Here is a 72,089-nt window from a genome sequence, read left to right as displayed (position 1 = left end):
TTACTATTCATAGGAATAAGAAAAGCCAGTCTATTTATACTAATTATAAATTAAATTAAAACAGAATTTATAATGTTTCTGTAAAAGAGTACATTTATTTTCATTTCTACCATGAAAAATATTTTCAGTGTATATTTTATGATCACTTTAGTTGTTCACTGAGTGCCAGGATGAGAAAATATCTTACTGATGACTTATGTCAGTAATATGATCTGAGTGTACAAAGCTGTAAGAGTACTGCAGAAAAATCTGTCTGGGGTATATCAGTAAGAGTTGATGGCTACCTCTATGTTTTCTCTTCTACATCAAAATCAATTCAATTACTTTGAATAAAAAATGGTCTCAGTACCATAAGGCTCTAATTCACTAACTGTATTTAAACATATCTTTGAATGAGCTCATCAACCTGTATTAAATTATACACTTAGATTTGACTTTGGTCTCTCCTCCATGGTATTTTTTTTTCTCCATGGTATTTTAACTTAAACCTAAGATACTGTGCAGAACTATTCCTTTGATTCAGCTTGTCAGCTTTTTATTTATGAAATGGATCACAAATACAATCCCACCCTTACTGTAGATATTTACCTTATTCATTCAGATTAAATTATTCTGTTATCTGTATTTTTCCAATATTTTCTACAGAAGTGTCCCATCCTTTGAAATCTATACTGGATAAAAAAAGTAAGACATAATACTGTTCTATTGTACATTTCAAATGTATTACCAGATCACTTGTTGTATGAATTCACAAGAAAAACTTGTATTTTCAAAAAGGAGAAAAAAAAGCATGGTAGTAGAATAGCATATTTCACATAATCCCATTCAGCTGAGTGGTATTGCTATATATATATATATATATATATATATATAGTTAAAATCTGGTTTTTAGGACTTCCCATGTGACTCAGCTGGTAAAGAATCTGCCTGCAATGTGGGAGACATGGATTCGCTCTCTGGATTGGAAAGATCCCTGGAGAAGGAAAGGCTACCCACTCCAGTATCCTGGACCCAGTCTTTTAGGTTTCCCTGATAGTTCCGTTGGTAAAGAACCCACCTGCAATGCAGGAAATGCCGGTTTGATTCCTGAGTCAGGAAGATTCCCTGGAGAAGTGATAGGCTACCCACTCCAGTATTCTGGCCTGGAAAATTCCATGGACTGTACGACAATCCATGGGGTTGCACAGAGTCGGACACAACTGAGCGACTTTCACTTTCATTTTAGGGCTTCATTGGTGGCTCAGATGGTAAAGAATCTGCCTGCCAATGCAGGAGACCCAGGTTTGATCACTGAGTCGGGAAGATCCCCTAGAGAAGGGAATGGCAACCCACTCCAGTATTCTTGCCTGAGAATTCCATGGACAGAGGAGCCTGGTGGGCTACAGTTCACGGGGTCACAGAGTTGGACACGACTGAGTGATTCACACACACACACACATACACACTAGTGGTAGAGTGAATAGGAATTCACTGGCCAAAGCAGGGGACATGGGTTCAATCTCTAATCTGGGAAGATGCCAAATGCCTTGGAGCAATTAAGTCTATGAATCACTATTACTGAGCCCACATGCCACAACTACTGAAGCCTGCACACACCAGGGCCCACAAACCACAACTAATGAGCCTGTGTGCCACAATTACAGAAGTCTGTATGCCCTAGCACCTGTGTGCAAAAACTACTGAGCCCATGTACTGCAATTATTGAAGCCTATGCACCTTGAGCCTGTGCTCTGGGATAAGAGAAGACACAGAAATGAGAAGCCCATGCACTGCAATGAAGAGTAGCCTCACTCACTGCAATTAGAGAAAACCCACTGCTAAAATGCCCTAAAGCAACCTACAGATTTACTCTTGCCTGGAGAATCCCATGGAGGGAGGAGCCTGGTAGGCTACAGTCCATGGGGTCACAAAGAGTCGGACATGACAGCGATTTCACTTTCACTTTCACTATCAATGGAAAGAGTGACAGACTATTTTCTTGGGCTCCAAAACCACTGCAGATTGTGACTGCAGTCATGAAATTGCTCCTTGGAAGAAAAGCTATTACGACCAACCAAGACAATATATTAAAAACCAGAGACATTACTCTGCCAACAAAGGTCCATCTAGTCAAAGCTATGGTTTTTCCAGTAGTCATGTATGGATGTGAGAACTGGACTGTAAAGAAAGCTGAGTGCTGAAGAATTTATGCTTTTGAACTGTGCTGTTGGAGAAGACACTTGAGAGTCCCTTGGATATCAAGGAGATCCAACCAGTTCATCCTAAAGGAAATCAACCCTGGATATTCATTGGAAGGACTGATGCTGAAGCTGAAACTCCAGTACTTTGGCCACCTGATGGGAAGAACTGACTCATTGGAAAAGATCCTGATGCTGGGAAAGATCGAAGGCTGGAGGAGAAGGAGCAGACAGAGGATGAGATGGTTGGATGGCATCACCGACTCTGTGCACATGAGTTTGAGTAAGCTCTGGGAGATGGTGATCAACAGGGAAGACTGGCATGCTACAGTCCATGGGGTCACAAAGAGTCAGACACTACTGAGCGACTGAACTGAACTATCAAAACTCCAATGACATTTTTCACAGAAATAGAATTTTTTAAATGCTAAAATTTACATGAAACCACAAAGACCCTGAATATGCAAAGCAATCCTGAGGAAAAAGAAAAAAGCTGGAGGCATCACATGTTTGCAGTTCAAATTATCTTACAAAGTTATAGTAATAAAAGCAACAAGGTATTGGCAGGAAAAAAAAAAAGCAAGACACACAGATCAATGGAACAGAAATGAAAGCCCAGAAATAAACATACATATATGGACAATTAATTTACAGCATAGGAACAAAGAATACAGAGTAGAGAAAGAGCAAATCTACAACAAAAAGTGTTGGAAAAACTGTGCAACCACATGCACAAGAATAAAATTAGACCACTATTTCACACCATACACAAAAATCCACTCACACTAGATTAAGAAATATAATGAAATATTGGAACCCATAAAACCCATAAAAGAAAACATAGGCAGTATTCTCTTTGGTCTTAGCAACCTCTTTCTGGATATGTCTCCTTAGGCAAGGGAAACAGAAGCAAAAATAAACAAATGGGACTCCATCAAAATAAGAAGCTTCTTCACAGAGAAGGGAACCATCAATGAAACAAAAAATACAATACACAGAATGGGAGAAAATATCTGCAAAGATATATACCCAATAAGAGGTCAATACTCAAAACATATAAAAACTCATACAACTCAGAAAAACAAACAAACAAACAAAAAAAACAAACAACAACCCAAAGTGAAAAATGAGCAGATCTGAATAGACATTTATCCAAAGAAGACATGGATGGTCAACAGGAACAAGAAAAAAAAAAAAGCTCAACATTATTAGGGAAATACTGTTGTTCAATTATTCAGTTCAATTCATTTAAGTCACTCAGTCGTGTCTGACTTTTGCGACCCCATGAATCGCAGCACACCAGGCCTCCCTGTCCATTACCAACTCCCAGAGTTCACCCAAACTCATGTGCATTGGGTCGGGGATGCCATCCAGTCATCTCATCCTCTGTCATCCCCTTATCCTCCTGCCCCCAATGCCTCCCAGCATCAGGGTATTTTCCAATGAGTCAACTCTTTGCATGAGGTGGCCAAAGGATTGGAGTTTCAGCCTCAGCATCAGTCCTTTCAGTGAACACCCAGGACTGGTCTCCTTTTGGATGGACTGGTTGGATCTCCTTGCAGTCCAAGGGACTCGCAAGAGTCTTCTCCAACAACACAGTTCAAAAGCATCAATTCTTCAGTGCTCAGTTTTCTTCACAGTCAAACTCTCACATTCATACATGACCACTGGAAAAACCATAGCCTTGACTAGACAGACCTTTGTTGGCAAAGTAATATCTCTGCTTTTTAATATGCTATCTAGATTGGTCATAATCTTCCTTCCAAGGAGTAAGCATCTTTTAATTTCATGGCTGCAATCACCATCTGCAGTGATCTTGGAGCCCAAAAAAATAAAGTCTGACACTGTTTCCACTCTTTCCCCATCTATTTCCCATGAAGTGATGAGACCAGATGCCATGATCTTAGTTTTCTGAAACTTGAGTTTTAAGCCAACTTTTTCACTTTCCTCTTTCACTTTCATCAAGAGGCTTTTGTTTCTCTTCACTTTGTGCCGTAAGGGTGCTGTCATCTACATATCTGAAAGTGAAGTCACTCAGTCATGTCCAACTCTTTGTGACCCCATGGACTGTAGCCTACCAGGCTTCCCCATCCATGGGATTTTCCAGACAAGAGTACTGGAGTGGGTTGCCATTTCCTTCTCCAGAGGATCTTCCTGACCCAGGGATTAAACCCAGGTCTCCCACATTGTAGGCAGATGCTTTACCATCTGAGCCACCAGGGAAGTCTCTGAAGTTATTGTTTTCCTCCTGACAATCTTGATTCCAGTTTGTGCTTCTTCCAGTTCAATTATTAGGGAAATGCAAATCAAAATGAATTCTTATCTCACACTTGTTAGAATTAATATTATCGAAAAGGCAACAAATAAGTGTTAGAGAGGGTGTGGTGAAAAGTGAGCCCTCATACACTGTTGGTGGAAATGGAAATTGGTATAGCCACTCTGGAAAACAGTATAGAGACTCTTCAAAAATTAAAAACAGAATGACTATATGATCCAGGTGGTCTAATTCTGGGCATTTGTCCAAAAAATAGGAAACCGAAGTTATGTACCCCTATGTTTCTTGAAGCACTATCTATAATAGTGAATACATGGAATTAATCTAAGTGCCCATCAATGAATAAAGATGTGAGACATGTATAGACACATATATATAGGCTCTGTCCATGGGATTTCCCAGGCAAGAATACTGGAGTGGGTTGCCATTTCCTCCGATACACACATGCACACACACGCACACACATGCACACACACACTCACACACACACATACACACACACTCACACACTCTTACACAATAGAATACTACTCAGGTATAAAAAAGATGAAATCTCACCATCTGCAGCAACATGAATGGAAACTTTGAGTGTGTTATAATAAATGAAATGTCAGAAGAAGAAAGACAAATACTGTATTATTTCACTCACATATGGAATATAGATTTTTTTTTATTTAAATAAATGAAGAAACCAAGCCAAACAAAAACACAAACAGAGATAGAGAAAATAGAGTATGGTTACCGGGGGGAAGAGTATTTGGAAGAGGGTGAAATGGGTAAAGGGAGTCAATTGTACAATGACAAGTGGAAAATAAACTGTTGGTAGTGAGCAAGCTGTAATATGTGACTTTGACAAAAGTCAAAATATATTGTTGTACACATGAAATACAAAATGCTATCAACTAAAGTTACCTCAATAATTACATTTTAAAATGTTTTTCTAGTAATTGATTGACAGTTATTTTCTGAAAGATACAGAAAATTATTTCTAAACTTGCTGCTGAAAAATATGACAGAATTTTTCTATCACACTCAAAGGCTTTAGCTAATAGGTAAAAACAAACATATATAACACAGTATTTTTGAAAATAATTATATAAATCATTTTACTCTCTGCTTAATTTGAGGACCTAATACTTGATTAAAATGAAGCAAGAAAAATGCAAAATTACCCTTTCATTATAACCATTCATAAAGTCTTATTTTTTAGAACTTGATAATTGACTTTTCCATAAGCTTCTACATGAGATTTACTCAAATATATCAATATTTTTTCTGAATAATGGGAAAAGGTAGTGAAGCACAATTTGCTACCTAATCAAACAATAAATTTTCTTTTTTCAAAGGGCTAAATACTATGCCTAACTTTCACAACCAATCCATTTACTGCACTAATTTTATGGGTTATTAGCTTGGACATAGTAGGCATGATTTTTGGTATCTTACCAACACTTAGATATTAACAGAAAGAAAGATTAAGACTGCCTGATGTTTCCAAAATTGTTTTATTTCTTATTATTCTCCATGTTCATTCATGGAAATGACTTAAGATAGTAATGAGCATATTTCTGAAAACTTAGGATCATAGTTTGTTTCAGAGTAAACTTACATTTATGCATATTTCTCTACATAACAAAAAATAATTTGATGTCTATTAATCTCATCATTTTATTAGAACAACTATTTTGCACAGGTCCACCCCAATTTAGTGATCTACAACTTTTACAGAGAAAAGTAAATGCAATAAAATAATAATAATAAAATAAATAGCACTGTAGCATCTGTCCATTTTATGTAGAATAGTATTGATATCTGGGTGGCTCCATACTTGCAGTACAAGTCCTATGTCACCCAGAGTCAATTGGGTATTTTTTTAAAAATTGTTTTTGTCTCATTCTTTTTTTCTTATAGTCTCTTTTTCTTTCCTTCCTCCTTCTCGTCTTCTCTCCTTCTAAAAAAGAGACCTTTTCAGAAATTTCAAAGCATGTCGGATGCTGTTACACTGTCAACCTGTGTACAGTGTCAAGTAAGCTAAACTCAAAATTTAACCGATATTCATTCTCAGAAAAACATTCAGAAGTATACAGACTTGTCTAGAATTAATACAAACATGGAATAATCCTACATTTTAGACACATAACTGACATTCCCCTAAGCCTAGCTGACAAACATAGCTTCTATATTTATTTCCCCCTTAACTAACATTATTCAAATTCTCGGAAGATGATTACCTGGAAAGCTTTTATATTTCACATGCCATAACCATACTGCATACTGCAAATTTAGAATTTTATTAACTTATTTTGGCATTCCAGGAAAGGTGATTTTCTTCCATAGCCAATCACCACAATAAAATAAAATAATATCTGTATTATTTTGAATAGAAGGGAAATTACACTCACTTCATGTGAAAAATAATGCCACCTGGCCTCATTTACCATATGCATTTCTACATTTTTTATTCATTTATCAATAATCAAGGTTTTTACGTAAGTTTAAAATTGGACGATGTCTTCACATGCTCATACATGTGTATCCTCTTGCTTTGACTTCTCTCACGGAACATTTACCTAAGAAAGAGGGTCTACTTTCCTTTCTTATCAGAAAGCTATGTAGGAAATTTAAATGTACAAATATAAGGTTATGCCAAATAAAAAGATACTGAAGACAATTAGACATGTACTTTAATTTTCCGCTATAAGAGTTATTAGAAATGTTACTTGCACTTCGCTTAAGGATGATATCAATATAAATTTTACAGGATCAAAAGAAACAAATGTAGTAACATCTGAAAATGTCTGGTACAGAATAAAGGTTCAAGAAATAATATTCTGCATGCTTTCCTCACTTAGGATGCAAGTGTTATGGTTATTATCTTCAACAAGAAGAAAAAAATAAAGTTCTTCAAAACCATGCCCTCATTACTGAATTTCCTCTCTCTTTATATCTGGGACTTCCCTGCTGGCTCAGATGGTAAAGCATTTGCATACAATGTGAGAGACCTGGGTTCAATCCCTGGGTTGGGAAGATTTCCTGGAAAAGGAAATCCCCTGGCCTATAGCATATCAGGCTTCCCTGTCCTTCACCAGCTACCAAAGCTTGCTCAAACTCATGTCCTTTGGGCTGATGATGCCATCCAACCATCTCATCCTCTGTCATCCCCTCTCCTCCTTCCATCTTTCCCAGCATCAGTGTCTTTTCCAATGAGTAGGTTCTTTGCACCATGTGGCCAAAGTATTGGAGTTTCAGCTTCAGCATCAGTCCTTCCAATAAATATTCAGGGTTGATTTCTTTAGGATTGCCTGGTTTGAACTCCTTGCTGTCCAAGAGATTCTCAAGAGTCTTCTCCAAACCACAGTTCGAAAGGATCAATTCTTTAGCACTCAGCCTTCTTTATATTCCAACTCTCATCCATACATAACTACTGGAAAAACCATAGCTTTGACGATATGGAACTTTGTCTGCAAAGTAATGTCTCTGCTTTTTATTATGCTGTCTAGGTTTGCCCTAGCTTTTCTTCCAAGGAGTAAGCATCTTTTAATTTCATGGCTGCAGTCACCATCTGCAGTGATTTTGGAGTCCAAGAAAATAAAATTTGTTTCTGTTTTTTCCCCATCTATTTGCCATGAAGTGATATGACCAGATACCATGATCTTAGTTTTTTGAATGTTGAGTTTTAAGCCAGGTTTTTCTCTCTCCTCTTTCACTTTCAAGAGTCTCTTTAGTTCCTCTTCACTTTTGGCCACAAGGGTGGTATCATCTGTGTATCTGAGGTCATTGATACTTCCCCTGGCAATTCCATCTTGTGCTTCATCCAGTCTGGCATTTTGTATTATGTACTCTGTATAGAAGTTAAATAAGCAGGGTGACAATATACTGCCTTGACATACTCCTTTCCCAAATTGGAACCAGTCTGTTGTTCCATGTCCAATTCTAACTGTTGATTCTTGACCTGCATACAGGTTTCTCAGGAGGTTAAGTAAGGTGAACTGGTATTCCCACCTCTTTAAGGATTTTTCACAGCTTGTTGTGATCCACACAGTCAAAGGCTTTAGTGTAGTCAATGAAACATATTTTTTCTGGAATTCTCTTGCTTTTTCTCTGATCTATTGGATGATGACAATTTGATCTCTTGTTCCTGTGCCTTTTCCAAATTCAGCTTGTACATCTGAAGGTTCTCAGTTCACATACTGTAGAAGACAAGCTTGGAAGATTTTGAGCATAACCTTGCTAGCATGTGAAATGAGTGCAGTTGTATGATAATTTGAACATTCTTTGGCATTGCCCTTCTTGGGAACTGGAATGAAAACTGACCTTTTCCAGTCCTGTGGCCACTGCTGAGTCTTCCAAATTTGCTGGCATATTGAGTGCAACACTTTAACAGCATCATCTTTTAGGATTTGAAATTGCTTTCTGGCCTTACTAAAGTCCAAATGGCAATCCCTGTAGTGCTCTTAAGAGAACTAAGAAGAAGGCAAACCTTGTAGGTTGAGCCATCAAAAAGGAGAATGAAAATATAAGAGAGGAAATCCAGATGCAGTGGCTGCTAATTCTAATTTTATAGGGAGTGGCCAGAAAGCACATTCAAAGAGCCAAGGACTGAGGCCTCACATTTTCAGACAGAGTTAGGGGAAGAAATTGAATTGGTTGGAAAAGTCAAGGTCCCAAATTATAATAACTAAATAAAAAACACATGAAAAAAATAACACATAAGTCTGAAGACAAGAAAATAGAAAACTTGTGTAAAATAATTAGAAAATCACTTGAGGAGCAGAAAAAATGAATATTGCCTTCTAAAAATGTCATTTATGCAAACAAATAGCCTATACATTAGGGATTATTATCATTATCATCCTTCAAACTAGAAAACTGATTTTTAGAAAGTTCCAAAGTCTTGCCTAAGATTCTTTGCTTATAAATATTAGAGTCCATTGATGCTTTTGAAGATGGTGGAGGAGTAGGATGGGGAGAACACTTTCTCCCCCACAAATTCATCAAAAGAACATTTAAACGCTGAGTAAATTCCACAAAACAACTTCTGAATTCCGGCAGAGGACATCAGGCACCCAGAAAAGCAACCCAAGTCTTTGAAAGGAGGTAGGAAAAAATATAAAAGACAAAAAAAGAGGCAAAAGAGGGAGGGACAGAGTTCTGTCCTGGAAAGGGAGTCTTAAAAAGAGAGAAGTTTGCAAACACCAGGAAACCTTCTCACTGCTGAATCTGTGCCGAGCCTTGGAAGCACAGAGGGCAACATAACAGGGAGGAAAAATAAATAAACAATTAAAACCTGCAGATTGTGAGCCCGATGGTAACTCCCCTAGCGGAGAAGCAGTGCAGACGCCTGCATACACCACTAGCAAGAGGGGGCTGGGCAGGGAGGCACGGTGTGGGCTGCATTGCTTAGAGTAAGGATCTGGCCTGAATACCCCGAGTGCTATCTGAGCAAAATAATTTGGGCTAGCAAACCAGACTGTGGGATATCTACCACACGAAAAGCCAGCCCTAACCTAAGACACCGCCAGACCCACGCACGGAACAAAGGACTGAACAGAGATAGCTGGCTGCAGACCATCCCCCTCCACTGACAGGCAGCCACAGCCGGAAGGGGGCAATCGCAGCCCCAGAGAGACATTATCTATAAAACTGTAAGCAGGCTTTTCTGCTAACTAAAACTTCTTATGGGTCTGGACGGTGAATATCTGCCTGAGAAGGTGCGCCGGTTGTACACCTAGATAACCGAGTGGCGGGGAGGCGATGAGTTGCAGCAATCGCGCTCACCAAACACCTCATCACCTGAGCTGCTTGGACCTGGGAAGGGCACAAAATGCAGGCCCAACCGAGTCTGCACCTCTGAGGACTACCCGAGTGCCTGAACCTGAGCGGCTTGGACCTGGGAGGTGCAAGCAGCCCAGGGCGGGCCACGGATGGTTCCCGGCAGAACAACCTAGAGCCCGAGCAGTGTGGGCAGGGAGGCTACATGCGCGGTGAGCGGGGCAGACCCAGTGTGGCTGAGGCATTGCGAGCACACACCAGTGTTATTTGTTTGTACCGTCCCTCCCTCCCCACAGCATGACTGAACAAGTGAGCCTAAAAAAAAAAAAAAAAAGTGTCCACCACCGTCCCCTTTGTGTCAGGGTGGAAACCAGACACTGAAGAGACCAGCAAACAGAAGAAGCTATAACAGAGGGAACCGCCTTAGAAGCTACAGGCAATAGATTAAACCCTGTGGTTAGTACCGACTACAAAGGAAGGGGCCTATAGATCTTGAGAAATATAAGTCGGACCAAGGAACTAGCGGAAAATGAACTGACCCCACAATACTCACAACAAAACCAGAGAAAGTCCTAGATACATTTTTACTATTTTTACGATCATTCTTTCTTTCTTTCTTTTTAATTTAAAAAAAAATTAAGTCCTCTATTATTCCTTTAATTTTCACTTTTATAACCTACTATTACTTTTCAAAAAAAAGACCCTATTTTTTTTTGAAAAAAAGGAAAATTTATGTATATATTTTTTATAATTTTTGTGACCTTGTTTATTTTTTCTTCTTCTTCTTTTCTTTAACATTGTATTTTTGAAATTCCAATCTCTATTCTAGATTTTTAATTTTAGCTTTTTGGTATTTGTTATCAATTTTGTACATTTTTTTTTTATAATTTTTGTGACTTTTTTTTCTCACTCTCTTTCTTTCTCTTCTTCTTCTATATAACATTGTATATCTGAAATTCCAAACTCTACTCTAGATTTTTAATTTATACTTTTTGGTATTTGTAATCAATTTTGTACCTATACTTTCTTTATAATTTTTGCGACTTTGTTTGTTTTTGTTTTTTTTTTCTCTCTCTCTCTTTCTTTTTCTTCTTTTTTTTAACATAGTATTTTTGAAATTCCAAACTCTACTTTAGATGTTTAACTTTTGCTTTTTGGTATTTGTTATCAATTTTTTACCTATATTTTCTTTATAATTTTGGGACTTTGTTTGTTTTTTTCTCTCTTTCTTTTCCTTCTTCTTTTCTTTAACATTGTATTTTTGAAATTCCAAACTCTACTCTAGATTTTTAATTTTTGCTTTTATGTATTTGTTACCAATTTTGTACCTTTAAGAACCCAATCTTCAGTACCCATTTTTCACTAGGGAGCAAGATTACTGGCTTGACTGCTCTCTCTCCCTTTGGACTCTCCTTTTTCTCCACCAGGTCGCCTGTGTCTCCTCCTAACCCCTCTCTGCTCTACCCAATTCTGTGAATTTCTGTGTGTTCCAGACAGTGGAGAACACTTAGGGAACGGATTACTGGCTGTATCTGTCTCCCTCCTTTTCATTTCCCCCTTTTATCCTCCTGGCCACCTCTGTCGCCTTCCTCCTTTTTCTCTTCTCTGTATAACTCCGTGAACATCTCTGATCAGTCCAGTTGTGGAGTGCACATTAAGGAAGTGATTACTGGCTAGCCCACTCTCTCCTCTATTGATTCCACCTCATCTCATTCGGGTCACCTCTAACTCCCTCCTCCCTCTTCTCTTCTCCATGTAATGCTGTGAACCTCCCTGACCCTCACGGTGGAGAAACTTTTCATCTTTAATGTAGATGTTTTATCAGTGGTGCTATATAGAAGAAGAAGTTTTGAAACTACTGTAAAAATAAGACCGATAACTGGAAGCAGGAGGCTTAAGTTCAAACCCTGACTCCAGGGAACTCCTGACTCCAGGGATCATTAATTGACAGGAGCTCATCAAACGCCTCCATACCTACACTGAAACCAAGCACCACACAAGAGCCAACAAGTTCCACGGCAAGACATACCAAGCAAATTCTCCAGCAACACAGGAACACAGCCCTGAGCTCCAAGATACAGGCTGCCCAAAGTCACCCCAAAACCATAGACATCCCATAACTCATTACTGGACACTTCATTGCACTCCAGAGAGAAGAAATCCAGCTCCACCCACCAGAACACCGACACAAGCTTCCCTAACCAAGAAACCTTGACAAGCCACCTGTACAAACCCACACACAGTGAGGAAACGCCACAATAAAGAGAACTCCACAAACTGCCAGAATACAGAAAGGACACCCCAAAATCAGCAATTTAAACAAGATGAAGAGACAGAGGAATACCCAGCAGACAAAGGAACAGGATAAATGCCCACCAAACCAAACAAAAGAGGAAGAGATAGGTAATCTACCTGATAAAGAATTCCAAATAAGGATAGTGAAATTGATCCAAAATCTTTAAATAAAAATGAAATCACAGATAAATAGCCTGGAGACAAGGATTGAGAAGATGCAAGAAAGGTTTAACAAGGACCTAGAAGAAATAAAAAAGAGTCAATATATAATGAATAATGCAATAAATGAAATAAAAAACACTCTGGAGGCAACAAATAGTAGAATAACAGAGACAGAAGATAGGATTAGTGAATTAGAAGATAGAATGGTAGAAATAAATGAATTAGAGAGGAAGAAAGAAAAACGAATTAAAAGAAATGAGGAAAATCTCAGAGACCTCCAGGACAATATTAAACGCTAAAACATTCAAATCATAGGGGTCCCAGAAGAAGAAGACAAAAAGAAAGACCATGAGAAAATACTTGAGGAGATAATAGTTGAAAACTTCCTAAAATGGGGAAGGAAATAATCACTCAAGTCCAGGAAACCCAGAGAGTCCCAAACAGGATAAATCCAAGGCGAAACACCCCAAGACACATATTAATCAAATTAACAAAGATCAAACACAAAGAACAAATATTAAAAGCAGCAAGGGAAAAACAACAAATAACACACAAGGGAATTCCCATAAGGATAACAGCTGATCTTTCAATAGAAACTCTTCAAGCCAGGAGGGAATGGCAAGACATACTTAAAATGATGAAAGAAAATAACCTACAGCCCAGATTATTGTACCCAGCAAGGATCTCATTCAAATATGAAGGAGAAATCAAAAGCTTTACAGACAAGCAAAAGCTGAGAGAATTCAGCACCATCAAACCAGCTCTCCAACAAATACTAAAGGATATTCTCTAGACAGGAAACACAAAAACGGTGTATAAATTCAAACCCAAAACAATACAGTAAATGGCAATGGGATCATACTTATCAGTAATTACCTTAAACGTAAATGGGTTGAATGCCCCAACCAAAAGACAAAGACTGGCTGAATGGATACAAAAACAAGACCCCTACATATGCTATCTACGAGACCCACCTCAAAACAGGGGACACATACAGACTGAAAGTGAAGGCTTGGAAAAAGATTTTCCATGCAAATAGGGACCAAAAGAAAGCAGGAGTAGCAATACTCATATCAGATAAAATAGACTTTAAAATAAAGGCTGTGAAAAGAGACAAAGATGGTCACTACATAATGATCAAAGGATCAATCCAAGAAGAAGATATAACAATTATAAATATATATGTACCCAACACAGGAACACCGCAATATGTAAGACAAATGCTAACAAGTATGAAAGGAGAAATTAACAATAACACAATAATAGTGGGAGACTTTAATACCCCACTCACACCTATGGATAGATCAACTAAACAGAAATTTAACAAGGAAACACAAACTTTAAATGATACAATAGACCAGTTAGACCTAACTGATATCTATAGGACATTTCATCCCAAAACAATGAATTTCATCTTTTTCTCAAGCGCACATGGAACCTTCTCCAGGATAGATCACATCCTGGGCCATAAAGCTAGCCTTGGTAAATTCAAAAAAATTGAAATCATTCCAAGCATCTTTTCTGACCACAATGCAGTAAGATTAGATCTTAATTACAGGAGAAAAACTATTAAAAACTCCAACATATGGAGGTTGAACAACACACTGCTGAATAACCAACAAATCACAGAAGAAATCACAGAAGAAATCAAAATTTGCATAGAAACGAATGAAAATGAAAATACAACAACCCAAAACCTGTGGGACACTGTAAAAGCAGTCCTAAGGGGAAATTTTATAGCAATACAGGCATACCTCAAGAAACAAGAAAAAAGTCAAATAAATAACCTAACTCTACACCTAAAGCAACTAGAAAAGGAAGAAATGAAGAACCCCAGGGCTAGTAGAAGGAAAGAAATCTTAAAAATTAGGGCAGAAATAATGCAAAAGAAACAAAAGAGACCATAGCAAAAATCATCAAAGCCAAAAGCTGGTTCTTTGAAAGGATAAATAAAATTGACAAACCATTAGCCAGACTCATCAAGAAACAAAGGGAGAGAAATCAAATCAATAAAATTAGAAACGAAAAATGGAGAGATCACAACAGACAATACAGAAATACAAAGGATCATAAGAGACTACTATCAACAATTATATGCCAATAAAATGGACAACGTGGAAGAAATGGACAAATTCTTAGAAAAGTACAACTTTCCAAAACTGGACCAGGAAGAAATAGAAAATCTTAACACACCCATCACAAGCACGGAAATTGAAACTGTAATCAAAAATCTTCCAGCAAACAAAAGCCCAGGTCCAGACGGCTGAACAGCTGAATTCTATCAAAAATTTAGAGAAGAGCTAACACCTATCCTACTCAAACTCTTCCAGAAAATTGCAGAAGAAGGTAAACTTCCAAACTCATTCTATGAGGCCACCATCACCCTAATACCAAAACCTGAAAAAGATGCCACAAAAAAAGAAAACTACAGGCCAATATCACTGATGAACATAGATGCAGACATCCTTAACAAAATCCTAGCAATCAGAATCCAACAACACATTAAAAAGATCATACACCATGACCAAGTGGGCTTTATCCCAGGGATACAAGGATTCTTCAATATCCGCAAATCAATGTAATACACCACATTAACAAATTGAAAAATAAAAACCATATGATTATCTCAATAGATGCAGAGAAAGCCTTTGACAAAATTCAACATCCATTTATGATAAAAACTCTCCAGAAAGCAGGAATAGAAGGAACATACCTCAACATAATAAAAGCTATATATGACAAACCCACAGCAAACATTATCCTCAATGGTGAAAAATTAAAAGCATTTCTTCTAAAGTCAGGAACAAGACAAGGGTGCCCACTTTCACCATTACTGTTCAACATAGTTTTGGAAGTTTTGGCCACAGCAATCAGAGCAGAAAAAGAAATAAAAGGAATCCAAATTGGAAAAGAAGAAGCAAAACTCTCACTATCTGCAGATGACACGATCCTCTACATAGAAAACCCTAAAGAATCCACCAGAAAATTACTAGAACTAATCAATGATTATAGTAAAGTTGCAGGATATAAAATCAACACACTGAAATCCCTTGCATTCCTATACACTAATAATGAGAAAATAGAGAAATTAAGGAAACAATTCCATTCACCATTGCAACGGAAAGAATAAAATACTTAGGAATATATCTACCTAGAAAAACTAAAGACCTATATATAGAAAACTATAAAACACTGGAAAGAAATCAAAGAGGACACGAATAGATTGAAAAATATGCCATGTTCATGGATTGGAAGAATAAATATAGTGAAAATGAGTATACTACCCAAAGCAATTTATAGATTCAACGCAATCCCTATCAAGCTACCAACGGTATTCTTCACACAGCTAGAACAAATAATTTCACAATTTGTATGGAAATACAAAAAACCTCGAATAGCCAAAGCGATCTTGAGAAAGAAGAATGGAACTGGAGGAATCAACCTGCCTGACTTCAGGCTCTACTACAAAGCCACAGTCATCAAGACAGCATGGTACTGGCACAAAGACAGAAATATTGATCAATGGAACAAAATAGAAAGCCCAGAGATAAATCCACGCACATATGGACACCTTATCTTTGACAAAGGAGGCAAGAATATACAATGGAGAAAAGACAATCTCTTTAACAAGTGGTCCTGGGAAAACTGGTCAACCATTTGTAAAAGAATGAAACTAGAGCACTTTCTAACACCATACACAAAAATAAACTCAAAATGGATTAAAGATCTAAATGTAAGACCAGAAACTATAAAACTCCTAGAGGAGAACATAGGCAAAACACTCTCCGACATACATCACAGCAGGATCCTCAATGACCCACCTCCCAGAATATTGGAAATAAAGCAAAAATAAACAAATGGGACTTAATTAAAATTAAAAGCTTCTGCCCAACATAGGATACTATAAGCAAGGTGAAAAGACAGCCTTCAGAATGGGAGAAAATTATAGCAAATGAAGCAACTGACAAACAACTAATCTCAAATATATACAAGCAACGCCTACAGCTCAATTCCAAAAAAATAAATGACCCAATCAAAAAATGGGCCAAAGAACTAAATAGACATTTCTCCAAAGAAGACATACAGTTGTCTAACAAACACATGAAAAGATTCTCAACATCACTCATTATCAGAGAAATGCAAATCAAAACCACTATGAGGTACCATTTCACGCCAGTCAGAATGGCTGCGATCCAAAAGTCTACAAGCAATAAATGCTGGAGAGGGTGTGGAGAAAAGGGAACCCTCTTACACTGTTGGTGGGAATGCAAACTAGTACAGCCACTATGGAGAACAGTGTGGAGATTCCTTAAAAACTGGAAATAGAACTGCCTTATGATCCAGCAATCCCACTGCTGGGCATACATACCGAGTAAACCAGAATTGATAGAGACATGTGTACCCGAATGTTCATCGCAGCACTGTTTATAATAGCCAGGACATGGAAGCAACCTAGATGTCCATCAGCAGATGAATGGCTAAGAAAGCTGTGGTACATATACACAATGGAGTATTACTCAGCCATTAGAAAGAATACATTTGAATCAGTTCTAATGAGGTGGATGAAACTGGAGCCTATTATACAGAGTGAAGTAAGCCGTAAGGAAAAACACCAATACAGTATACTAACGCATATATATGGAATTTAGAAAGATGGTAACAATAACCCTGTGTACAAGACAGCAAAAGAGACACTGATGTATAGAACAGTCTTTTGGACTCTGCGGGAGAGGGAGAGGGTGGGATGATTTCGGAGAATGGCATTGAAATATGTATAACATCATATATGGAATGACTCACCAGTCCAGGTTCGATGCATGATACTTGATGCTTGGGGCTGTGCACTGGGATGACCCAGAGGGATGGTATGGGGAGGGAGGAGGGAGGAGGGTTCAGGATGGGGAACACATGTATACCTGTGGCAGATTCATTTCGATATTTTGCAAAACCAATACAATATTGTGAAGTTTAAAAATAAAATAAAATGTAAAAAAAAAAAGAGAGAGAGAGAATTGATGCTTTTGAACTGTGGTGTTGGAGAAGACTCTTGAGAGTCCCTTGGACTGCAAGGAGATCCAACTAGTCCGTTCTGAAGGAGATCAGCCCTGGGATTTCTTTGGAAGCAATGATGCTAAAACTGAAACTCCAGTACTTTGGCCACCTCATGGGAAGAGTTGACTCATTGGAAAAGACTCTGATGATGGGAGGTATTGGGGGCAGAAGGAGAAGAGGATGACAGTGGATGAGGTGGCTGGATGACATCACTGACTCAATGGACGTGAGTCTGGGTGAACTCCGTGAGTTGGTGATGGACAGGGAGGCCTGGCGTGCTGCGATTCATGGGGTCGCAAAGAGTTGGACACGACTGAGCGACTGATCTGATCTGATCTGATCTGATTGTTAACTACAGACAAAAATTTATACAGCAAACCTCGATAACTTATTCATCTTGCATTAGTGAAACTTTATAACCATTCATTACCAATTTCCTTTTTCCCCACTTCTATTTCCTGTTTCTCCATTTTGTTTGTTCCTATCAACCACAGTTCTATGAAAGTGAAAGTCACCCAGTCGTGTCTGACTCTTTGTGACCCCAAGAACTATACAGTCAATGAAATTCTCCAGGCCAGAATACTGGAGTGGGTAGCCTTTCCCTTCTCCAGGGGATTTTCCTAACCCAGGGATTGAACCCAGGTCTCCTGTACTGCAGGCAGATTCTTTACCAGCTGAGCCACATGGGAAGCCCAAGAATACTGAAGTGGGTAGCTTATTCTTTCTCCATCAGATTTTCCCAACCCAGGAATTAAACTGGGGTCTCCTGCATTGCGGCAGATTCTTTACCAACTGAGCTATCAGGGAAGCTATGAGTTTGACTATATTACATACCTCACTTAAGTGGAGTTCAGTAACTGGTCTATTTCATTTAGCATAATATCCTCAAGATTCATCAAGTACTATTGCATGTTACTGGATTTCCCATTTTAAGGATGAATATTATTCCATTTGATGTAAGAACTACATTTTCTTTATTCATTTATTTGTTGATGGACACTTAGGTTATTTCTACATCTCAGCTACTGTGAATAGTTCTGAAATTAACAATGGGAGTGCTAATATCTCTTCAGGATCCTGATTTCAATTCTTTTGGATAAATATCCAAAAGTGGGATGGCTGGATCATATGGTAGTTCTGTTTTAAAAATTTTGAGGAATGGGTTGCCATTTCCTTCTCCAGCGGATCTCCCTGACCCAGGAATTGAAAGGAAATGGCTACTGACTCCAGTATTCTTGCCTGGAGAATTCCATGGACTGAGGAGCCTGGCAAGCTACAGTCCATGGGGTTGCAAAGAGTTGAACACAAGTGAAAAACTAACAAAGGGGCTTCTCTGGTGGCTCAGATGATAATCTGCCTGCAATGCAGGAGACCAGGGTTTGATCCCTGAGTCAGGAAGATTCCCCTGGTAAAGGGAATTGATATACACTTCAGTATTCTTTCCTAGAGAGTTCCATGGACAGAGGAGCCTGGCGGGCTACAGTCCATGGGGTTGCAAAGAGTCAGAGATGACTGAGAGACTAACACTTTCCTTTGGTAAGAGACATCAAACCAAATGTGAGGTGATAGCTCATTGCAGTTTTGATTTGCATTTCTCTCATGTAAGTGATATTAAGTATCTTTCCATATATGTACTGTGGATATACTTTCCATATACATAGATATACTTTCCATATATCTTCCTTAAGGACATGTCTATTCATTCTTTAGTTTAATTTTTAATTGAGCTTTTTTTTTTTCTTTTTTTGCCAATGAGTTGTAAGAGTTTCTTATGTACAATAAGTTTCCAACATCTGAACCTTCAAGTTGTGAACATTCAATGATGTGAACATGCATTTGCATGTCTAATCATGTAAATTAGTTCATGTGTCTGGCACTTTCACAAATGTGAAAGTGGCTGTGCTTTTGTGTACTTTACTATACAGTACTGTATAGAGTGCAGTAGTAGAGTATCTTTATTTTGAGCTAGATCTGCAAGAGGACGACCTCACTGAACTCCCCTCTGTGCAACAGGACAATCTTACTAATGAAGACTTGATGGCATTGGAGTTCCAGAGAAAGGATAAATAAGAAATAAGAAGTAGTAGTAACTAAAGAATTAAAGATATTCACAACATGGGAAATTGTAAAGGTATTGTCTTTATTTTAGGAGGCAATGTTGGTCCTTGAGGCACAGGACCCAAACGAAGAACAGTACACAAAGGCTGCAGCAGCCATTCAGAATTCTATCCAGTGCTACCGAGTCATCTGTGATGGAAAAAAATAAGAGCTATCACCCAGAAATCATTGGATTATTTTTTCAAGACTGCAAATAGAATTGAATCCAGCAAGGAACCAGAACCTGTGCCATCAACATCAGGCATGAATGTAACTGCAGCTTGCCCTTCGTCTCCTATTGTTGATGATCCTTCAGCTCTACCGTCTCCCACCTCCTTTCCATCCTCCAGGCAGTAACTATTCTTGCCTATTCACTTGATGCTAGCTCTTCTACTATACTATTGCATTTTTCAATGTACTGTACTGTAAGATTAAATTTTTTAATTTGCTTCTTTATGTATTATTTGTTTGAAAAGTATTACAAACATTACAGTATAAAACCATATAGCTGATTGTGTTAGTTAGGTACCTAGGCTAACTCTGTTGGACTTACAAACAAATTGGACTATGAACAAGCTCTTGGGATGGAATTTATTCATATGTAGGAGACTTACTGTATTTTGGAAAGTAACCCCTTATTTAACAGAAGATTTGCAAATATTTTCTCTCATTCTGAAGGTTTCCTTTCACTCTGTTGTTTTTCTTTGTTGTGCACTTTTCTGAGTTTGATATAGTCCCACTTGTTCATTTTCTATTTTGTGGCCTGTGCTTTTGGTGTTGCATTAACTGATATCATGGAGGTTTTCCCTATGCTTTCCTACAGTAATTTTAGGGTTTAGAATATTATGTTAAAGTCTTTAATTCATTTTGAGTTGATTTTTGTTTATGGTGTAAGATAGGGGACTGATTTCACCCTTTTGCACATAGATACCCAATTTTCTCTTCACCATTTGTTGAAGAGACTATCTTCATTGTGTATTCTTGGCATCCTGGTAGAAGGTCAGTTGACTGCACATGTATAGATTTATTTCTGGGCTCTTAAGTCTGTTTCATTGGTCTATATGTCTGTTTTAATGCTAATACTATTCCACTTTCATTACTGCAGCGTTATGGTTTGAAATCAGGAAGTGTGATGATGCCTTCAGCTTTGTTCTTCCTTTGCAAGATTGTTTTGACTATTTGTGGCCCTTCATAATTACATATGAATTTTAGAACTAGATAAGCTTTTAATCACTAAATTGCATTTTCTTTAAGGTTCACATCATGGGATTTGTGTGGCTGTAGTAAGCATAGCATGATAAGGCTAAATATCTGATGCATCTGATACTATTGTTCTAAAGGTTTTCATCCTATAGGTTTTTGCTTCTTGTTTTCTTTTTGGAATATAGTCTGGTCTTTATACTTCTTTCTGCAGGCATGTCTATGTTATTTACAGAAGCTTAAAATTTTCTTTTCTATTTGACAAATATAAAATACAATCATATATATTTGATATAAAGATTTTCAAAATATTAGAAACAATTAAGTATGTATATTGAGCTCTCATGCTCATTCTTACTATTCTTACTAGGGTGTCTTCTTCCTTTTTACTTTCCTTGCTTTCTCCATCTCCCACCCTCTCCTTCTCCTTGCCCAGTTTCCTATTCTCTCTCTCTCTCTCACACGCACGCTCTTTTGTTCTGGATCAAGGTGAGGGAAGGATTCAGTAGTGCTGACCTACCCTGAAGCATTCTTTTTCTAAGAGTGTGTCTCTGTGTCTCTAACATATGAACATATCCATATATTTTCTTTTTATAGCCTGCACATCAAATGCCTTCTTGAAAAACTAAAGTAAGTACTTGAACTAAAGTCATTATTTTCCTTCATCAGAGAGAAAAGAAAGAAGCCTACAAATAACTTTTTCTTTATTTTCTGGTAGCCTGCCACAGATGAAGTTTACACTAATTAGAAACCGTCTGGAGGCATGAGAGCAGATTGAGCCTTCGGCTAGAAGTGCTTCCTGACAGGTGGTTCACCACAAAGCAACATTACAATTACCTAACACACAGTTTGATTTGTGTAAACCTCATTACTACTCACATTATTTAATGAACTATGAGCATTCTTTCACTTCACTGCAGATTGCAGTGCTCCATTTTCATTTCAATTCAGGAATGAAGATTGCATGGTTTAAACCCATTTGTTTTTTTTTTTTAAGTCAAATACTGCCTTGAATTTATAATTCTGAATTTGAGCAGCAGTTTTAAAATATCTACCTAAAACCAATAATGAAACAGGCAGGCAAAGTTTGTTCATAATATTAACAATATTAAGATTTAACCTCTTAGGCTATATTTCCCCCATGAATAAAAGAGAAAAACTGATTTTTCCAAATATATGTGTGTGTTCTGTGTGTGTTCCCATGTGTAGTGAGGTGGAAAATTAAAGCAATTATCCAGATAATTCAAGCTTCTAAACACAAAATTGCCTCAATTCTTAAGTTTTCTGTGTATGTCTGCATAATCTATAAGTCCACTTAAGTGAAACCAAAATATTATATTTTTCTTTTTAAAAAGTATAAATTACTTTATATCTACCTTAGCCTAACAGCTCATGTTCTAATGGCTCATGAATTTTTTGTTCTGGAAACAGAACAAAGGGTTATTTACAGTTTCCCAAAGAAGTAATTCTAGTTAAAAGAATCTGATAAGAATAGATATAGTTTTCTGTAATTTACTCTATTAAAATTGTTTTTTCTAGGTTATCTACATATGCCTAGCATTGTGTTACATTCTCATAATAAATAGACTCAAGATTTTTTATTGCTTGGTTCTAAAGTTCAATTAGCTTTCAAATTGAACAAAATTTTACCTCAATGTTTTTTCAGGGCTTATCACTATTATCTACTTCCAGAAGCTTCTATTCCTATCTAATGGCTTACTTAATATCTCCTAGACACACCCCTATACTAGCAATGCCCTCCTAAAGGCATCATCTATTTATTTCTTCCCATCAGCACAAAAGCAACTCAGTACAGTTCTGCCTGATTCAAGGATGGACTCTTCAACATTATCCGTGTGCCTGACCTTCCAGATTCAGTAAAACACTCTCTGTAAGTCATGATGACCTAATTATGATGCAGTTACAAACTACCCACACCAAATTCATGACATAACAAAAGTTGCTCACCTGTAGTTCATTTTCAATGTCAGCTTCTAGACAATGTGCTCATTCATTGGAGACACTAAGAAATCCAGCCAAATGGAAGCTTCCTCTATACCTGTATCTCCATTAACACAGGGGTGGGATAATTAAACTGTGATGAATCATGCAACAACTCTGTGGTAGACTAAAAATGTCTGAGATTTTTTTATTCCTAGTCTTTTTTTATTATCATGGAGTTTAATCCCTGTCATATAAATCTGGCCTTGTTTTAGTGACCTGTCTGATACATAGACCATGGTAAAAATGACAATGTGTGAGTTCCAAGGCCTGGTTACAAGATGCCCTGAAGCTTAATGTTTTAGGGAGCTCTGAGGTACCATCCTTTCAGCCATTCTTACCATGGAGCCAGACAGGTAAATGAAGTTACTTTGCACTCTTCAGGCCAGATCTAGAGTTGCCAGCTGAAAACTACTAACTGATCTCAGGGTTCCCCTGTTGGTTCAGTGGTAAAGAACTCGCCTGCCAATTCAGTAACCACAGGAGAGGCCAGTTCAATCCCTGGGTTGGCAAGAAGCCCTGGAGAAGGAAATGGCAAACCACTCCAGTATTCTTGCTTAGGAAATCCACAGACAGAGGACCCTGGCAGGCTAGAGTCCATGGGGTCTCAAAAGAGTCAGATACAACCTAGCAATTGAGCACACACAGCTGATCTCAGTCAACTAGACACTGAGCAAAAGAATCTACCAGTTCATCTTGATCTGAGTTTCTAATCTAGAAATTAGGAGTTATAATACCATGTGTGAAGGTGTTATATTTGGGGTAGTTTATTACACAGCAAACATAAGCAGACCAAACTATTTTAAAGCTTTCACTCAGTAACAAATGTTTCTTCTCATGACTAATTAGCCAAAGAAATGCCCAGTGCAGAGAATATTACCAAATTCAATAACTATAACACTGGTGATTATAACAAATACCACCTTTTTTGAAAGCAATATATTTTGCTCCTGAATCTTTTAGAAATTATTTAACTGGCAATTACTCATGTGCTGCTGTTGATATATTTTCTATTTTGAATTGCTATTTTAATATTTTACTTTAACATGTTCTTATTGATTAGTTGTAGAATGTGTTCTAATCCTTGAAACATAAAGATATCAGAAAAAAATTAAAAAGTAAAGACAAATAGAGTAGCAGTATGAGTCAAATCAACAAGGCAGGGATGGCCACTGTGGGTCTGTAATAGTGAGTAGATTTAGAAGAGGAACTGAAAATTAGAAACATTATAGGAAAGATATCAGGCAAAGTAGGCTGGCATTAAGTGGTAATAGAGCTGAAAAAGCAGACAGAGGGTTTTGTGTACATTTGATGCCATATGCATTTCAATAATTATTAGAAGATATAATAAGTATGGATTTGAAGCACAGCTTTCTTTGGCAAAGATATACAGTTTTCACTGAGTCTGAAAAGGCTACAACTAAAGAGAGCTGCCAGGATATGTTTTGTGAGTTGTATGTTACAGATGAAGGAATTCAGAATGTCACCCCAAAATATGCCTTTGTGATATAAATATTATCTTGAGCTGAAGGTAATTAAGAAGCAGTAAGCCCAGGAAGAGTTTCCCATTTTAGAAATGCCTAAAGGCAGGAACATAAATTCTCCTTATACTGTACTGACTCTTAGCCTAAAGACTGTACCAGGATAATCTGCAAACAAAATGTATTCCATTAGTTTCTTTTCCGGAGAGGGCAGTGGTGCCCCACTCCAGTGCTCTAGCCTGGAAAATCCCATAGACGGAGGAACCTGGTGGGCTGCAGTCCATGGGGTCGCTGAAGGTCGGACACGACTGAGCGACTTCATTTTCACTTTTCACTTTCATGCATTGGAGAAGGAAATGGCAACCCACTCCAGTGTTCTTGCCTGGAGAATCCCAGGGATGGGGGAACCTGGTGGGCTGCCGTCTATGGGGTCGCACAGAGTCGGACACGACTGAAGCGACTTAGCAGCAGCAGCAGTTTCTTTTCATGTATTTTACTTTCCACAGTATTGCTTGGAAGCCTAAAACTACTTTCCTTTTTCCTGTGTCTATATTGACTGTTCTGTGTTGAAGATGCTATATAAGCAGCAATACTAAACTACCACTCTAAGTTTCTTTTAGGCTTCACATGTCATATATTGGAGAAGGAAATGGCAACCCACTCCAGTGTTCTTGCCAAGAAAATCCCTTAAACAGAGGAGCTTGGTGGGCTACAGTCCATGGGATCACAAAAGAGTTGGATATGCCTTAGTGACTAAAGAACACGTCATATATACCATAAGCATTAATAAAAAATTTTCTTCTTCTTAATATTCTTGTTAAAGAGCCCAGCTGAAAAGCTGAGTAGAGTTAAAGTGTTGCCTTAACTATACAGACAATATTAGTAGTTATGGTTAACAGAAAGAAAAATGGTAATCTGAAAAAATTTTCAAGATGTCAGGAGTCTATGAAGCTTGTAAGACTTCTAAATGAATACAAGTTACCTTGGCTGGGAAACTTGAAGGATAAATTTCACTGCTACAATAAAATGGAAGAATTTAAAAGGCAAGCTGAATTGGAAAGTGAAAGCAATTTGTATATTTAACTTAACATGGATTTGGGTGCTTATTCTAAGACAAGTAAATTAAAATAAAAAATAGAAAATATTCAGGGAAAAATGAAAGCATTAAATCTTGAAAAATTCAAAAGTACTTATTTTTCCTAGAGTTCATGTGCATTCTTAGTCTCCAGTTAAACAGTCTATTAATACTAATGTTCATCATTTGAAAAAATAACATTAGAAATTCAATTATCAGGGACTAAAAGAAAATAATAACCAACAATTTACCACATAACTGTCAAATATATCCTTTCTGATTATCTATACACAATAAAAACTACATACAATAAACACAATGAAAAATACACACAATAAAAACACTTAACAACAGACTAAATCACAAAGGTACAAAGTTGCAAATGCTTATGATATTTGTGGTATGATGAAGGATGCATGTGTACGTGCATGCTAAGTCACTTCAGTCATGTCCGACTCTGCAACCCCATGGACTGTGGCCTGCCAGGCTCCTCTGTCTATGGGATTCTCCAGGCAAGAATACTGGAGTGACTTGCCATTTCCTTCTCCAGAGGATCTTCCCAACCCAGGGATTGAACCCACATCTCTTATATTTCCTGCATTGGCAGGTAGGTTCTTTATCACTATAGTCATCACAAAAGCCCCCAAGATGAAGGCTAAACAGCCTTCGATTCTGTTTAAACCCAACTGTATTAGCTGAAAAAAGACACAAAGGTGGTCACTTGGAATAAAGTCTTTAAGAATCTGCCACTGCAACATTCTATTCTTCTGTGCCTAATTTTTGGTGAGACTGTACAAGAAGTTCAGATCAGATCAGTCACTCAGTCATGTCAGACTCTTTACGACCCCATGAATCACAGCATGCCAGGCCTCCCTGTCCATCAACAACTCCCGGAGTTCACTCAGACTCATGTCCATCAAGTCAGTGATGCCATCCAGCCATCTCATCCTCTGTCGTCCCCTTTTCCTCCCGCCCCCAATCCCTCCCAGCATCAGAGTCTTTTCCAATGAGTCAACTCTTCGCATGAGGTAGCCAAAGTAATGGAGTTTCAGCTTTAGCATTATTCCTTCCAAAGAAATACCAAGGCTGATCTCCTTCAGAATGGACTGGTTGGATCTCCTTGCAGTCCAAGGGACTCTCAAGAGTCTTCTCCAACACCACAGTTCAAAAGCATCAATTCTTTGGTGCTTAGCCTTCTTCACAGTCCAATTCTCAAATCCATACAAGACCACAGGAAAAATCATAGCCTTGACTAGACCAACCTTTGTTGGCAAAGTAATGTCTCTGCTTTTGAATATGCTATCTAGGTTGGTCATAATTTTCCTTCCAAGGAGTAAGCGTCTTTTAATTTCATGGCTGCAGTCACCATCTGTAGTGATTTTGGAGCCCAGAAAAATAAAGTCTGACACTGTTTCCAGTGTTTCCCCATCTATTTCCCATGAAGTGGTGGGACCAGATGCCATGATCTTCGTTTTCTGAATGTTGACCTTTAGGCCAACTTTTTCACTCTCCATGTTCACTTTCATTAAGAGGCTTTTGAGTTCCTCTTCACTTTCTGCCATAGGGTGGTGTCATCTGCATATCTGAGGTTATTGATATTTCTCCTGGCTATCTTGATTCCAGCTTGTGTTTCTTCCAGTCCAGCATTTCTCATGATGTACTCTGCATATAAGTTAAATAAACAGGGTGACAATATACAGCCTTGACGAACTCCTTTTCCTATTTGGAACCAGTCTGTTGTTCCATGTCCAGTTCTAACTGTTGCTTCCTGACCTGCATACAAATTTTTTAAGAGGCAGATCAGGTGGTCTGGTATTCCCATCTCTTTCAGAATTTTCCACAGTTTCTTGTGATCCACACAGTCAAAGGCTTTGGCATAGTCAATAAAGCAGAAATACATGTTTTTTCTGGAACCTTCTTGCTTTTTCTATGATCCAGAGGATGTTGGCAATTTGATCTCTGGTTCCTCTGCCTTTTCTAAAATCAGCTTGAACGTCAGGAAGTTCACGGTTCACATATTGCTGAAGCCTGGCTTGGAGAATTTTGAGCATTACTTTACTAGCGTGTGAGATGAGTGCAATTGTGTGGTAGTTTGAGCATTCTTTGGCATTGCCTTTCTTTGGGATTGGAATGAAAACTGATCTTTTCCATCCTGTGGCCACTGCTGAGTTTTCCAAATTTGCTGGCATATTGAGTGCAGCACTTTCACAGAATCATCTTCCAGGATTTGGAACAGCTCAACTGGAATTCCATCACGTCCACTAGCTTTGTTCGTAGTGATGCTTTCTAAGGCCCACTTGACTTCACATTCCAGGATGTCTGGCTCTAGGTCAGTGATCACACCATCGTGATTATCCGGGTCGTGAAGATCTTTGTTGTACAATTCTTCTGTGTATTCTTGCCATCTCTTCTTAATATCTTCTGTTTCTGTTAGGTCCATACCATTTCTGTCCTTTTTCGAGCTCATCTTTGCATGAAATGTTCCTTTGGTATCTCTGATTTTCTTGAAGAGATCTCTAGTCTTTCCCATTCTGTTGTTTTCCTCTATTTCTTTGCATTGATCACTGAAGAAGGCTTTCTTATCTCTTCTTGCTATTTTTTGGAACTCTGCATTCAGATGCTTATATCTTTCCTTTTCTCCTTTGCTTTTCGCTTCTCTTCTTTTCACAGCTATTTGTAAGGCCTCCCCAGACAGCCATTTTGCTTTTTTGCATTTCTTTTCCATGGGAATGGTCTTGATCCCTGTCTCCTGTACAATGTCACGAACCTCATTCCATAGTTCATCAGGAACTCTATCTATCAGATCTAGGCCCTTAAATCTATTTCTCACTTCCACTGTATAATCATAAGGGGTTTTATTTAGGTCATACCTGAATGGTCTAGTGGTTTTCCCTACTTTCTTCAATTTAAGTCTGAATTTGGCAATAAGGAGTTCATGGTCTGAGCTACAGTCAGATCCTGGTCTTGTTTTTGCTGACTCTATAGAGCTTTTCCATCTTTGGCTGCAAAGAATATAATCAATCTGATTTCGGTGTTGACCATCTGGTGATGTCCATGTGTAGAGTCTTCTCTTGTGTTGTTGGAAGAGGGTGTTTGTTATGACCAGTGCATTTTCTTGGCAAAACTGTATAAGTCTTTGCCCTGCTTCATTCCATATTCCAAGGCCAAATTTGCCTGTTACTCCAGATGTTTCTTGACTTCCTACTTTTGCACTCCAGTCCCCTATAATGAAAAGGACATCTTTTTTGGGTGTTAGTTCTAAAAGGTCTTGTAGGTCTTCATCAAATCATTCAACTTCAGCTTTATATGTAAGTTTTTAAATGAATAAGAAAAATTGTATCCAGTAACTGAGGGCAGATATTACACAGGTTCAAGTAACTGAAAATGTTCACAAGCTGCACTCACATTAGGCTCTTATCAAAATGTAAATAAAACAACACAGCAAGAGGCAAAAAGTACAGCCAAGAATTGAGGTTGCAGGGCTGGCATCTGAGAGACAACCAAGTCCAAGCCTGCATCATCCTTTTCATTCACCTTGAGCCTAAATCTCAAGGCTGTTTCTGGATTGTTTAGTGTCCAGTGTCTTCTATTCCCATCCAGTCATGTACCCAACCAATCAGGATGCTTAATTCTTCACATCATGAAATTTTCAATGTCTTTATATATTTTTCAACAGTATGTTTTTTAAAAACAATGATATAGCATTTCAACAAATGGATATACATTCATTTAAAAAATTGTTAAAAATGTAGACAGTTTCTGTTTTTTTTGTTTTGTTTTTACTGATTCTTGGTAATATTTGTCATTATTTTTAACAATTCTTATATAACATCCTTAATCCTACAATTTAAAAATAAAAAAAAGGAATGCAAAAGATTTCTGTGTGTTGATTTTATATCCTGCAACTTTACTATATTCATTGATTAGTTCTAGCAATTTTCTGCTGGAGTCTTTAGGGTTTTCTATGTAGAGGATCATGTCATCTGCAAACAGTGAGAGTTTTACTTCTTCTTTTACAGATGGCTAACAAACACATGAAAAGATGCTCAACATCACTCATTATCAGAGAAATGAAAATCTAAACCACTATAAGGTACCATTTCACACCAGTCAGAATGGCTGTGATCCAAAAGCCTACAAGCAATAAATGCTGGAGAGGGTGTGGAGAAAAGGGAACCCTCTTACACTGTTGGTGGGAATGCAAACTAGTACAGCCACTATGGAGAACAGTGTGGAGATTCCTTAAAAAACTGGAAATAGAACTGCCTTATGATCCAGCAATCCCACTGCTGGGCATACATACTGAGTAAACCAGAATTGAAAGAGACACATGTACCACAATGTTCATCACAGCACTGTTTATAATAGCCAGGACATGGAAGCAACCTAGATGTCCATCAGCAGATGAATGGCTAAGAAAGCTGTGGTACATATACACAATGGAGTATTACTCAGCCAATAAAAAGAATACGTTTGAATCAGTTCTAATGAGGTGGATGAAACTGGAGCCTATTATACAGAGTGAAGTAAGCCAGAAAGAAAAACACCAATACAGTATACTAATGCAAATATATGGAATTTAGAAAGATGGTAACAATAACCCTGTATACGAGACAGCAAAAGAGACACTGATGTATAGAACAGTCTTTTGGACTCTGTGGGAGAGGGAGAGGGTGGGGAGATTTGGGAGAATGGCATTGAAATATGTATAATATCATATATGAAATGAGTCACCAGTCCAGGTTCGATACACGATACTGGATGTTTGAGGCTGGTGCACTGGGACGACCCAGAGGGATAGTATGGGGAGGGAGGAGGGTGCAAGATGGGAAACACATGTATACCTGTGGCAGATTCATTTCAATATATGGCAAAACCAATACAATATTGTAAAGTTAAAAAAATAAATAAATACCAGGTGAAAGCCATCCTCAAAGTTGTCCTGGATGCTGCAAAGGGGGTTTTATTATTTAGCTAGTTAGAAATTTGTCCTCCCTCCCTTATCTTGACCAAGTGTCAAAACCAGGTTTTCAGGAGTCCTCAGAGATAAGGACAGAATTGTCATCCTCCAGTTGCAAAAATACCTCTATCCTACATACTGGGATAGTTAGAAAAAAATCCTAAGTAGTCAACACAGGAGAAAGGACAGGTGTGTGTGTGAGTGTGTGTGTTTCTATGTGCATATGTTGTGGACCTTTCTCTGCTTTGTCTGAACCTCTTGTTTTCCTAGGATCCCAGATCTTCTAACCTGTGTGAGTCTGATACAGCAAATTAATCTATCGTAACAGCTCACTAACTCATGATATTATACACTTTCTTATGGCTAACATAATTATCCTAAGAGATACTTGTATCTGGAAAGATGATAAATGCTTTAAATGCATAACTTATTTTTTAACTCTAGAATGCCATTTATTTGCAAAGACGGCATAATAGATATATTAAGCAAAAAACCTTCTAGGTTTCCATTTATTTTTTCTGTTTTATTTTAATAAGAAGATCTGAGTTACCTGCTCTTTTGATTATTGATTTTACTTTCCCATCACACTTGTGACACTACATTGTGTTCCTTTGCAATTTCCCAGGCTTCATCATCACTATAGGAATCACCACTATCTTTTTAAATAGAACTTGAGTATACAGTGTCAAATATTTCTTATGTTGCATACTATCTAAATTAAATTTTCTTTAGGGTGAGGTCATACCCGATATTCCTTTATACTAAACACAATGATAGGCCAATAACATATCCACATTATAAATATGAATAAAAATGATAAAAATGAAACTAGTTTTAGGAGTGCAGTTCTAACTATGCTTCGCATTCTTTATAATAACATTGGCATCTATTCATAACCATATATGATAAGGGCCATGATTTTTGCGTGTAGGGAGCATGAACAATCTAACACCAAAAGAAAAACACAGAGAATGTAATTTTTAATGTATATTGAAATAGAATATAAAATGAATTGTTTGCAAAATATGCAGAATGTAATGAAGCAGGCAAAGGGAGCCCTTTGAAAATTAATAAAAACTTCATTGCACTGAATGCTATTTTTCAAAGACACAAAAATCCTGCACGGGAGGTGTAACTGGAGTTAAATTTGTAAATGTTAAAAATTTTTGTTACAAATGTATAATTACACATCCAGGAGGGAAAAATTACAAGAAGTTAAACAACTGATAAAATTATCTTTTTTTTTGAATGAGGTAAATTAATATGAACAAAATATATAGTAGATACCCATGAATCTTTTATTAGAATTAAAGCATTACATATAGAAGAAATTATTTCAATATTTAATCATTACAATGTAGATGGGAAAGTTTGAAAATGACTTGGGATAGGAACCCACAAAAGATATAGGAAAATAACTATAATTAATACTAATAAGAAAGCCTCAATTTATTAAATTTTCGTTCTATACTTTAAGGATTAAAAAGTATATTAAAATGATATAGTGAAAGGAAGTGACTTTCAGAATAGCTATTAACAATTATAATCATTTCAGTGTTTTAAAACTATAGGTACATAATCACGATTAATATTTAAGGTGGTTTTCTTGTGGTAACTCATTACACTTCATAAAAAAGAGTAAATTACACTTCATATCATGGTCAGAAAGTTAACTGCTGCTGCTGCTGCTAAGTCGCTTCAGTCGTGTCCGACTCTGTGCGACCCCACAGATGGCAGCCCACCAGGCTCCCCCATCCCTGAGATTCTCCAGGCAAGAATACTGGAGTGGGTTGCCATTTCCTCCTCCAATACATGAAAGAGGAAAGTGCAAGTGAAGTCGCTCAGTTGTGTCTGACTCTTTGCGACCCCATAGACTGCAGCCCACCAGGCTCCTCAGTCCATGGGATTTTCCAGGCAAGAGTACTGGAGTGGGGTGCCATTGCCTTCTCTGCAGAAAGTTAACTAATAACATATAAAAATGTTTTCAGAAAAGTTTTAAATAAAATGAGTTTATACTGGCCAATTTATTCTCATTTACTTTTAAGTTCAAACATTTGAACATAAAGGGAAATATTCAACATGGCTCAAGACCATACAGAACATAAAGAAAGTGAAAACTACTTAACTGGGATGTTTAAAATAAATTCTAAGATACAAGTTATCATTTCTTTAAATTATAACACTTACTAATACTAAAATATGAGATGCAGAAAGTGGCAATACATGATGGGGCCTACACTGCCTTACAAAATGTGATGGTTTTATAGCATGTTCAGAAATTTGCTGACATTCCTTCCTTCAAAAGGTTAAGCCTAATTCCTGTCCTTTTGAATGTAGGTCAGATTTAGTGACTAGCAGCTAGAAGGCAATAGCACCCCACTCCAGTACTCTTGCCTGGAAAATCCATGGATGGAGGAGCCTGGGAGGCTGCAGTCCATGCGGTCGCTAAGAGTCGGACACGACTGAGCGACTTCACTTTCACTTTTCACTTTAATGCATTGGAGAAAGAAATGGCAACCCACTCCAGTGTTCTTGCCTGGAGAATCCCAGGGACGGGGAAACCTGGTGGGCTGCTGTCTATGGGGTTGCACAGAGTCGGATACGACTGAAGCGACTTAGCAGCAGCTGCAGCTAATGAACAGAATATGGAAGAAATAAAACTATGTGACTTTTAAGATTAGTTTATAATATATATAATTTTACTTGGTTTTAGTTCTCTGATGGAATGCTGCCGTGTCATGAGGACACTCAAGAAGCCTATACAAAGACCCTTATTGTAAGGAAATGAAGCCTCCCACCAACAACCAGCACCAACTTGTCACCCATGTGAGTGAACCATCTTGGTAAAAAATTCTCTGGTCCCAGTCAAGCTTTCAGATGACTCCAGCTTTTTCACATTGACTGTAATCTCACTCTCACAGAAAGCGTTCAGCCAGATCCACTCAGCCAAGTCCCCCTGAATTCCTGACCTGTAGAAGTTTTAGGGATAATATATTTTTCTTCTCTTATTTAATCAGTGGCTATGTTCAGTTCAGTTGCTCAGTAGTATCCAACTCTTTGAGACCCCATGAACTGTAGCACACCATGCTTTCCTGCCCATCACCAACTCCCAGAGCTTACTCAAACTCATGTCGATCGAGTCAGTGATATCATCCAAACATCTCATCCTCTGTCATCCCCTTCTTCTACCTTCAATCTTTCCAAGCATTAGGGTCTTTTCCAGGGAGTCAGTTCTTTGCATCAGGTGGCCAAAGTATTGGAGTTTCAGCTTCAGCATCAGTCCTTCCAATGAATATTCAGGATTGGTTTCCTTTAGGATGAACTGGTTGGATCTCCTTGCAGTCCAAGGGATTCTCAAGAGTCATCTCTAACACTATAGTTCAAAGGCATCAATTCTTCAGCACTTAGCTTTTTTTATAGTCCAACTCTAACATCCATACATGACTACTGCCAAAACCATAATTTTGACTAGATGGACCTTTGTCAGCAAAATAATATCTCTGCTTTCTAATATGCTGTCTACGTTGATCATAGCTTTTCTTCCAAGGAGCAAGAGTCTTAATTTCATGGCTGCAATCACCATCTGCATTGATTTTGGAGCCCCAAGAGTCCCTCACTGTATCCACTGTTTTCCCATCTATTTGCCATGAAGTGATGGAACCAGATGTCATGATCTTCATTTTCTGAATGTTGAATTTTAAGCCAACTTTTTCACTCTCCTCTTTCATTTTCATCAAGAGCCTCTTTAGTTCTTCTTCACTTTGTGCCATAAGGGTGGTATCATCTGAGTATCTGAGGTTATTGATATTTCTCCCAGCAATCTTGATTCCAGCTTGTGCTTCATTCAGCCTAGCATTTCACATGATGTACTCTGCATATAAGTTAAATAAGCAGGGTGACAATATAGAACTCTGACATACTCCTTTACCTATTTGGAAACAGTCTCTTGTTCCATGTCCAGTTTCAACTGTTGCTTTTTGAACTTTCTTGCCTTAGTGACAATTAATATGAATTTTCTTCATGGAATTCCAAACAAAAATATAGTTTTATTTGTATAATAGTATAATATTTTGGTATAATCTACATATAGTTTGCATTTTTAATGAAATAACAATAACTGTTTTATCTTCCTGCATAGCTCTAATTTTCAATTTTTGGAAATTAACAATGTGTTTCATAATAATTGATACAAATCACTAACTCTTTCTAATGTTATCATACAAAGATATAGCAGTATACCACGTTGTATAAAAGAGTTTTTATTTCAAAGCTGGATGCACTATTGGGTTGGCCAAAAGTGCCTTCAGTTTTTTAGGTAAAAATAAAAGACATTTTTCATTTTCACCAAAAACTTTATTGAACAATATATTCACCATTTTGTTTCCCTAGTTTCTGACATTTTTCATGCAACTTCATAATTCCACTAACCCAAAACTTTTTATCTTTTTAAGCCAAGAACTATTTCACATGCCTTCTACAGTATTCCAGGGAATTGGAAATTTTTCAATTAAGGGAATTTTGTAAAGACAGAAATAAATATACATCTGAAAGGGCAATGTCTGGTTAAAACCATGAATGAATCAGAATTTCCCAGCCAAGCTGTAACAATTTTTGCCTGGTCATCAAAGAAATGTGGTTTTGCATTATACTGATGGAAGATTATGCATGTTACATTGACTGATTTGGACACTTTTTGTCAAGTGTTGCTTTTAGTTGGTCTAATTAGGAGAAGTAGTTTTTGGGATTAATCGTTTGGTTTTCTATAAAGAGCTCAAAATAGAGAACTCCCTTCCAATCTCACCATATACATAACATCACCTTCTCTGGATGAAGATCAGCCTTTGGTGTCTCTGGTGGTAGTTCATTTTGCTTGCCCCATGATCTTTTTCATTCCACATTATTGTACAGCATCTTCTTTTTATTACCCATCACGATTTGTTTTAAAAAAACATTTATGCTATGTTTACATAGAGAATCACATGCAGAAATATGGTCAAGAAGGTTCTTTTCTTTCCCACTTATGTGGTAACCAAACAACAAAGCTCTTAATATAAGCAGGCTGGTATAAATGATTTTCAACACTAGATTTGGATATTTTGAGTATGTCAGCTATATCACATGTGGTATGATGTCGATCATTCTCAATTAATGTCTTGAGTGCTATAAAGGTCAACTGGTCTACCTAACTATGGTATATCACTCAATGAGACTGCAAACGACTTCTGATATGATCAATTAGTCACAGCACCTTCTCTTTACACTGCACATTTTTTTGTTTGTGTTTCAGTAGTACTTTTACATTTCTTTAAGTAACAAAGCATAATATGCTGAAAATGTTGCTTTTTTATTCCTTCTTTAATAGTAAAATAGCTATACAAAAGTTCACTAATTTTATTAAGTTATTTAAATTGCATGTTAATATGACAGCTGTCACAATACAGTCTAACAAAATTGTTTTGAATCAAGTTAAAGACAACTAGGCACTACTAGAGTCATCTTATGGGGAAAAAAAAGAAAAAGAAAAAGGAATGAATTTTTTGGCCAGCCTAATACATGGAATTACAAATATTTCGTTCTTTCACTCTAGTCACTGGTGATCATTATATACCGTGATGTATCTTCAGAATATCTTAAACTTTCTATTTTGGGGCAAGAAGTCAACCTAGATTTGAAAATGTTAGCAAAAGATATGTTATACCCCCTCCCTACTATACATGAGGAAGCTGACAGAGAGTACACCTCTAGTAGGCTGAAAATGTCTCCCAAGTTGTCTATGTTTTAATTCCCAGAACCTGTAAGTACAGTATATTACGTTGTGGGCTTTCCTGGTCACACAGATGGTAAAGAATCTGCCTGCGATATATGAGACTGGGTTTAATTCTTGGGTCAGGAAAATCCCCTGGGGAAGCGAATGGTAACCCACCACAGTATTCTTGCCTGGAAAATTCCATGGACAGAGGAGTCGGTTGGGCTACAGCCCATTAGGCTGCAAAGAGCCAGTCACTACTAAGTGGCTAACACTTTTCCTTTTCATGTTAGCTGCCATGACAACAGGGACTTTGCAGATGCAATTAAATTAAGTATCTTAAAATGATGAAATTATTCTGGATTTCTTGGATGAGCCCAGTGTAATCAGAAAGGTTTTAGTAAGAGGGAGATCAGAGAGTTAGAGTCGGAGAAGGTGAGGTGACTTGGGAAGCAAAGGGAGATAAGGAGACTGGAGGATGGAAGTTAAAGAGATCTGAAGATATTTCTGATGGTCTTAAAGATGGAGGAAGGGGCAACAAGCTAAGGAATAAAGATGCCCTCTAGAAGCTGGAAAAGGCAAGAAAACAGAATCCCCTTAGAACATCCAGAAGGACTACAGGCTCACTGACACCTTGATTTCAGGACTCTACAGACACCTAGAAGAGTAAGATAATAAATTCATATATCTTTGAGTCACTAAATGTGTGGTGATTTGTTATAGCAGCATCAGGAAATTAACACATGACTTCTCAAAGGTCTTATATACAGATAGTCCAATCTGGACCTCTACTGCAATTCCCCTGCATTTCAAAATTTCACCCCTAATCCTAAAGTACTGAAAGATCACTATAACTGGAAATTGAATTATTAGTCATATCAGCAAAGAGAAACATACAAAATACTAACAAAGGGGAAAAGTAAAACCATGACATAAAATTAAAGACTTTAGAAGGGGACTAATTTATTTTGAAATAAGGTGGACCAAATTATCTTAAATAGAAATACTGACATATATACGAAGAAAAGGTGTAAGAATCTTAGTAACTAAGTTAAGAAAGTAAAGTCTTTAAAACTCAACTATAAATACATTAGTTTTATAAATAGAAAATCTTTATCAGGCCTGTTACTTGCTGTGTATCTCAAACTTAAAACATGATTGGCATATGGCACTTTGGCCCATAATTATTTGTCAAATACATTTCATCTAAAAATTGAAGTATAAATAACAATTCAATGTAATGAGGAACTCTAGGTAATATAAATCTTATTTTTGAGCAGAGAATAAAAAGTGTTAAAGTTTCCAAAATTTTTTGTTAATGCAAAAATTTTCATTGTTATTAAAGTCTTAATATGCTCAATGTTTTCTGATATAGATTGTTGCTATCATCAATGAACCATTAGCTTAATTTTATGAACCATTAAGTCAGCCAGTGTTCCAATTATACTGGAATGAGAACCTTATAAAATCCAGGGGCCAAAAGGGAAATGATAATTTTTAAAAAGAGGTGTTGACTGAGAAGCAGAAAGCATGGATAAGACCAAAATGTAGTGAGAACAGCAAAAGATGAATTAAAGAATGATCTATGTCAGATAATAATTTAATATAGAAGGGGACATTAAATCCAAGAAGGTCTCAGTAAGGAGTGAAAATCATCAAACAAACTTTAAGTTCAAATTTAAGTAATTATTAAATGGGATATAGCTGGTTTAGTTCACAAGGATCTTTGATCTAAGATGAACTGCAGGAACTCAGAGAACATGCTGTGATACGTTCTGTGTATTTTGTTGGCATATGAGATTTACAAGGTAATTAGTGATTATAAAATAAATTGTGTACCAAAAGCCTAGATCAGCTTTTACCCATAACAGCTTTTTATAAACAAATCACTTGAAATTACAATGATCTGTTTTGATAATCATAAAAGTACAGGCTTCATAAAGCATAATTTCAACAAAAATGCCCAAAACAAATGTGTTACACTAAGATGTTAAGTCAATAATTATTATATTTATATTTTTAAAATACCTCATACTTTTCTATCCTCGCATTTCCATCTTAGGCATCATAATCTAGATTCCCAATAAATGTACACATCTGGTTTTAAAATTTTGGAGTAATATTTGAAAGAATTTATAGGTAATTTAACTATGACATTTTTGAAATGGTATAATAATCTATATCCCCTTCATACATCACAGCCTTGTGGTGGAGGGGGGGTTGCACATCTCAGTGAAGCTATGAGCCATGCCATGCATGGCGACCAAGGATGGACAGGTTATAGTGGAGAATTCTGACAAAACATGGTCCACTAGAGGAGGGAATGGCAAACCACTCCAGTATTCTTGCCTGGAGAACCCTATGAACAGTATGAAAAGGCAAAAAGATATGACACTGGAAAATGAGTCCCCCAGATAGGAAAGTGCCCAATATGCTATTGGAGAAGAGTGGACGGCAATTACTAATAGCACCTTAGTTGTGGCATGTGGGATCTAGTTCCTCAACCAGGAATCAAACTCAGGCCTCCTGCACTGGGATTGTGGAATGTAGCCAGTAGACTACCAGGGAAGTCTCACCCATGTCTCTCTCTGTTTTTAATTTACTTTTAATTGAAGGATAATTGCTTTACAATATTGTGTTGGTTTCTGCCGTACATCAACAACATCAACATAAATCAGCTACAAGCATACATATGTCCCCTCCCTCTTGAATCTGCCTTCCACCTCCCACTCCATCCCACCCCCTAGGTTGTCACAGAGCACCAGTCTGAGTTTCCTGAGTCATACAGAAAATTCCCACTGGCTATCTGTTTTACATACAGTAATATGTATGTTTTCATGCTACTCTCTCCATTTGTCCCACCTTCTCCTTCCCCAACTATGTCCACAAGTCTGTCTCTATGTCTGCATCTCTGCTGCTGCCCTGCAAATAGGTTCATCAATACCATCTGTCTGGACTCCATGAAAGTGAAAAGTGAAAGTGAAGTCGCTCAGTCATGTCCGACTCTTTGCGACTCCATGGGCTGTAGCCTACCAGGCTCCTCTGTCCATGGGATCTTCCAGGCAACAGTCTTAGAGTGGATTGCCATTTCCTTCTCCAGGGAATCTTCCCAACCCAGGGATCAAACTCGGGTATCCCGCATGGTAGACAGACGCTTTACCATCTGAGCCACCAGGGAAGTCGTATGCATTAATATATGATATTCGTTTTTCTCTTTAACTTACTTCACTTTTTATATCAGGCTCTAGGTCATCTACCTCATTAGAACTGACTCAAATGTGTTCCTTTTTATAGCTGAGTAATAGTCCATTGTGTATATGTACTACAGCTTCTTTATCCATTCACCTATTGATGAACATCTAGGCTACTTCGATGCCCCAGCTATTGTAAACAGTGGTGCAATGAACATCAGGGTACATATGTCTTTTTCAATTATAGTTTCCTCAGGGTATATGCCCAGTAGTGGGATTGCTAGATATGATAGTTTTACTACTGGAGTAAAGGAATGTCCTTATGGAGTAAGGAATTTCCACACTGTTCTCCAGAGTGGTTGTATCACTTTGCATTTCCACCAACAGTGCTAGAGGGTTCCCTTTTCTCCACAACCTCTCCAGCATTTGTTTGTAGATTTTTTGATGATGGCCATTCTGACCAGTGTGAGATGATACATCATTGTAGTTTTGATTTGCATTTCTCTAATAATGAGGAATGTTGAGCATTTTTTCATGTCACATATCTCTTTTTACTTATTAAAACACTTTCTATATTTTATTCAAGAATTTTTTTTTAATTGACCTGTCTTTCAGTTCATTGATTCTTTATTTTCTGGTAAAGTCATCCTGTGAGTTCTTAATTTTATTTTTCAACTCTAGAATGTTCATTTTATTCATTTTAAAAATTTAAGATTCCAATTATTTTTTTGAAAATCCTTATTGTGCTTTTTCCTCATTTTAAAAATTTATATTAACTTATCATAGTTATTTCAAAGATTATGTCTGCAGATTCCAGTAACTGGGCCACCTGTTTATTTCACATATATTGTCTAACATTTCTCTTGCTTATCAGCTATTGATTTTTTCTCTTCAAATGCTTCATCATTTTTACTGTTATTATATGCTGAAAACTGTGTAAGCCCCTACTCCAAAAGAAAATCCAGATGATCTAATCTTTCACCAGTCATGGGTCTCTCTTTACCTGATTAAAGAGTATAGTCAGGAGTTGATCTGGGTCAGGCTTGATTGCTATTTTAGTAAAAAATCAGTCCATCTTAATTTCACACTTGTTTTTAAGGCATGACCCTGCCTGTATAATGGGTCCCTCTCTTTGGCCTTAGTGTTTTGTGGGAGATCAAGCTCCTTCCTTCAGATATCCCAGGTCAAGCTTTTTTTTTTTTTTTTTCACTTCCAAAGAGTTCAAGTTGAGCAGCAGCTTAAGGGGAATAAAACTGTTGTGCCTGAGATAAATATCCTTCCTAAAGAGTCTTTTTTTCCCTCCTAAGTACTATATGATGTGGAAGACTGACTATGCCTTTTATAAACTTTCAACCTAGTTCCCCAGTCTCCTACACAGCATTACAACACAACAAACATCCAATGAAAAAAAAACTATGAGTTTGTCTCTAGTTTGTAATTGTTCCCATCAGCTTCACATGACCACTACATTTTAGGTTACTTTCTCTTTCTCTTAACAGATGCTTTTTGGTCTAGAAAAATCCCAATATTTAGCCCATTGTGAGAATTAATGAACTCCCTTAGGAGCAAATTAGCTTCTGTTAGAAAAGTTATCTTCAGTCTGGAATATTTGCTTGTCTAATCCTCACGGCACCACAACTCTCTAATACCATTACACTATTATCTTGTAATTTATGCATTTTTTTTTCCACTGAGCCATATGAAATTTTTAATATTTTTTAGGTCAGAAATAAATCGCCCTAAGAGACTTAGCCAGGCAAGACCTATCATGTTTAATTCATAAGCAGAATTCTGACATAAAAACTTTTTACAACATATATTTACAGAATTTGCAACCAAAAAACAATCTTTATGTTTTAAATCCAATAAAAATGATTAATTTATGCAACAAAGAGCTAATACAAGCCTTTTATTACTCTCAGACTTAGTGTTACAGGTTGAAGATGCAATAACTGGTGAAATAGACTCAGTTCCTACCTAGATAAGCAGAAACCTTTAATCAGGGAGACATTTTTGCCCATGTATTAATACAAACACATAATCTAAAAGGTATTTAGATGAAAAAAATTCAGTTAAGCTATGAAAATATAAAGTGGACCTGATCTAGGCTGAATAGTTTAGATAAGGCTACTATAAGAACTGGCTTTTAACTTCATAGCTGAAGAATGCCTTAAATAAGATAAAGCTAGGATTTAAATATATTTAGCTATATAAATGTAGATAAACAGAAGCATGTTTGCCAAAAATGAGAATACCTTAGTGAAACAATAAATCATAATCCTATAACAAAGTAGGACAAAGGAGGTAATGTGAACCCTTGAATGCAGGGGTCCCCAACCTCCAGTTAGATCAGAGGTTGCATCAGTTTAGAAATAAAGTACACAATAAATGTAATGCACTTGAATCATCCCGAAACCCTCCCCACCAACACTGGTCAATGGAAAAATCATCTTCCACAAAATGGGTCCCTGTTGCCAAAAAGGTTGGGGACCATGTCTTGAGTGTCATTTAATCTGGCTTTCATGGGCCAGAATATGTTCCTATGGAATTTTCATCTAAGTTATGACAGGAAATGTTGTTGTCAGCCATAAAAAGATAGTGAAGTCTTATATTTCAGACAAAGAGTATTACAGAGGAAAAACATGACAGTCCTTTAAGATGTTTGAAAATAAGAAAAATTAGAGATAAATAGCTATTCAAGGATTTTCATCAGGGAACTGACATGAACTGTTCAGCATTTTATAAGCTTTACTCTGAATTCAATGTGTTGAAATACCTGGAGAGAAAAAGCCTATAATCAAGAGGTGACTATTCCAGGATGGAAATGAGTAGTCAAAATTCCAGAGAGCACTATTAAGAGTGGCTATTGTGAAGAATTTTAGAAGACTAATGAGTCAGGGCTTTTTATCTGTTTTGATCTTGAGGTTTAAGAGAGAAGGAAGATCATACAGGAAGTAAGGGAATAAAGCAGCAAGCTTGTCATCTGAGAGAGATAGACTGGAATTTGATATTGTTGAAGTCAATTTTTAATGAGAGTTAAATTTAAAACATAGCCTATGTAGGCATTTGGCTGCAGTTGTGCTGAAATAAAGATCATTAGTGTTTAGAAAAGTAAAATAACTGAGAGGCTAGGATATATAAGATTAAGCAAAGTGGATATTGAAATCACTCAAGTGGATAGTAATTGGAAAGATGTCTAGGTAGAATAACATTGAAAAGCTTTAGAGGATGTAAAAGTTTTAATACCAATGACAGTGTTAAAGACAAGGAAAAACATGAATTATATGAATTATCCTTGGTCAGAAGTTGACATCAGACATCACTTTTACCAAGTTAATTCCACTTATACTTACTTATGTTTTGTTTTGATCCTAAAAACATCCATATTGTGATACTTTTGTTTTGATATTAGTATAAAAGAAAATGTGCCAGTTATGAAAGTAAATTACAAGAGCACAGTGTAGTAATTCATTTGGAACACAAGGTTAGCTGTAATAGTAATATTATATTAACCTAAATAATAAAGTTTAACTTACATAAATATAGCAAATTGCTTTTGTGAATCAAAGAATTCAGTACAACTATGAACAAAAGAATAAGACTTTTTTGTTTTACCTGAAAGAAGTAAATGAATACCTTTCTGTGACATGGATGCTCCTTTCTGTGCTTGTATTTTTACTAAAGAAGTCAAAAGAGTTGTCAATTTTAGTTAAGTGCTGCTATATTCAAAAGATTTGAATAGAAATCTATTCTTTGGCACAGAAAAGCAAAGAAGGATATATAGGACAATCCTGACAGTATTGAAATCAGTCCTAACCCATAAAGAATATCAGGGGGAGATAAATTACTGTAGTTATTTTCTGTTCAAAGTTCAAGTAAAATCTTTCCACTTTTGTAAAAAAAAAAAAAAGTTTCCTAAGAGTAGTCCCAAAAATAAAACATGTAGAGATTTGCTATTTTTTGCTTACCTGCTTTTATGTAAATCATATACAGACAAACAACTCAGAAAAAAATATATATATATGAATGTATAAGAGGCTAAGAAAACAGTGACATCTACAGCAGAAATAGTTAATGTAACATTTACAAGTGACATCCATCATAAGCTGAATATATCTATTTCATCTTCAGTCTAGAGAGTGGGAGCCTAGCTCATGTATGTGTATGCTATCTAAATAACAGAGGTGAATCATTCAAATCCTCTTTACTGTAATAAGAATGGAGAAACCTGCTGTAGCTAGCTCAGGGAAAAAAAATAGCTATCTCATACTCAAGTAATATATAAAAGGTAGATTGTGTAAAGTGGTTTCTTTTGTGAGGTCATGAAAGAAGCTTCTTCATGTAGCAAATAATTTTGGAATACTGTGTCTCAAAACAAATCAGAACCAAGAGGCAATAAACACATATACATCTAGACAGAAAATATAAATCAGAAAAGAAATAAACAGAATTGTAATCTGAAGTCTTGTTTTCTCCTAGTCAGCAAATATCAATGTCATTTTCTATATATGACTCAAATTTCACCTCTGTCCTGTACATGTCATTACTTTCCATCTACCTACTGAATATCTATCTACTTTCTCCAAATCTAATAACTTCTCAATTACCTTCAAGAGGTAGGTTCATGGTCACCTTTTTCAAAAAGTATCTCTGCATTCATGTTCCAGACTAGCATCAAACTGATGTTGTTATTGTTTAGTTGTGAAGTCAAGTCCAAATCTTTTGCCTGCCAGGCACCTCTACCCATGGGATTTCCTAGGCAAGAATACTGGAATGGGTTACCATTTACTTCTCTAGAGGAGAAGAGTCAGGGGATCTTCCCAACCCAGGGATCGAACCTGTGTCTCCTAAATTGGCAAGCGGATTCTTTAAAGCTGAGCCACCATGGAAGCCATGAAACTAATATTAGCAACTAGTATTAGTAGTTGCTAAAGTTATACTAAGTGCAGGATGGGAAGGATACATTGTACAGGGTATAATTCAGGTCGGGCCAGATATGGAATACACCCAGATGCATTCAAAATAAGAAAGACAAAGTTCAAAGGCAGAAAATATAATAGACTACACAAGTCTCTGATCCCTTGACTCAAACAAAGGGAGACTTTACTACTCTCTCTGGCCATCTCTGTGAAAAGTACATGAAATTGACAAACTCTCAGTTTAGACTACAGAATTTTATTCTCTGCTTTCAACCAAGGCTTTGCAAACTTCTTTCACTGGTCTTTAAATAAGCTTTCACTGATTTGCAAGAAAAAATTACAAAAAATAGCTTCAGTGTAATTAGTTCTTTATATGGCAACATGTCCCATCACTTCATGGCAAATAGATGGGGACACAGTGGAAACAGTGACAGACTTTATTTTGGGGGTCTCCAAAATCACTGCAGATGGTGACTGCAGCCATGAAATTAAAAAATGCTTACTTCTTGGAAGAAAAGTTATGACCAACCTAGACAGCATAATAAGAAGCAGAGACATTACTTTGTCAACAAAGGTCCATCGGGTCAAGGCTACGGTTTTTCCAGTAGTCATGTATGGATGTGAGAGTTGGACTATAAAGAAAGCTGAGCATTGAACAACTGATGCTTTTGAACAATGGTGTTGGAGAAGACCCTTGAAAGTCCCTTGGGCTGCAAGGAGATCCAATCAGTCCATCCTAAAGGAAATCAGTCCTGAATATTCATTGAAAGGACTGATGCTGAAGCTGAAACTCCAATAGTTTGGTCACCTGATGTGAAAAACTGAATCATTTGAAAAGATCCTGATGTTGGGAAAGATTGAAGGCAGGAGGAGAAGGGTATGACAGAGGATGAGGTGGTTGGATGGCATCATCGACTCAATGGACATGAGTTTGAGTAAACTCTGGGAGTTGGTGATGGACAGGGAAGCCTGGTGTGCTGCAGTCTATGTGGTTGCAAAAAGTCGGACACAACTGAGCAACTGAACTGAACTGATGGCAACAAGTCCTATGTTAGAGATTATGTTCCTCCTCCATTTTTGGTGAAAATAAATGATAGTTTGAATAATCTATTTTGCTTGTATTAATGTCTCCATTCTATAAATTAAAAACTGTATTAGAAATTATACTTTAGTTACTTATTTTCCCCTTCCCAAGTGTCTATAAAAATCAAAGGGATCAATTGTCACTTAGTTTAGTTCAGTTCAGTAGCTCAGTCGTAGCCGACTATTTGCGACCCCAGGACTGCAGCACATCAGGCCTCCCTGTCCCTCACCAACTCCCAGAGTTTACTCAAACTCATGCCCATTGATTGAGTAAGTGATGCCATCCAACCACCTCATCCTCTGTCATCCCCTTCTCCTCTTGCCTTCAATCTTTCCCAGCATGAGGGTCTTTTCAAATGAGTCAGTTCTTTGCATCAGGGAGCCAAAGTATTAGAGCTTTAGCTTCAGCATCAATCCTTCCAATAATATTCAGAACTGATTTCCTTTAGGATGGATTGGTTGGGTCTCCTTGCAGTCCAAGGGACTCTCAAGAGTCTTCTCGAACACCACAGTTCAAAAGCATCAACTTTTTGGTGCTCAGCTTTCTTCACAGTCCAACTCTCACATCCATAAGTGACTACTGGAAAAACCATAGCTTTGACTAGATGGACCTTTGTTGGCAAAGTAATGTCTCTGCTTTTTAATATGCTGTCTAGGTTGGTCATGACTTTTCTTCCAAGGAACAAGTGTCTTTTAATTTCATGGCTGCAGTCACCATCTGCAATGATTTGGGAGCCCCAAAAATAAAGTCTGTCACTGTTTACCCATCTATTTGCCATGAACTGGTGGTGTTGGAGAAGACTCTTGAGAGTCCCTTGGACTGCAAGGAGATCCAAACAGTCCATTCTAGAGGAGATCAGTCCTGGGTGTTCTTCGAAAGGAATGATGCTAAAGCTGAAGCTCCAGTACTTTGGCCACCTCATGCAAAGAGTTGACTCATTGGAAAAGACTCTGATGCTGGTAGGGATTGGGGGCAGGAGAAGAAGGGGACAACAGAGGATGAGATGGCTGGATGGCATCATCAACTCGATGGACGTGAGTCTGAGTGAACTCCGGGAGTTGGTGATGGACAGGGAGGCCTGGCCTGCTGCAACTCATGGGGTTGCAAAGAGACAGACATGACTGAGCAACTGAACAGAACTGAACTGAACTAATCAAACCAGATGCCATGATCTTAGTTTTCTGACCTAGTTTTCTCAGTTTTCTTAGTCATTTAGTTACTCTCTAGATAAAATTCTTTTTGAGAAGAGGATATCAAAGAATTTTGTAACTCTGAAAGATCTTCTCAATTCTTCAGATTTTTAAATTGTTTTTCTTCCATTCATTCCCTCAAAAAACATTACTAAACTTCACCATATGCCTGACAGTATCCTAGTCACATAGGATATATGTGAAAATGCCAAACAAGTTACCTTCTCTAATAGAATTTAAATTCTATTTAACGGACAAAAACAATAAACAAGTATACTGATTAATGTATGATGCATAACTCACATAAAAGCAAAGAATATACAGTATGCATGCTGCTGCTGCTGCTGCTAAGTCTCTTCAGTCATGTCCGACTCTGTGCAACCCCCCAGACGGCAGCCCACCAGGCTCCACTGTCCCTGGGATTCTCCAGGCTAGAACACTGGAGTGGGTCGCCATTTCCTTCTCCAAGGCATGAAAGTAAAAAGTGAAGGTGAATTCCCTCAGCGACCCCATGGACTGCAGCCTACCAGGCTCCTCCGTCCATGGGATTTTCCAGGCAAGAGTACTAGAGTGGGTTGCCATTGCCTTCTCCATACAGTATGCATAAAATTAAATAAAACTATGAGCTAGTCACTGAGTAATTATTTATATTTGCAATATCACCATGGAAAATTTCTCTGAGAGGTAACATTTAAGCCAAGATTAGATTAACAGTCAGAAGTTAGTCAATGAAAATCTCTTTCAAGAAGATGGGAGAACAGTTGGAAAGAAAGGCCTGAAGGCATATTTTATGTAAAATGACTGATGCCCCTGGAGCTGTGCCCTGCAGCAGGGTTGATTCAAAAACAGAAAGAAGGCTAGTTTGCTGAAAAACATTAGGCAAGACTCAGGTAAAAGAGTAGGTTATGGTCAGAGAGATAATAAGGATTAGGAAATCAGTTCCAAAACAATAAGTCTCCTCAAATTTAGTCTTTCATTAAATAATAATTCACATCTATTGGATATTCAACATAATTCATATGTGCAATTACTGATTTCTCACAATAAGGCTTTAGTGTTTACTTTTTAGACCTCCATTTTATAGAGATAAAACTAAGATACAGTAATCTGTGCTCCATCACACAGATAATAAATGAGAAGCATTATTTGAGTCTTTAGTGTTTTCTATATACGATAATGTTTCATATATAAACATGTCTCTGGAAACAAACATCTACTTCCTTTTCTGATTTAGATGCCTTCCTTTGTCTTAATTAATTTGTCAATTATACCTCAAAAAAGTTGGGAGGAAGAATATCCTTCTAAACAGTTTCCTTAATTGCTTTTCTACTCAACCTTAGACATTACCAAGGTACTAAAAATTCTCATGAGGAAATACCAACCTACTATAGTATCCTGGAATGTGAAGTCAAGTGGGCCTTAGAAAGCATCACTACGAACAAAGCTAGTGGAGGTGAAGGAATTCCAGTTGACCTATTTCAAATCCTGAAAGATGATGCTGTGAAAGTGCTGCACTCAATATGCCAGCAAATTTGGAAAACTCAGCAGTGGCCACAGGACTGGAAAAGGTCAGTTTTCATTCCAATCCCAAAGAAAGGCAATGCCAAAGAATGCTCAAAAAACCACACAATTGCACTCATCTCATATGCTAGTAAAGTAATGCTCAAGATTCTCCAAGCCAGGCTTCAGCAATATGTGAACCATGAACTTCCTGATGTTGAAGCTGGTTTTCGAAAAGGCAGAGGAACCAGAGACCAAATTTCCAACATCTGCTGGATCAGGGAAAAAGCAAGAGAGTTCCAGAAAAACATCTATTTCTGCTTTATTGACTATGCCAAAGCCTTTGACTGTGTTTGACTGTGTGGACCACAATAGACTGTGGGAAATTCTGAAAGAGATGGGAATACCAGACCACCTGATCTGCCTCTTGAGAAATCTGTATGCAGGTCAGGAAGCAACAGTTAGAACTGGACATGGAACAACAGACTGGTTCCAAATAGGAAAAGGAGTACGTCAAGGCTGTATATTGTCATCCTGCTTATTTAACATATGCAGAGTACATAATGAGAAACGCTGGACTGGAAGAAACACAAGCTGGAATCAAGATTGCCAGGAGAAATATCAATAACCTCAGATATGCAGATGACTCCACCCTTATGGCAGAAAGTGAAGAGGAACTCAAAAGCCTCTTGATGAAAGTGAAAGTGGAGAGTGAAAAAGTTGGCTTAAAGCTCAACATTCAGAGAAAACGAAGATCATGGCATCCGGTCCCATCACTTCATAGGAAATAGATGGGGAAACAGTGGAAACAGTGTCAGATTTTATTTTTGGGGCTCCAAAATCACTGCAGATCATGACTGCAGCCATGAAATTAAAAGATGCTTACCCCTTGGAAGGAAAGTTATGTCCAACCTAGACAGCATATTCAAAAGCAGAGACATTACTTTGCCAACAAAGGTCCGTCTAGTCAAGGCTATGGTTTTTCCATTGGTCATGTATGGATGTGAAAGTTGGACTGTGAAGAAGGTTGAGTGCCGAAGAATTGATGCTTTTGAACTGTGGTGTTGGAGAAGACTCTTGAGAGTCCCTTGGACTGCAAGGAGATCCAAGCAGTCCATTCTGAAGGAGATCAGCCCTGGGATTTCTTTGGAAGGAATGATGCTAAAGCTGAAACTCCAGTACTTTGGACACCTCATACAAAGAGTTGACTCATTGGAAAAGACTCTGATGCTGGGAGGGATTGGGGGCAGGAGGAGAAGGGGACAACAGAGGATGAGATGGCTGGATGGCATCACTGACTCGATGGACATGAGTCTGAGTGAACTCTGGGAGTTGGTGATGGGCAGGGAGGCCTGGCATACTGCGATTCATGGGGTTGCAAAGAGTCGGACACAACTGAGTGACTAAACTGAACTGAAAATGAACTGAATAGTATTCTTGCCTGGAAAACCCCATGGATGGAGGAGCCTGGCTGGTTACAATCCATAGGGTCGAAAAGAATTGGATATGAATGAGCGCACACACACAGCACACTAAATACCATCTTAGTGACTATTTTTCCCCCCTGAGATTCTGTTGCTTAAAAGAGTATTCCATCCTAACATCCCAAAACATTTCAAGCTCAGCATGTCTCAAATTATTTCCTACCCTCCTAAGCCAGTGTTCCCTTTTGTCTTTGTGCTTCTTGTTTCCATGCACCAACTTCCTCCTATTTACCATAATAATAATGTTTGAAATAAGCTGCAAATGCACTCTCTTCCCAACCTTTTAATTTTTAGAATTGATCTTCCTAAATTGACCTAAACACTGTTTTATTTTGTTTAGCATTTATTGATTCAGGAAATAAATACAAAATTCTTAATAAAATGACTTTGAATCTGCCTACTTCTGCTTCTCATTTCTTACCTCTCTCCACCTCCTGTTATTACATATGGTTCTGCTCAGCTGCGTTAGCTAAGTTTTACCCTTTCGGTGTCCTTTATTTTTTTGACTGGGAAATGGTGATATTGACTGGATAACATGACCTTTCTGTAAGGGTTTGGGCAAGGATCATTATAAGCACCTCACATGTCTTAGCAAAGGGGAAATGACAGATGGAGGGGAAAGAGAGCAGAAATAAAAGTTCTGATTTTACATCCTGTTGAGCCCATTCTTCTCTGAAGGGGGGACTGTTGACTCTATAATCACTTGCCAAACTACTGAGCATGTTTTGCTGAGACAGACAAATGAGTCCCTAAGGATCAACTGCCCCAAAACTCTTAACTCTACCCACATGACACTCTTGACACTGACAGCTCCCACTTTTGTGACACCAGGGCCAATTATCTCCTAATTTAATGACCAAAATTTAATGACTAAGAGATTGGTGGCTGGGGCTGAGGTGTCCAAGTCAGGATGAGTGTGAGGTGATCTCAGTTACAGGAAGTCAAAGATTTATTTCTTCTTTTTCCAAGTGAAGGCAGAGGGAATATGGTTGATGAAGCAGGCAGCTGGTACAACACAGAACCTACCTGGACTCTAACATAAGGCTGGCTGTGCTTTCCTCTGGGGCCTTGATGGGGCTACCAGCAGGTAAGCAGAAAGGGGACTAGAGGGGTAGGAGCCTCTGGGAAGGAGCCTGCCCCTGGGAGGCTATTCAGTCTTCCCTCTGCTGAAAGCCCAGGGAACAGGGAATAACTATCCTCATTAAACATCAGCCATTCTACTGCCATCTTTCACAGTGACACCTACAACTGCAGCAAGCCCTGGAACAACCAGTCACAGGACACTAAGAGCCATGGAACCACCACTCACAGAAATAGCAACATCAACCTAAAGTCCACAGTAGCTACTCAGTCCTGTTACCACCACCAGTCATGGTAATGGCTCAGTTCAGCTAACAAGCAACAGCACTGCCACCCACCCAGGAGCCTCCACCAGTGTCCCCAACCCAGGATCACCTCGTCTCTTGCCAAGTCCTGGCCAGGTCCTAAGGAGGCAATAGTCCAACTACACTTGGACTAATGGTTCCCAGCCCCACAGCCTGCTCCCAACCCAGATTCTCCTCCCCAGGGTGGAAGAGAGGTAAAGCTACAAGACAGTGGAGGACATAAGGGGAAGGAGACAAGGCCTCCTGCTATGGTTCAGAAGGGAAGAAGGAAAAGTAAAGAAGGGGACAAATACAGAGTGAGGACGAAGGCAGCAGGGAGCCTTAGAAGGCACAGTTGTGTAGTCTTGTGACCCTTTCATCTTTAACTTCTACAGGCCTAAAGCATCTATATACTGAACACCAACAAAACCAAAGCTTGGGGTGGGGGGCGAGGGGTCGGGGAGGCGGGTGGCAGGGTGGGTGGCTGTGAGAGTACTCATCTCACTTGCTTCTCTTTCTCATTCCACTGTGTGCAGCTCAGATTTGGATTCAAGCTAGTACTTAACCCTCATCCCTCACTCTTACCCTCCAAGTGTCCTATCACTATCAATCCCCTGCCACACTCCTTACTCTGTGTACCTGGATGCCACTCTCTCCTGTGACCCAGAGTCTTTCAGATCCCCTCCCCAGGAGCCACTGTATAGCACTGTCTATCTGAATTAAATGACTGTGGATTACAACGTGCCCTTCCCCCTAGACAGCCTGTGAGTAACCTTCCCTTTCTCATCACTTGTACTAGGTGTCTGGGCTTCTCAAGGGACATAAGGGGATGGGGTGGGAGGGCTTGGTTATAGAGCTGATTCTGCCTCATTCTTTTGCAGTGGACATTTTTAGTTCAGAATTCATCCTTTCAAGATCTCCAAAGCCACCATGGCCTAGAGCTTCAGTTAGAGAAATGCAAGCCTCATTCTTCCACCAACTCTATTATCTCCCTTCTTGAAACCTCATATTTCCTTATCCTCTCAGGCCTATCAGAGCTAGGGCAACTGTCCTCCCCTCCTCTTTTACTCTGCCCATTCTCCCCCTTTCCCCTTTTGTTTCCTGCTCTGAATCATTGAGGTGAGCTCCTTACCAATCTCCTACTTCCCAAGGCCCCCCACATTCCTTTCTCCCTAACTTTATCTCACTCATCCCCATTATCATGTCTACTAGCCCTATGTTTCTACCAGGTTTCTCTTGTCCCAGTGACCAATCCATCTTGCTGCCTCTCATTATAGATCTGATCTTACCAGGCCTCCTCAACCTGGTGCTTGTTACTTTTCTGTATCATCAGGAGACAGCCACCCAGATACCAGACCTCTGAGCACTTGTCTCAACACCCAGGGCACAATTCTCAGCACTCAACTGACTCAGAGACAAAGTTATCTTCCTTCTCTGTCTTGACCAAAAATAGAGATAATACAATAAGGAAGGATGAGGGGAGAGATGTTTACTGAATGTAACTGGTTCCTCCTTCCCCATTACCAGTGGGAGAATAGTAAAATTCACTGAAATGTTTATCCTTGGTTTTTCTTGTCCATCCTATCAGGATTAAAAGCCATGTGTTTCTTGTTACATGCTTTTCTATGCCTTCCATGGTTGAGTCTCAGGGAGCCAGAAACTGCTGTGTTAGGGGGTGGGGAGGGCACTGTGTGACCCAATGCCCACAGGGGTCAAGTCCCCAAAGCTTGGCAAAGGTGGTAGTGTCAAGTCTGCCTTGCCTCCCTTCCTCCTCTTCTTTTGGGGCCCCTGGCTGCTCCAGTTCCCTCTCTCCTCCAATCCAGTAGAACCACCCATTCCAGTGGCCCTGCTCCTGATCCTCATATACAATTACAGGTGAAGCAGGGAGCAACAGCAATGAATGTGTGAAGGTCACAGCAGTGTCATGTTTTCTCTGAAAGCTACACCAGTTCTTCCTTAGCAACAAGAATGCCCTGCCCTACCCCCTGTGGATGGCAAACCGATAGGATTAAACCCACCACACCTGAGATACTCCTATCTCACCTGCAAAGGATTTTCATCAACCACAGAAGTAGTGGGTATTCTGACCTCTGTACTCCTGGGAACAACATGTCTCCAGCCTGGGCCACCCACTGAGCCTAACCTGATATCCTGGGTGGTGGTGGTGGTGGCTGGCACCTCCAAGGCGGCCTGTGTGGACTCTAAAAAGACCTTCCAGACAGTCACAGCCTGTACAACCAATGAGTGCCAGTCCCCACTTAACAGTAAACCATGATGCAATCTCTGGGAGCCCTTTCCAATTGTAGAAGCCCCTTGAAAGGCTACAGAAAGCAGCCACCAGGACCCAGAGACGCACCACTTTGAGGGGAGCCCGCATACGGCAGCAGCAGCCACAACTTGCAGACACCCCGTATGACCTTGCTTCGACCTTGTGGACTGCAGTGCAGGGAGTCAGCAACAGCACATTGTACTCCCAGCAGGCACCCAGACACCAGGCCATGATGGTGAGGCCCACCTCCACCCAGATGGCCAAAGCTTCCTGTCCTGGCAGTGGTGACAGAGATCAACACTCCCCTGGGTAGTCCAAGATGGCCCTGGGTGCTTTACCCAAGTCCTGACTCAGCATGCGCTTTGACCCTGAAATAATTCCTTCGGGCCAGCGGGGTGAGAGAGAACCCTGGGCTTTTGTTTCATAGAGGTGGCAAGGGCTAGGCCCGCTCACCTACCCCACCTCCCCTTCTACTTCACTGACCCAGTCTGGCGATGGCTGGTGCACCCATCTCCAAGGCCTGGACAGCACATGGGCCGGGAGCCTATGGCGGGCTACCTGGCTCACACATCCCGCTCCCCAAGCCTCCCAAGCTCCCCAAGCCCCACGTTGTTTCCTCTGGAGACACCCAGAATATAGTAGATAGAAAGCTGTGTCCCCACCAGGTGGCATGGTGGGGACTCACGTACCTGCTCTCTCAACTTTGAAAATGTCAAGTTAGCTGGAAAAAGACAAAGTGGTCCTGAGCAGCAGCAGCATCCCTGCCGCCAAAGCAGAAAGTATTAACAAAAAGCGCAAAAGATGGAACTGCGCAGGCGCACAGCTCTGGAGCGCTTCACATTTTCAAATTCGAGCAGTTGGAAGGGTGCAAGCGGAATATGTGGTCTCCTGATGAGGCATGTTTATCTATCCTGTCTATCTTAATTGCCAATACTCCAGTTCACTATTTGTGTGAACTTTATTGAGGTATGATTGACAGGTAATTTAGGCTTCAGTTCATCTCTTTCGTTGGTTATTTCAATATTGTAGTCTCCTGACAGAATTCCCTATCTGAAATTTGCTTCTCTTAAATTCATATCTCACAGCCATGGTGGTTATCTTTCTTAAAAAAAAAAAAAAAAAAAGAGAGAGAGAGAGATTTCCATGTCCTTTGCTTGCATTCAATCACCTGATCACTGTACAAATTGCCATCTCATATCAACCCAACATCCCCTCATGTAGTCTACATAAACATAAAGCCCTTGACTTGCCTTTAGTCTGTCTTCCAGGTACACTTTTCTTCATCTTACTAGATATTCTTATTTTTCAAAACCAATCCTTATTCTTTTATATCTATGTGAAATTGCAACTCATTTTTTATATACCTTCATCATCACCATCATCATACCATCACCACCACCATCATCAGCTGCCATTGACACGTGCATTCATAACACTATGTTAAACACACCATACATGTTATATTACTATGCTAATATAATTTGAGTTAAAAAAAATACTGAGGATTAAAAGATTGAGTAACTTACCTAATATTACAAAGTTCAGTTCAGTTCTGTTCAGTCTCTCAGTCGTGTCCGACTCTCTGAGACCCCATGAATCACAGCACGCCAGGCCTCTCCATCACCAACTCCCGGAGTTCACTCAGACTCATGTCCATCAAGTCGGTGATGCCATTCAGCCATCTCATCCTCTGTCGTCCCCTCTTCCTCCTGCCGCCAATCCCTCTCAGCATCAGAGTCTTTTCCAATCAGTCAACTCTTCACATGAGGTGGCCAAAGTTTTGGAGTTTCAGCTTTAGCATCATTCCTTCCAAAGAAATCCCAGGGCTGATCTCCTTCAGAATGGACTGGTTGGATCTCCTTGCAGTCCAAGGGACTCTCAAGAGTCTTCTCCAATACCACAGTTCAAAAGCATCAATTCTTCGGTGCTCAGCTTTCTTCACAGTCCAACTCTCACATCCATGCATGACCGCTGGAAAAACCATAGCCTTGACTAGATGGACCTTTGTTGGCAAAGTAGTGTCTGTGCTTTTCAACATGCTATCTAGGTTGGTCATAAATCTCCTTCCAAGGAGTAAGCATCTTTTAACTTCATGGCTGCAGTCACGATCTGCAGTGAATTTGGAGCCCCAAAAATACAGTCTGACACTGTTTCCACTGTTTCCCCACCTATTTCCCATGAAGTGATGGGACCAGATGCCATGATCTTCGTTTTCTGAATGTTGAGCTTTAGGCCAACTTTTTCACTCTCCTCTTTCACTTTCATCAAGAAGCTTTTTAGTTCCTCTTCACTTTCTGCCATAAGGGTGATGTCATCTGCATATCTGAGGTTACTGATATTTCTCCCAGCAATCTTGATTCCAGCTTCCAGCCCAGCATTTCTCATGATGTACTCTGCATATAAGTTAAATAAGCAGGATGACAATATACAGCCTTGATGTACTCCTTTTCCTATTTGGAACCAGTCTGTTGTTCCATGTCCAGTTCTAACTGTTGCTTCCTGATCTGCATATAGGTTTCTCAAGAGGCAGATCAGGTGGTCTGGTATTCCCATCTCTTTCAGAATTTTCCACAGTTTATTGTGATCCACACAGTCAAAGGCTTTGGCATAGTCAATAAAGCAGACATAGATGTTGTTCTGGAACTCTCTTGCTTTTTCGATGATCCAGTGGATGTTGAAAATTTGATCTCTGGTTCCTCTGCCTTTTCTAAAACCAGCTTGAACATCTGGAAGTTCATGGTTCACATATTGCTGAAGCCTGGCTTGAAGAATTTTGAGCATTACTTTATTAGTGTGTGAGATGAGTGCAATTGTGCAGTAGTTTGAGCGCTCTTTGGCATTGCCTTTCTTTGGGATTGGAATGAAAACTGACCTTTTCCAGTCCTGTGGCCACTGCTGAGTTTTCCAAATTTGCTGGCATATTGAGTGCAGCACTTTCACAGCATCATCTTTCAGGATTTGAAATAGGTCAACTGGAATTCCTTCACCTCCACTAGCTTTGTTCATAGTGATGCTTTCTAAGGCCCACTTGACTTCACATTCCAGGATGTCTGGCTCTAGGTTAGTGATCACACCATTGTGATTATCTTGGTCGTGAAGATCTTTTTTTGTTCAGTTCTTCTATGTGTTCCTGCTACCTCTTCTTAATATCTACTGCTTCTGTTAGGTCCATACCATTTCCTACCTCCTAATACTATCAAATTGGTGATTAGAATTTTAATGTATGAATTTGGGGAGAGACAAATTTTTAGCCCATAATATATTCCCTGGTGGCTCAGCTGTTAAAGAATACATTTGCAATGTGGGAGACTTGGTTTATATATCCAGGTTGGGAAGACCCTCTGGAGAAGGGAATGGCTACCCACACACTCCAGTATTCTGGCCTAGAGAATTCCAGGAACTGTATAGTCCAAGGCGTCACAAACAGTCAAACACGACTGAGCAACTTTCACTTTCATATGCCAAATAACAATCAAAGCAAAAACATGCCAAAATTTTTTTAATGTTTCACATGATTAAAATTTTCCAAGATACTGTTTTTATAAGTATGGATTTATTCAGTAAGTTTCGCTATTGTTCAGTTGCTAAATTGTGTCTGACTCTTTGTGACCCTGTGGACTGCAGCATGCCAGGCTCCTCTGTCTCCACTATCTATCAGAGTTTGCTCAAATTTATGTCCATTGAGTCCGTGATGTTATTTAGCCTCTGTCATCTCTATCACCCCCTTCTTTTGCTTTGAATCTTTCCCAGCATCAGGGTCTTTACCAATGAATTTTCTCTTTATATCTGGTGACCAAAATATTGGAGCTTCAGCAACAGTCCTTCCAGTGAATACTCAGGGTTAACTTCCTTTAGTCTTGACTGGTTTGATCTCCTTGTTGTCTGAGGGATTCTCAAGAGTCTTATCCAGTGCCACAATTCAAAAGCATCAATTCTTTGTTACTCAGCCGTCTTTTTAGTGCAAATGTTACATCTGTACATGGCTACTAGAAAAACCATAGCTTTCACCATACAAAACTTTGTCAGCAAGATATGTTTCTGCTGTTTAATACAGTGTCTAGGTTTGTCACAGCTTTCCTTCTAAGGAGCAAATGTATTTTAGTTAAATAATGTTTCTAAATGTGGAAGAGGTAACTTATTAATACATAACATGTTTTAATAATCAAGCACCTACAAATTCAAATTAAATAACTCATAAACTAATACTCAATGTAGAGAGACATGAAAATTTCATTATTTGATTTCTAATAACTTAAAAATAAAGATGACAGGATTAACACTTTTCCCAATCTCACTCAAAATTTCAATATATGTCAGAATGACAAATACACCTATTATAGATGATTCAAACCACATTGTGTATTGTAGTCTGATTTGGAATCTAGTCCTTTTTGCCATGTACATAAACTCAAAGGATAATCTTAGAGAGGAAATGTCTAAATATCAAAGATGTGTGAATGGGACCCTTTACTGGAAATGAAACCTTTTGGTGGAAGCCTAAGGTAAAGATGGGAATGTGCAGTTCTTTAGGAGGTGGTAGTGCTATATTAAGCATTCTCACAGTTGTCAACCTACCGCAAAATATACAAGAGTTGAACTTAATGAAAATGTAAGTGTAATCTTAAAGAATTCATATAGCCACTGGTGAAGGCTGGTATACTCTTTCAAAAATCAAAGATAATGAAAAACTTCAAATGACTAGGGGACTTGAAGATTGTTAGCATTTTGCAATGTGCAATGTCCAAATTTTATAAATAAGTTCACTTATTACCTACACAATGTTCATACTTTCATACAAAATAAATATTTATTTCTCCAATCATTTTAAGGTATTAATTTAAAAATATGGAAAACTTTTTCTTATGTGGAAAAAGTGATTCTAAAATATAACTTATTAATGTTTCAAAGTAAGTAAAATAATACATAATCTTCTTAGACATCTACATCAGCTTGGTATGATAAATATGTATTGCCAGAAACTGGATTTTAACTCAGAGAATCAGATACTGAGGACATCTCCTGTTACTATTCCCTTCATCTTTGTCAGTGTTCAATTGAAATGTGTTACTATTCTCTTCATCTTTGTCAATGTTCAACTGAAATGTGTCTGTGAACTTAATTGAAGTTTTAAAATAAGTTTTAATTTAGTCCATATTTATAATTATAAATGCAAATGATCCAACTGGAAACCATCCAAATGTCTAAATCATTTGTTCCCTTTTCAGTACTTATTTAAAGCACTGAATAGGAAAAAAAAAAAAAATCTTGCCTGTACCTGATTATATTGCTAGACACTAAATGAAGAAATAACAAAATGGAAGAAAATAAAATCTAACTAAATAAATATTAGAACAACTATGGTAACCAGAAATATTTTCAAAAATCAGCTTCTCCATATCTACTAATTTTGGCTCTCATAGGTCTCCTTTTTGATTTGGGAATAATAATTTTATAATACTGAATGTGTTCTTAGAGCTAACATATTGCAGCTATACCCACCATTAAAATTTTTACACTGATTATACTCACTAATTACAACTGGGATGCAAAACAGATTTCATATTAAGCTACATTAAAAGGGAAGAAATTAAAATAGACCTATTTTTTAGAAGTATTATATTCTTTTGGAGACAGCAGATTCTACAGCAGCATTTGCCAATTAAAAACACCAGGCTAGTTCTTAAATAAAGGATTAAAGCAAAAGGTTACTTTCACACTTGGGTGGTATATGTCAAAACAGACATTTTGCCTGATGGCCACCCTTGTGGCAGATGGAATGAAAAGCTAGACTGTACAGTAAGAGATGACCATTTGTACAGTTCTATGTTAAATAATGAATTCAAGAAGCCTTTTCTATATCTGTGGCAGGCTGTCTAATTTGAATTCAGTCTTCATTTCAGCAAGACATATTTCACTTATTTACCCTTGTATATTCATCATGCATTTGTGTTTCTAATGCAACTCCTCTCTCCATGACTAACTTTATCCTTTCAGGAATGAGCCTGCTGGAGTGTGACATATGCAACACCATGTAATTTAAAAATCTAATATATTCCTATATGGAGTGTGTATCCAATATTCCTTCCTCAGGAGACAGTATTGTTTACAAATGAAGGAAAGCAAAACACTCTGGCATTAGGTTCTGAAACTATATACTGGGTAAAAGTAATTTGTCTGCTCAGAAAGTAATTCTAAATCTGATAGAACAATCAAATAAAGGTTTAGCACTGAATTTGAAATGGACAAGTGTGAGGTAGAAAGATCCAATCAGACTTTTGCACTTGCTTTTTACTGTTTCAGTAACGTACGGAGCTAACTTTTCTTTCCATGTCTTTGCTTATATTGTTTTGCATCTAGAATGCCTATCTTTCTAATTCCCAGTATCTTGATTACATCCACTTTTCAAAGCTTACGTCAAGTTGCATGTCTTTGTTGAAATCTCTTCTGCCACATAAGTAAGTAAATTACCTTGCTTTCTTCTGAGCCTCCTATACAATTTTTTTCTTTCTACACAATTAATTAAATGATGTTTAGGCACACATATTGTAGTCAGATGACAGTCTGAATTTTATCTCTGCCATTTACTAGCTGATGTCATTATCTTCTCATAAAAAGGAATAATTGTGGTACATTAGAAGATGATGATGATCGAATATCCTGAGGCAAAAAGTGATCTGTGGTAAACAAAAAAAGAAAAGCTTTTATTTTTCAAATGTAATGTAACTTTGTTTCATCAGGTACTTTTCTTTTTTATGTAAATGTTCTTTATCTGTGTGCTCTCCAGTATTACTTAAGTTATTAATCCCTGGAGAGCAGAGATTGGGGCATCCATATGCACAAATATTGTTTTATATTTTTACATTATAAAATAAATGAATCTATAGCCATCTAGTTAGCCATCTATCTACCTATCTATCTATCTGTCTTGGAAACAGAATGGATAAAACGCTCAGGACATTATAGAGATCAGTCCAAGGGAAATAGTTAACTAATTTAACTTAAGTTGATACAGGTTAAAATATTCAATATACTAAGAAAGTAGATTTTTAAAAAATTTTCATCACAAGAAAAAATATCTGTCATTATGGGTGGTAACGTAAGTTACCTAAATTTAATGTGATAATCATTTCACAGTATATACATACTGTATATACAGTATATACACATCAAATCATTATATTGTACACCAAAACTAATACAATGTTATATGTCAATTATATCTGAATAAAAAAAAAGCACTTAATGTATATCAAAATGTACTGTGACAGAAAAAGTCCTGTAAAACAAGTAAAATTTTGTTTAAGAAAGATAAAAGGTACAATGACAATCAAATATACAAAATTAAGTAAGGAAAAGAAATAATAATAAATTGCTTCCAGAGGACTAAAAATAAGCAACTAACAGAGGACTAGAAAGTTCAGTTCAGTCACTCATTCATGTCCGACTCTTTGAGATCCCATGAATCGCAGCACGCCAGGCCTCCCTGTCCCTCAGCAACTCCCGGAGTTCACTCAGACTCACGTCCATTGAGTCAGTGACCCCATCCGGCCATCTCATCCTCTGTCGTCCCCTTCTCCTCCTGCCCCCAATCACTCCCAGCATCAGAGTCTTTTCCAATGAGTCAACTCTTCGCATGAGGTGGCCAAAGTACTGGAGTTTCAGCTTCATATCAGTCCTTCCAAAGAAATCTCAGGGCTGATCTCCTTCAGAATGGACTGGTTGGATGTCCGTGCAGTCTAAGGGACTCTCAAGAGTCTTCTCCAACACCACAGTTCAAAGCATTGATTCCTCAGTGCTCAGCTTTCTTCACAGTCCAACTCTCACATCCATGCATGACCACAGGAAAAACCATAGCCTTGACTAGATGGACCTTTATTGGCAAAGTAATGTCTCTGTTTTTGAATATGCTATCTAGGTTGGTCATAACTTTTCTTCCAAGGAGTAAGTGTCTTGTAATTTCATTGCTGCAGAAACCATCTACAGTGATTTTGGAGCCCCCCAAAATAAAGTCTGACACTGTTTCCACTGTTTCCCCATCTATTTCCCATGAAGTGATCGGACCAGGTGCCATGATCTTTGTTTTCTCTGAATGTTGAGTTTTAAGCCAACATTCTCACTCTCCTCTTTCACTTTCATCAAGGGGCACTTTAGTTCCTCTTCACTTTCTGCCATAAGGGTGGTGTCATCTGCATATCTGAGGTTATTGATATTTCTCCCAGCAATCTTGATTCCAGCTTGTGCTTCTTCCAGCCCAGTACTTCTCATGATGTACTCTGCATAGAAGTTAAATAAGCAGGGTGACAATATACAGCCTTGACATACTGCTTTTCCTATCTGGAATCAGTCTGTTGTTCCATGTTCAGTTCTACCTGTTGCTTCCTGACCTGCATACAAATTTCTCAAGAGGCAGGTCAGGTGGTCTGGTATTCCCATCTCTTTCAGAATTTTCCACAGTTTATTGTGATCCACACAGTCAAAGGCTTTGGCATAGTCAATAAAGCAGAAATACATGTTTTTCTGGAACTTTCTTGCTTTTTCCGTTATCTAGTGGATGTTGACAATTTGATCTCTGATTCCTCTGCCTTTTCTAAAACCAGCTTGACCATCTGGAAGTTCACGGTTTTTATATTGCTGAAGCCTGGCTTGGAAGTTTTGAGCATTACTTTACCAGCGTATGAGATGAGTGCAATTGTGCGGTAGTTTGGGCATTCTTTGGCATTGCTTTTCTTTGGGATTGAAATGAAAACTGACCTTTTCCAGTCCTGTGGCCACTGCTGAGTTTTCCAAATTTGCTGACATATTGAGTGCAGCACTTTCACAGAATCATCTTTCAGGATTTGAAATAGCTCAACTGGAATTCCATCACCTCCAATAGCTTTGTTCATAGTGATGCTTTCTAAGGCCCACTTGACTTCACATTCCAGGATATCTGGCTCTAGGTGAGTGATCACACCATCGTGATTATCTGGGTCATGAAGATCTTTTTTGTACAGTCTTCTGTGTATTCCTGCCATCTCTTCTTAATATCTACTGCTTCTGTTAGGTCCATACCATTTCTGTCCATTATCGAACCCATCTTTGCATGAAATATTCCCTTGGTATCTCTAATTTTCTTGAAGAGATCTCTAGTCTTTCCCATTCTGTTGTTTTCCTCTATTTCTTTGCATTGCTTGCTGACGAAGGCTTTCTTATTTCTTCTTGCTATTCTTTGGAACTCTGCATTCAGATGCTTGTACCTTTCCTTTTCTCCTTTGCTTTTCGCTTCTCTTCTTTTCACAGCTATTTGTAAGGCCTCCCCAGTCAGCCATTTTGCTTTTTTGCATTTCTTTTCCATGGGGATGGTCCTGATCCCTGTCTCCTGTACAATGTCAAGAACCTCATTCCATAGTTCATCAGGAACTCTATCTATCAGATCTAGGCCCTTAAATCTATTTCTCACTTCCACTGTATAATCATAAGGGGTTTGATTTAGGTCATATCTGAATGGTCTAGTGGTTTTCCCTACTTTCTTCAATTTAAGTCAGAATTTGGCAATACGAAGTTCATGGTCTGAGCCACAGTCAGCTCCTGGTCTTGTTTTTGCTGACTCTATAGAGCTTTTCCATCTTTGGCTGCAAAGAATATAATCAATCTGATTTCGGTGTTGACCATCTGGTGATGTCCATGTGTAGAGTCTTCTCTTGTGTTGTTGGAAGAGGGTGTTTGCTATGACCAGTGCATTTTCTTGGCAAAACTCTGTTAGTCTTTGCCCTGCTTCATTCTGTATTCCAAGGCCAAATTTGCCTGTTACTCCACAGTAAATGTATGATTTTTCAAATTTGAAAAGTTTAGTTAACGGACAATAAACTTTAGGAACAGCTAAAATAAGAAATGACCTGATAATCATGAGTAAGTAAATGCTGAAAATTCTTTTTATCATCAAATACCGTAATGGCTTTACAAGTTTTCTATCACCTCGCCTTTCTGTCCTGAAATTCTTATATTTAGAGATAACTATCTTCAGAAACTTGTGGTTAAAAGTGAGGTGAATATGTATTTATAAACCACCTGAAATGTAAAAAGAGCAAACAAAAATGTGATTGCAGAGGGTAAATAAATAAAGTGTGTGGGCAACTTAGACTATTACAGTATCTATTTCATGTGAATGATTATTGTCCTGACATTGTAAGAGAGAATTAAGATGAAAAAGAGTTGGTTACTGCTTTGAAAGTTATCATTGGTAAAAAAAGTATGTAAACATTATAATAATAATATAAGGTATATTATGCCCACCCCGCATCCGAGGTCAGGGGCAGCGGCTGGGAGGAGCTACCCCATGCCCCAAGCCCGAGGCCAGGGGCGGCAGCTGGGAGGAGCTACCACACGCCCCAAGCCCGAGGCCAGGGGCGGCGGCCAGGAGGAGCAACCCACGCCCGAGGCCACAGGCAGAGGCCAGGAGAACCAACCCGATGTCCAAGGAGCTGTGGCTGCGGGGGCGCAGGAGGGCCTAGAGGAGCTATCCACATTGAAGGTCAGGAAGGGCGCTTTGCTGGAGCAGCCGTGAAGAGATACCCCACGCACAAGGAAAGAGAAACCCAAGTAAGACGATTGGTGTTGCAAGAGGGCATCAGAGGGCAGACACACTGAAATCATACAGAAAACGAGTCAATCTAATCATACTAGGACCACAGCCTTGTTTAACTCAATGAAACTAAGCCATGCCCATGGGGCAATGCAAGACGGGCGGGTCATGGTGGAGAGATCTGACAGAATGTGGTCCACTGGAGAAGGGAATGGCAAACCACTTCAGTATTCTTGCCTTGAGAACCCCATGAACAGTATGAAAAGGCAAAATGATAGGATACTGAAAGAGGAACTCCCCAGGTCAGTAGGTGCCCAATATGCTACTGGAGATCAGTGGAGAAATAACTCCAGAAAGAATGAAGGGATGAAGCCAAAGCAAAGACAATACCCAGTTGTGGATGTGACTGGTGATAGAAGCAAGGTCCGATGCTGTAAAGACCAATATTGCATAGGAACCTGGAATGTCAGGTCCATGAATCAAGGCAAACTGGAAGTGGTCAAACAAGAGATGGCAAGAGTGAATGTCAACATTCTAGGAATCAGCACTAAAATGGACTGGAATGGGTGAATTAACTCAGATGACCATTATATCTACTGCTGTGGGCAGGAATCCCTCAGAAGAAATGGAGTAGCCATCATGGTCAACAAAAGAGTCCGAAATGCAGTACTTGGATGCAATCTCAAAATGACAGAATGATCTCTGTTCGTTTCCAAGGCAAACCATTCAATATCACAGTAATCCAAGTCTATGCCCCAACCAGTAAGGCTGAAGAAGCTGAAATTGAATGGTTCTATGAAGACCTACAAGACCTTTTAGAACTAACACCCAAAAAAGATGTCCTTTTCATTATAAGGAACTGGAATGCAAAAGTAGGGAGTCAAGAAACACCTGGAGAAACAGGCAAATTTGGCCTTGGAATACGGAATGAAGCAGGGCAAAGACTAACAGAGTTTTGCCAAGAAAATGCACTGGTCATAGCAAACACCCTCTTCCAACAACACAAGAGAAGACTCTACACATGGACATCACCAGATGGTCAACACCGAAATCAGATTGATTATATTCTTTGCAGCCAAAGATGGAGAAGCTCTATACAGTCAGCGAAAACAAGACCAGGAGCTGACTGTGGCTCAGACCATGAACTCCTTTTTGTCAAATTCAGACTTAAATTGAAGAAAGTAGGGAAAACCACTAGACCATTCAGATATGACCTAAATCAAATCCCTTATGATTATACGGTGGAAGTGGGAAATAGATTTAAGGGTCTAGATCTGATAGAGTGCCTGATGAACTATGGACTGAGGTTCGTGACATTGTACAGGAAACAGGGATCAAGACCGTCCCCATGGAAAAGAAATGCAAAAAAGCAAAATGGCTGACTGGAGAGGCCTTACAAATAGCTGTGAAAAGAAGAGAAGCAAAAAGCAAAGGAGAAAAGGAAAGATATAAGCATCTGAATGCAGAGTTCCAAAGAATAGCAAGAAGAAATAAGAAAGCCTTTGTCAGCAATCAATGCAAAGAAATAGAGGAAAACAACAGAATGGAAAAGGCTAGGGATCTCTTCAAGAAAATTAGAGATACCACGGGAACATTTCATGCAAAGATGGGTTCGATAATGGACAGAAATGGTATGGACCTAACAGAAGCAGTAGATATTAAGAAGAGATGGCAAGAATACCCAGAAGAACTGTATAACAAAGATCTTCACATCCCAGATAATCATGATGGTGTGATCACTGAACTAGAGTCAGACCTGGAATGTGAAGTCAAGTGGGCCTTAGAAAGCATCACTACAAACAAATCTATTGGAGGTGATGGAATTCCAGTTGACCTATTTCAAATCCTGAAAGATGATTCTGTGAAAGTGCTGCACTCAATATGTCAGCAAATTTGGAAAACTCAGCAGTGGCCACAGGACTGGAAAAGGTCAGTTTTCATTCCAATCCCAAAGAAAGGCAATGCCAAAGAGCGCTCAAACTACTGCACAATTGCACTCATCTCATACGCTAGTAAAATAATGGTCAAAATTCTCCAAGCCAGGCTTCAGCAATATGTGAACTGTGAACTTCCTTATGTCCAAGCTGGTTTTAGAAAAGACAGAGGAACCAGAGATCAAAATGCCAACATCCACTGGATCATCAAAAAAGCAAGAAAGTTCCCGAAAAACATCTATGTCTGCTTTATTGACTATGCCAAAGCCTTTGACTGTGTGGATCACAATAAACTGTGGGAAATTCTGGAAGAGATGGGAATACCAGACCACCTGATTCGCCTCTTGAGAAATCCGTATGCAGGTCAGGAAGCAACAGTTAGAACTGGACATGGAACAACAGACTGTTTCCAAATAGGAAAAGGAGTACGTCAAGACTGTATATTGTCACCCTGCTTATTTAACTTATATGCAGAGTACATAATGAGAAACGCTGGGCTAGAAGAAGCACAAGCTGGAATCAAGATTGTTGGGAGAAATATCAATAACCTCATATATGCAGATGACACCCCCCTTATGGCAGAAAGTGAGGAGGAACTCAAAAGCCTCTTGATGAAAGTGAAAGTGGAGAGTGAAAAAGTTGGCCTAAAGCTCAACATTCAGACAACGAAGATCATGGCATCCAGTCCCATCACTTCATGGGGAATAGATAGGGAAACAGTGGAAACAGTGTCAGACTTTATTTTTCTGGGCTCCAAAATCACCGAAGATGGTGACTGCAGCCATGAAATTAAAGACGCTTACTCCTTGGAAGCAAAGTTATGACCAACCTAGATAGCATATTGAAAAGCAGAGACATTACTTTGCCAACAAAGTTCCGTCTAGTCAAGGCTATTGTTTTTCCTGTGGTTATGTATGGATGTGAGAGTTGGACTGTGAAGAAGGCTGAGCACTAAAGCATTGATATTTTTGAACTCTGGTGTTGGAGAAGACTCTTGAGAGTCCCTTAGACTGCAAGGAGATCCACGCAGTCCATTCTGAAGGAGATCATCCCTGGGATTTCTTTGGAAGGAATGATGCTAAAGCTGAAACTCCAGTACTTTGGCCACCTCATGAGAGGAATTGACTCATTGGAAAAGACTCTGATGTTGGGAGGGACTGGCGGCAGGAGGAGAAGGGGACGACAGAGGATGAGATGGCTGGATGGTATCACTGACTCGATGGATGTGAGTCTGTGTGAACTCCCGGAGTTGGTGATGGACAGGGAGGCCTGGCGTGCTGCGATTCATGGGGTCGCAAACAGTCGGACACGACTGAGCAGCTGAACTGAACTGAATTGATGCCTAATGTGAAATTATTAAGATACTAGTTTCTGTCTTTTATTTCTAGAAGACTTCCTCATTTAAATATTCCTAATCTACCACTCAAACTCCTGAAATTAGCTGCACATTTAACTTCGGTATCTCAAAGATATTTAACTTAAGCTGGAGGAAGTTATTTAACTTCTACTCAGCAATCAGGCTGCAGAGGTCACTGTATGCAGGTAGAATTGTGTTGACTTAGGTACTCACTTTAATGTTTGGACTTCAAGGGGATCATACCAGTTCCTTTGACTGCAAGGAGATCAAACCAGTGAATCCTAAATAAAACCAGTTCTGAATATTCATTGGTAGGACCGATGCTAAAGCTGAATCTGCAATACTTTGCCCACCTGATGTGAATAACTGACTCATTGGAAAAGATCTCACGCTGAGAAAGATAGAAGGCAGCTGGAGAAGGAGACGACAGAAGATGAGATGATCGGATGCTATCACTAACTCTATGGACTTGAGTTTGAGGAAGCTTCGGAAGTTGGTGATGGACAGGGAAGCCTGACCTGCTGAAGTCCATGGGGTCACAAAGAGTTGGACATGACTAAGTGACTGAACTGAACTGAACGTAATAACTGTGATTTCACTTTTTCCATTTTCCCAATTTTACTCTGCCTTTTAGAAGATAGAAGTTCCTCTTTTACAGTCCCAATTTTGCTTGACTGACAGAAACCCAGTTCCTCCTGAACTTGCATCTTCCTCTAAACAATTTCCCTAATCATAGACCACAGGAGCAGAAGATATTAAGAAGAGGTGGCAACAATACACATAACTATACAAAAAAGATCATCATGACCCAGATAAAGACAATGGTGTGATCACTCACCTAGAGCCAGACATTCTAGATTGTGAATATGATTCTAGAATACGAAGTTAAGTGGGCCTTAGGAAGTATCACTATGAACAAAGCTAGTGGAGGTGATGGAATTCCAGATGAGCTATTTCAAATATTAAATGGTGATGCTGTGAAAGTGCTGAACTTAATATGCCAGCAAACGGAAAAATCAGCAGTGGCCACAGGACTGGAAAAGGTCAGTTGTCATTTCAATCCCAAAGAAAGGCAATGCCAAAGAATGTTCAAACTATCACACAATTGTACTCATCTCACATGCTAGCAAAATAATGCTCAAAATTCTTCAAGCTAGGCTTCAACAGAATGTGAACAGAGAACATCCACATGTTCAAACTGGATTTAGAAAAGGCAGAGGAACCAGAGATCAAATTGCCAACATCTGCTGGATCATAAAAAAGGCAAGAGAATTCAAGAAATGCATCTATTTCTGCTTCACTGACTATGCTAAAGACTTTGTGTGGATCACAACAAACTGGAAAATTCTTAAAGAGATGGAAATATCAGGCCACTTTACCTGCCTCCTGAGAAATCTATATGCAGTTCAAGAAGCAACAGTTAGAACTGGACATGGAACCACAGACTGATTCCAGATAGGAAAAGGAGTATGTCAAGGCTGTATATTGTCATGCTGATTATTTAACTTCTATGCAGAGCACATCATGAGAAGTACTGGGCTGGAAGAAGCACAAGCTGGAATCAAGATTGTCAAGAGAAATATCAATAACCTCAGATATGCAGGTGACACCACCCTAATGGCAGAAAGGGAAGAAGAACTAAAGAGTCTATTGATGAAAGTGAAAGAGGAGAGTGAAAAAAACTGACTTAAAACTCAACATTCAGAAAACTAAGATCATGGCATCTGATCCCATCACTTCATGGCAAATAGATGGGGAAACAATGGAAACTGTGAAAGATTTTATTTTGTGGGTCTCCAAAATCACTGCAGATGGTGACTGTACCCTTGCTCCTTGGAATAAAAGCAATTACCAACCTAGAAAGCATATTAAAAAGCAGAGACATATTTGCCAAAAAAGATCTGTTTAGTCAAAGTTATGGTTTTTCCAGTAATCATGTATAGATGTGAGAGTTGGACTGTGAAGAAAGCTGAGCGCCAAAGAATTGATGCTTTTGAACTGTGGTGTTGGAGAAGACTCTTGAGAGTCCCATTGGACTGCAAGGAGATCCAACCAGTCCATCCTAAAGGAGATCAGTCCTGAGTGTTCATTGGAAAGACTGATGTTGAAGTTGAAACTCCAATACTTTGGCCACCTGATGTGAAGAACTGACTCTTTTGAAAAGTCTCTGATGCTGGGAAAGATTGAAGGCAGGAGAAGAAGGGGATGACAGAAGATGAGATGGTTGGATGGCATGACTGACTCAATGGACATGAATTTGAGTAAACTCCAGGAGTTGATGATGGACAGGGAGGTCTGGCGTGCTGCAGTCCATGGGGTCGCAAATAGTCGGACACGATTGACCAACTGAACTGAACTGAACTGATGCTAGGCAAAATAATGGATCCCATATTGTGTCTAGGTCCTTATCCCAGAAACCTTTGTATATGTTATGTTACATGGTAATGAAGTATTAAGGATGGCAATGGAATCAAAATTTTAAATCAGATAACTTTAGAAAAAGGATAGTATCCTGAATTATCCAGGTTGCCATCATATATTGGCAAGGGTCCTTTAAAAGTAGAAGAAGGAGGCATAGGCTCAGCATCAGAGCCATATGATGTCAGAAAATCTTAGCCTTGGTCCTCAGTAGCTTTGAGTTAGAGGAAGTAGCCATGTTCCAAGAAATGCAGGCAGCCTCTAGAAGGGAAAGGCAAGGAAATGGATTCGCCTCTGGAGAGAGGAATAATGAAAAAGAAGGAGGAAGAATGGCTAATCCTGCTGGGTCCACATTTTAACATTTTTTTCCGTATCCCCAAAACATCTCAAATAAAGGGAAACTTTATTTTGCACTTCTCTTTTGTAACCTGTCTTCTTTGTACTATCTCTAGAGCTATCTCTGGCTCATTTCTGCAAGACTCACTTTTTTTTTTCCAGCAGCTTTGGCAAGTTGGAGAAGAGGAAACTAAAATTCTCCTGCCCAACTCCTTAGACTCAAGGTACATACTTTCATGTATGCTCTCACTGGTGGCATGCCTATAACACTATCCAGTGAAACTGCTATCTAACTTCACCTAAAAGACCTGAGCTGACTGCTACACATGAGACTAGGGATGTTTCAAATTAGGAGGCACTTCATTTTATGTTTTGGTCATGACATTTGCAAGCTCCTAAAAAAGGAACACTGACTTATCTTCTGTGTTTTGGAAGTCTCATAAGAGTAATGTCAATGGAATGAACTCTATAAAAATAATTTTGTCCAACATCTGTTGAGAATATTATCCGAATCTTCTTCAGAAATGCTAAAATTCTAATGAAACTGTGAAGAAGCAGAAGTATTGTACCTGGCATGGATTCTAGCTTCTAGAGAGGTCAGAGTGTTCTTGAATATTCTGAGGCTTTGTAAGAAAATGTTAAATTTAATTAGAACAGCAACTCAAAACAAATAGAACTGGAACATTAATATAACGCTCAGATATTTTTCTGTAAAAATTTTCAAATTTTGTATATTACTTTATATTAACATTTTTATTAGCTGATATTCCTGACTGGATATGTATTACTGTCTTCACAAATCCAAAAGTTATCTTTGTACTGGAACATATAAAGCATCATGCTAAAGCTAACATTTTTATGAGTTTGGGTTTAGGAAATCTTTGTATGATATCATTTATGAAAAAGCCAAAGAGTCTCATTAAATACCTTTAAAAATCACTACAGGCTATACGTTGCTTTTATTGAAGAGTTTATTTTGTATTTGAGGAAACATATTAGAAATCTTGCATCACTGTAATTTGATCACTTGTTTCTATTTCATGAATTATATTATTTTGCAGAGCTACATATATTTAAGCAATCAACTGTAAGGTAAGAATGAATCTTACTATTTATTAGAATAATATTCAATCCATAAAGTCACTAGAAGATAATTTCTCACAGATTTTGTGTATGTGTGAGTGTGCACATGCATGAGAATGAGAGAGGAAAGAGAGAAAAAGAACATTTTACAACTACTGGCTTATGTGTGTGTATATATATATATGTCAATATTCTTAAAAATTATGTTTATAAATCATCAAGATAATTGTCATTCTAACTGAATCAACTGAATATTTGGTATTATTTTTAGTAATGATTAAATTAAAATAACTAGCATCTGTTTGTTTCCAAGGCAAACCATTCAACATCACATTATCCAAGTCTAGGCCCTGACAAGTACTGCTGAAGAAGCTGAAGTTGAAGGTTCTACGAAGATCTACAAGACCTTCTAGAACTAACACCCCCAAAAGATGTCCTTTTCATTATACGGGACTGGATGCAAAAGTAGGAAATCAAGAGATACCTGGAATAACAGGAAAATTTGGCCTTGGAGTACAAAATGAAGCAGGGCAAGGCTAATAGAGTTTTGCCAAGAGAATGCACTGGTCATAGCAAACATCCTCTTCCAACAACACAAGAGAAGACTACACAGGGACATCACCAGATGGTCAATACTGAAATCAGATTGATTATGTTCTTTGCAGCCAAAGATGGAAACGTTCTATACAGTCAGCAAAAACAAGACCAGGAGCTGACTGTGGCTCAGATTATCAACTCCTTATTGCCAAATTCAGACTTAAATGGAAGAAAGTAGGGGAAACAACTAGACCATTCAGGTATGACCTAAATCAAATCCCTTATGATTACACAGTGGAAGTGACAAACAGATTTAAGGGATTAGATCTGATAGAGTGCCTGAAGCACTATGGATGGAGGTTCATGATATTGTACGGGAGGCAGTGACCAAGAACATTCCCTAGAGAAAGAAGTACAAAAAGGCAAAATTATTGTCTGAGGAGGCCATACAAATAGCTGACAAATGTATAGAAGCTAAAGGCAAAGGAGAAAAGGAACGATATACCCATTTGAATGAAGACTTGCAAAGAAAGCAAGGAGAGATAAGAAACCCTTCCTCAGTGATCAAT

Source organism: Bos javanicus, chromosome 1, assembly GCF_032452875.1.
Source record: "Bos javanicus breed banteng chromosome 1, ARS-OSU_banteng_1.0, whole genome shotgun sequence".
Lineage (NCBI taxonomy): Eukaryota > Metazoa > Chordata > Mammalia > Artiodactyla > Bovidae > Bos > Bos javanicus.
This window is presented reverse-complemented; position numbering follows the sequence as displayed.